The 60,948-nt window shown below is 39.2% G+C and overlaps 2 protein-coding genes across 2 annotated transcripts; one reads left to right on the top strand and one right to left on the bottom strand.

The window, feature by feature from the left end:
• Positions 1-16,288: 16,288 nt before the first annotated feature.
• LOC146148128 (prolyl 4-hydroxylase subunit alpha-1-like) lies at positions 16,289-22,885 on the bottom strand. The gene is made up of 13 exons (XM_083386456.1): positions 22,678-22,885; positions 22,290-22,507; positions 22,006-22,157; positions 20,712-20,849; positions 20,441-20,619; positions 20,291-20,385; positions 19,804-19,945; positions 19,058-19,234; positions 18,726-18,896; positions 18,556-18,609; positions 17,250-17,312; positions 16,867-17,032; positions 16,289-16,481 (listed from the first exon to the last, which is right to left on the bottom strand). The coding sequence occupies exons 2-13, from the start codon at positions 22,466-22,468 to the stop codon at positions 16,396-16,398; spliced, it is 1,602 nt and encodes a 533-aa protein (XP_083242582.1). The 5' UTR covers positions 22,469-22,507; positions 22,678-22,885; the 3' UTR covers positions 16,289-16,395.
• A 201-nt stretch (positions 22,886-23,086) lies between these two features.
• Positions 23,087-34,474, top strand: LOC146148127 (uncharacterized). Its single transcript, XM_083386457.1, has 8 exons — positions 23,087-23,197; positions 29,019-29,175; positions 29,247-29,385; positions 30,028-30,167; positions 31,772-32,009; positions 32,745-32,996; positions 33,056-33,171; positions 33,661-34,474. Exons 1-8 carry the CDS (start codon positions 23,161-23,163, stop codon positions 33,875-33,877), a joined length of 1,296 nt encoding a protein of 431 aa, XP_083242583.1. The 5' UTR covers positions 23,087-23,160; the 3' UTR covers positions 33,878-34,474.
• The last annotated feature ends 26,474 nt before the right edge of the window (positions 34,475-60,948 follow it).

The following is a 60,948-nucleotide window of genomic DNA, read 5'->3' as shown; positions in this document are numbered from 1 at the left end:
CATCTGTTGACTCTCATGCGAAGAAACCTGATTAAAAATGCTAAAGGAACTTATAATACGCCGTAATTGTTGATATCCTCACAGGAAAGTATGATGCCATTATTTCGTAATGAAAGATGGTTCGCGAAGAGATAAGAAAGGCTGTAAGTCAATTTATTATCAGTACAAACACGTTATAGAAAAATCGAAGAATATAAAAACTAAAGCAGGCAAAACGGAAATTCATGATTTACAGTTTTTCCTACGAGGAATCCTTAATCTGATATTAACCATTAAAGTGTAGATTGATTACATGGGTAAATTGCTAGTTTGACATTAACCATTTTGCTACAACAAGTGCTAAATCAGTGGTTATCTATATTATGCACAGTCGACCTCTGACAGCAATTCATACATTATTATCATCGTCTCATTTGACTTTTTTCATTCCTAGATGGTAATTAAACGAAAGAAGTTGTTGGCAACGGAAACATTTATATGAATAAACCTTAAAGACAAAACGTAATCCATTAATGCTCGACTGGATTTGCTTCCTAGTAGACATAATCGGCAAGGGTGCCTAATTTTAAAGGGGGTCACATAGTGTTCTACGCATCGAACACTTGCTAATACAGCCATCACTTTTTTTTTATAAAGAACCCGATAAATGTTTGGCGATTGCCGGCCGGATATCTAAAAAAAAAGATCGCCGGCCGGATACAAAAGTTTGGTTTACATTTGCATTCGAAAAATATTTCTGTCGGTAATTATGCAATAATATTAACTCTGTTATTGAAAATATGTTGCGGACGGAAATAATTTACCCCTCTGGAAGATCTGCCCTAGTTTTTCTATAGGCAAACAAGCGCAAGGTATTTAAATATTTTCGTTAATCTGCAACTATTACTAGATGAGTTAGTTTGAGGTTTGTTTGTGTACAGGTTTCAGTTTATAAATCAGTGTTTATGACTGAACTAAACTATAGCTTCAAATTAAACTAAACTTAAACAGGAACACACAATGAGACCTAAAAAGCAACAATACCTAAACAAGAAAAATCTAAAAAAACGTAAGATTAATACCAATGATATAATAAAGTCAAATACACAGTGACATCCACAACAGAAGATGAACTTAATCGTCAGAACAAGTCCTAAATTCATCGGACCAAGGAAGTTAGTGATGTACTTGGGGGGCGGGGTTTGGGGTGAGGCAAAATATGGTATTGGCCTGATTCTGACCATCTTTATAGGTTTTGTTCCGGATTTAGAACTTATTCCGGTTTAAACAGTATTATGACTTGATGATCATATAACGTTTAATAAAAATATGCATAATCTCCACCCTGCCAAGGTATCCTTATTTTGAACAGATTATGGATGTGTCTCAGATGCAAACTGTAATTTTCCTTTCGGATGGTGCAGCGAAACAAATGATAGCTGTTCTTGCGGTTTTGGGTTCGATGGAGCATCGTGCAACAATCGTAAGCAATACAACTAACATGAAGGTTGAAAATTGCCTAAATATAATAATTTTCGGACCACTATTACATTGATATATTTTAGCAACAACCACAATAAGTTGCGATTATAGTTTAAAATACCTATTTTTAAATAAGTTAAAGTTCTTAGGAGATAAATAGTATAGGCTATATTTGCATTGTTTATCGAACGCTATTAAATGTTTATGTTCTCTTAAAATTTAGAAACATTTAGGGCTTAGGCAAAGTTTTAAAAAGGTTTTATGGTGCTCATTCATTCTAGAAGCACAATTAAACGTAGTAGATCCAAGTTACTGTACTTTAGTTTACATTGCTGACGAAAACTAAAAACGTTATTTTGAAAAGTTAAAAGTAGAAAAGCGTGAAACAGGCTATAGGTAGTCTAACGTTATACAACTTTTCTATCTCTATATTTTTTTATGCAGCATGGTTGTTTGTTTTCGTCTTATTTCTCGTTGGGGAAGTTGTCATTCTTATCTTTATTGGAGCGATATGCTTCGCGAAACGGTACAAAACAAAAAAAGGAACAATCGAAGTTGGATGGCTTGTAAGTTTTATTACAATGATGTCAACATACTTAAGTTTTGATACACCCAAAAACACTTAGAAGTTATTTTTCATTTTTCAATATCAAGGCTTACCCTATTTTGGGGTAAAATCGCGATGCTTATTAACTTAAGCATTTTTGTGGTCATCTAAGTATGAAGTAACAAAAACACGTCATAGCGTGATTTCATAAAATATGGAATTTGAATAAATGTCATATCCCCCATCAAACAGAAATCTGTAACCTGTCCCTGTTCCTTTAATGTTCTGTTGAGCTACTTTCAATTTTTATATTGTGAAACGTCCAGAATAACTAAAAAACGTCAAACGCGTATATTGTCAAACGCGTATACAACGATAAACTCTCGTACGAATTAACTTCAAACTAAAAAAATAACTGGTTCCAGAGGCGTAGCTAGGGGGGTGCGGGGGGTGGAGGGTACATATGTCCCCGGGCGCCAAGGTACAGGGGCGCCAAAATGAGGCTTAGAAATTTTTCACAACAAGCAAAAAACGATCATAAGCAAGATCGCTTCAGCGGCTGCGTGGCAGACGTCATCTGATACGCCACTCATACTGATGCTGTTGCCAGCCATTCACAGCAGCCAAAATACTGATTCTGCGTGCAGCTGGTTTCGTCTAGCTCAGTGTTTTTTAACCTTTATTAAACCGCGCCCCCTTGGTAATTGTCTGCGCTTTGCGCCCCCCTACAACAACCAATTGCGTATTTTTGAATTACATATTAGTTAGACAACATAAAAAATAGTAAAGTGTATCGTTGGATGAATGTTCAGTTTCAACCAAATAAACTGAAAATATTGAGTTTATTTGGTTAAAATAGCTAAAACAGGTTCGTGTCTCCGTGCATGTTTTTAGCCTGTTAACATAAAATAGTTGGAATGGGGCATAACTTTTATCGTTTATCTATAAGTTAGCCAAACTATAATTTGCATAGGACTGTTATATCTTCTATGCACGTTATATCTTCGCAAAACATGCAAAGGTACTCACAGAGACTTTGTGCTAAAAACAATTGTCAACGAAACAGGAAAAAACAAGTAAATAAAAGAGACCTTTTTTTAAGTTTTAATCGTAAAGTTGGGCAAAAAACAGAGTTTGTACAGGCGTAGTTGTGGTGCCCAACTCAATTGCACAACTTACAACTATACCATATTGTTCCGACAAATCATAGTCGTAATTGGTCGTAAAATGTAGCAATCATATTCCAGCAACTGAAAAACTATTAAAAATTATTTAGTAGCGAAGCTCGCAAATTGCAAATCCAGGAACAATGTTTTCAGTCATCTACACGTGTAATTTTATTGTACAGTATAGGATATCATAAAAAAACAGAATGAACACCAAACTAAACCATTAAAATCACTGCATAAAGTTAAACATTGAACTAGAGCTCGCGCCCCCCTAAGAATTGCTTGGCACCCTTATAGGCACAAACACTGTCAATTCCTCACCATAGAAAAACACAAAGTATTATATATTTTTGTTTGTTACTTCGATGCACTTCGCTGACAAAAAACAAACCTAGATGTAAAATAGTCGACAAGATTAATAAAAACTACGTAAAACTGCAATCGACACATCTGCGCCAAAAGCCAAGACTCGTTTCGTGATGGTTTGAGCCGAGCTGCTGTAAAACAGGTCCAAACAAAATGTTCGATCTGGGGTATTTCCAGAAGAAACAGGCGACGTAAGAGAATGCCTGGAGAACTGGCAAAAGATGTATGACTTTTATCAGAAGAAGAAATTGTGCGCGTTTTAAAGAATCTATTTGATCGGCTTGGGACAGGATTTTCTTAGTGATCTTGCTATTCTTAGCGTTGAAAGAGAAACATTGGAAACAACACATTTCAATGACGTGATTGACCAGTTTGCGACAGTGAAATCAAGAACAATAAATCTATCTATTGTAGACTATGTAAATCATTTCATGTTTGACAGTGACTGAGTGAGTCATATGCTGTAGTTTGTATAACGCTTTTTCTTTAAATACATTCTTCTACTAAAATTAAATTTTTCCGTATGAAGTAGGGGTTATTATGTTAATTTCATAGAAAATATGATGTAACATAGAGGAGGGGGCGCCGAATTTATAGTTTGCCCCCGGGTGCAAAATACCCTCGCTACGCCTCTGGCTAGTTCTATGGGGGGGAGGGAGTTTCGCAAAGCAAATTTGACTCAAATGGTGCGCGGCCAAAAAAGTAGCCCCTGCAGAACTACTGAGGACTACTGAGAACACACAAAAGTACGTATCAGGCAACACTAACTACAGCGGAATTGTAAACAATATAGACAGCCGAAAGTAGTATAGAATATTTACCGTATTTTACGGACCAAAAGCGCAATAAATCCTTTTTTTTTCTCATAAATTAATCGTGCGCCTTATAAGCCGATGCGCCTAATGTATGAATCAAGTACGGTAACGCTTTATTGCCTACACTCAAAACCAGTACCGATGGACGAAAAAGAGGAGCGCGGAGAAAAAGTGGGAGGAGTAGGAGAAAGAGCAAAGCGGTTTACCACGAGGCTGAAGACTCGGCTTTTTTGTGGAGGCCTCAGCGTGCTTTAGACGCCCGCAACAGGGGACGTGGCGTTATTTTGCACAATGTGCGCAAAAATGTGCACGCAAAAATGTGCAAAAAATGTGAGCACATTTTAAACTGCCTTCAAAAATGTGCGCACTTTTTTCTAACAATGTGCGCACATTTTAAACTGCCTTCAAAAAGGTGCGCACTTTTTTCTAACAATGTGCGCACATTTTAAACTGCCTTCAAAAAGGTGCGCACATTTTTAAGTTAGAGTTAGAGTTAGAGTTAGAGTTAGAGTTAGAGTTAGAGTTAGAGTTAGAGTTAGAGTTAGAGTTAGAGTTAGAGTTAGAGTTAGAGTTAGAGTTAGAGTTAGAGTTAGAGTTAGAGTTAGAGTTAGAGTTAGAGTTAGAGTTAGAGTTAGAGTTAGAGTTAGAGTTAGAGTTAGAGTTAGAGTTAGAGTTAGAGTTAGAGTTAGAGTTAGAGTTAGAGTTAGAGTTAGAGTTAGAGTTAGAGTTAGAGTTAGAGTTAGAGTTAGAGTTAGAGTTAGAGTTAGAGTTAGAGTTAGAGTTAGAGTTAGAGTTAGAGTTAGAGTTAGAGTTAGAGTTAGAGTTAGAGTTAGAGTTAGAGTTAGAGTTAGAGTTAGAGTTAGAGTTAGAGTTAGAGTTAGAGTTAGAGTTAGAGTTAGAGTTAGAGTTAGAGTTAGAGTTAGAGTTAGAGTTAGAGTTAGAGTTAGAGTTAGAGTTAGAGTTAGAGTTAGAGTTAGAGTTAGAGTTAGAGTTAGAGTTAGAGTTAGAGTTAGAGTTAGAGTTAGAGTTAGAGTTAGAGTTAGAGTTAGAGTTAGAGTTAGAGTTAGAGTTAGAGTTAGACTTCTAACTTAAAAATGTGCGCACATTTCTGACGGCAGTTCAAAATGTGCGCACGTTGTTAAAAAGGTGCGCACATTTTTAAGGCAGTTCAAAATGTGCGCACATTGTTAAAAAGTTGCGCACATTTTTTAAGGCAGTTCAAAATGTGCGCACGTTGTTGAAAAGGTGCGCACATTTTTGAAGGCTCTTCAAAATGTGCGCACATAGTTAAAAAAATTGCGCACATTTTTGAAGGCTGTTCAAAATGTGCGCAAATTGTTAAAAAGGTGCGCACATTTCTGATGGCAGTTCAAAATGTGCACACATTGTTTAAAATGTGCGCACATTGTTAAAAAAAGTGCGCACTTTTTTGAAGGCTGTTAAAAATGTGCGCACATTTTTAAAGCCCTTTTAAAATGTGCGCACAATTTTTGCACATTTTGGCGTGCACATTTTTGCGCACATTGTGCAAAAAATGTTAGCATCCCCGTCTCGACGCCCGGGCGATTTGGATAAATTGATCGGGCGCCTTATGTATGAACAAAAAACTAATCACAGCAATTTATTGACATTGCGCCTTATAATCGGGTGCGCCTTATGGTCCGTAAAATACGGTATATATTTTAAACTCCTTCGTCAGAAACATAACAAAAGAGTCGAAACAAAAAATGTTTGAACAGCTTTTAAGCTAAGATCGCCAGAACAGTAACTGAACTTAAACCGATTTTTTAGAAAAAATGAGTCTAAACGTAACTGAAACTAATATTTGGGGGACACTCGAATCTTAACCCATTCAGAATGTGTCAAAAAGCGTTTTAATCCAGCATGGTGCTATAGTTTATAACTTGATAACTAAGTAAATATGAGGCGATAAAGACGCCAGTGAGAGAGAAACCGACCGTATGCGACAGGGATGGCGAACCAATGACCCGCATGTCACAAAGCTTCCTACAACAAATTTTTAATTGACCACTTGTTTCTCTGGTAATAGCGACAATATACGTGTAAAAGAGCAGACCACTATAAAGCATTTTGTTTGTCTCTTTAAACCGCTTTATAGGCAATGACAAAAAAGCGATTAATGCAAAAACAATAGCACTCGAACGATGGAAGCAAATTAATGTCCATTCTTTGAAAAACGGCTTATTTAAAATGTTTTGCGTTTTCATCAAATAAAAACCTCTTTTTTATTTTTTACATGATGAAACTTAGATTAAACACGAAATATTTTCATTTAAGATAAAGATTATCAGTTTTAAGTTAGACATTTGTTTTGAACTCGAACTTTATAAACCGGCTTTGAAAAAACTTTGATAAACCGAAGCTACATTATAACTTTTAAATTGTTTCGAACCGTAACAAAACCGGATTCTGAAAAACCTTGAACCCGTCTTGAACCTGAACCAAAATAGTTAAAGGGTTCGACTTCTTGGAGATAACACCTCCTACTAGCATAAACTAGCTAAGCTAAGTACACCTAATATAGAATTAATATTTGCTTTAATAATAGACCACATTATTTTAATTGCGTTTCCAGCATCATTCCATTAACCTTAAAGAGTGGTTACAACACTCAAATCAAGGAGTATATCCATAAACCGTCATAAACATTTACGTATTAGTCGGTGTGACTTATATGACAAAATTGTTAAATACTCTATTAACCTTGTTTTGCAGAAATCGTCTGGTGCGAAAAAACGCACGTATACGTTGTCAAATTACTACGAGGTTAGTAAACTACCAACACAATACCAATGCTATTTACAATTAACCCGAAACTAACCAGATCTATATTTAAAGTTAGTAGGCACTACAATAAAAATGTAAGTTTTGTTTTTAAATATTTGTATCCTTATGCTACAAAATTTAAACAGAATGAAAATCAAACTAAAACAATGCCTAACACAGCTTCAACCTATTTTCAGGTGAGAAACATTTATGTTCAATAATAATAACTAATTTAATTGATCACACCATGCAGGTTATTTGTAAGCCTACTTAGTTTTACGTAATCTTGGAACGTCATGTCTAAAATATTTTGTTTACCAATAATTTTTAGACTTGTTTTTGGAGACCAGACTTGGACAACTAGATTTATTACAGCGTATTAAAATTAGATTATAAATAAAATTAGAGCATTTCAGACTTTCCAAATTAGATTAAAATTAGAATTTGATCATTTTTAAAGTTTTTCGAATTAGATTAGAATTACAAATACCTAGAGTTACATTTGATTATTCACGATCGATTTCATTTAAATCGCGAATTATTCTAATAAGAATGTAAATGATAAATATTTGTGATAATTTTTATGCCCTATCAGCATGGCATATGTCTTTTCGACTGTAAAAATTACATAATACAAGTCGTTTTATCCAAAGAGTTTCATTTCAAATTTCTAAATGCCGTTGGACAAAGTAGCATTTTTGGTAAATCTGAATTAGATTTGAACTAGAATTAGAGCCCACAAGCAATTCACAAATTAAATTAAATTAAATTAATTAGAATTAGAATTAGAATTAGCTCTAATTAATTCATTAAATTACAAAATAGAACTGTCTTATTGTCCAAGTCTGTTGGAGACAATGGTATTTGTGATAACGAGACTTAAAGGGGGTTGTTAAGAAGAACGCATTAAGATAAACTTTGCTACAATAATATAAATTGCATTGTTAGACTTTTTCTGACGCAGCACAGGCTATTTAGCATTTTTGTCTACTTTTACGTATGCAAAATTTGTACGCAAATACGTAAATTTTGTTGGGTATAAACTTACTTTACATTTAGGAAATGGTTTACCAAACACCTGATATTCCTCCGAGAGGTAGCGTTCGCGTCAATGAATCACACGAACTCGATGACATGAGCAGGTAGTTATTACTGTAAGAAAAATCCAAAATATAATTTGCAAATCTGTTTTTGTTTGTAATTATAGGCTAGGTTTGTTAAAATAGTTATGGCCGTAAATTTTTACGCCAAACAAAAATAAGTTTGGGACTGGATAGTTTGGTTATAGCAGAATAAGCTAACTGTAATGTAAAACCTTTTTTTCGATTTCAGTTTGCCTTCCGAGGATTCTAACGTTGAAGCCCAAATATGATGTTGACGTTGTAATGTGTTATCCAACAGGTATCAGATCAAACTCACAAAAACAGATTATTAAAGACATTAGGCTGAAAAAAGAAGTTCTGTTCTCTTGCACATACTAACAGAAATGCAAGTGGTCTACAGATAACGAAATATAAAACATCGCATTTGGCAGCTTTTTTACCTTGTCAAATTTGCGAGATATAGTGGTATTCCATTGTTTGCTTTTGTTCCTACTCAATCTCATTGTAAATTTTGTGTGAAGGCGTCGGTGTCATTTTCTTTATGTTATATATTCGTCTAGGTTTGTGAAAAAAATAAGGTGGCGAAGCACTTGCAATTAAAAACTTTGTTTAAAATTGAAAATGTAAAAAAAATGTTTTTTGAAACGGAAATTAATATGTCTAAGTCAGGGGTAGCCAATTAATTTCTACACTGGGACAAATGAGTAACATAAAATGTTGTTTCATTCAGCTAGTGTGCTTCATAGCAATCTTGGCTAAGTGGTTTACCGTAATGTTACTATAAACGGAACTAGAACAACATAAAAAACTCCATACAGAAAAAAAATCGGTTGATTTTTTCACAAATCGCTGTATCAAGGACTTAAAAAATACGTACAGTGCAAGAATCAGGGAAGGCAGTGTTTCAGGATATAGAAACCATTGAGGAAGCAAAATAGGCAGTATTTAAAAAAAAAGGCTTGTTCTACGCCATTGAAAAACAATTTTGAGGGTCTGAAACCATGGGTTATATGGTCTGGTGAATTTACACAGAATGGTAATGGCGGATAATTGAAAATCTAAAATGCGGCTTTCCTTCGTCCGGAAGATGCCAAATAACACAAATCAGTTAATAAACACTTGTTTCTGTTTTTTCCCAAACAAAGCGAAAAATAGCGAAACTAAGGCCAGGGGACTCGAGCAATAAGACCTATATAGCATTAATGTCGTCGTCAGAATAAGACCAAACTAGGACTAATACATAATCATCGGGATAAGAAGACCTAAACAGCCAAAAAAAGGTTTAAACCACCCTTGTCTAAACCCAGACAAAACATTTTTTTAATTTTATGGCGTATACTTTTAAAGTTATTGCTATTTATCGTTTTGATGGCGTCATGCTTAGAATGGGAATTTTTGCTCATTCAAAATATCACCCCATTCTATTCACTTTAATAGATTTGATTTTACGTTTTTGTTTTCTGGAATAGTTTACATCTATAGTCGAATTATGACGTCATACTGACGTCATCGGTTGTCGAAACTTCACATATTTTCAAAATTACCCCATAGCAGACGTTAAATTTTTCGTCTTCTGATTTAAACATACACAAAAAAATATAAAAATCCTGCTTGTGCCTTTGCTTTGTAGTCGCATATGTAGTAATTAAGCAACTATACACGATATATCGAAATCTCGCAATTTTGTATATATATATAACTTAGTAATCAAAAGATCAAAAAATCTGAAAGTAAAAAAGATATAATTAAGTGATAAATCAAAGAAGCATGCCGGGCAAAATACATTTGTAACGACACATGCAATTTGTTAAATAAAGAACAATTCATTTATGATAATGTCAGCCAATAAAATTAGAAAAAAAAACTATACCAAGAAATTAAGCTAAAAAACGATTTATCTAAAAAGCAACATTTTAGTTAATAAAAAAATTCCTAATTAGGTATATTACTTGTCCCACTTAAAACTCATACCTGTTGTCCAACAATGGAAATAATTATTTTTTCGTCCATGCCTTATTTAAGCAATTGTTTTTTAAAATATGTGTTTCCAGAAATGACGGCGGTACTCGCGAAACGTCTTGACAGACGATGGGGTGTATAATGATTGCATCAAAACAGCACCATAAAAATGACACACAAGGAATGTGGATTGGAAAAACTTTGATTTCCTAGAGACCTAGACAGTCTATCATAAGTTTCAATCAGGGCTGCGGAGTCGGAGTTGGACTCGGGACTCGAGGAGTCGGTTTGTTTTGCTGGAGTGGGACTCGGGACTCGAGTAATGCCACATAAAACTACCCGAGTCACGAGTCCGACATGCGCATGCGTAGTAGTGTACCAAATTTTAAGACTGCTATCCCCGCAAAATGGAAATTGTAAAGGTGAAATAGCATATGGTGTACCAATTTCCAACCAGGTATTGTGAGTGAATGAATTATACGACAGCCATATAAGTTGATTACTGAATATCCACGTTGTTTAGTTACGTAAATTGGCGGAATGCATGCTGTAGAACAGTGGTCGGCAACCTTTTTCTAGTCGCGGGCTCAAACCAAGCTCAGAAAAGTCTCTGCGGGCCGCACAAAATAATAACTAAGAACTGTGTCATTGAAATGTTAGAACAAATTTGAATTTGGCGGACCTAGGATATTTTTTGCACTTAAAAGCGTGTTTATTTACATTTACAGAGTCAGTAAAGTGTTGAGCAAAGCGCAAACAAAGGCGTTTGTTTGGTTTAAAATTCGACCTCACATTTCGTCTTCCATACTACTATGAAACGTGTAATAAACTACTTTAAGGGAACGCGATAACACTTAAATTTAATGTAGCTCAGTGTTTATTAAGCGTTGTAAGCGAAGGCGCACCTGGCGAGCGAAGCGAGCGCGATTTTTTTTGGTATACCGTTATTTTTTGTAATTTCCTTGCAAGCTTTTATTGTCGAAAACAAAAAATGTAAAAAATATATGTAACATATTTTTGAATAGGCTTTCCGTTTTTTCGCGACGCATTTGTCAGCTTTCCACGGCGCATGAAAACGTAAACAAACCGGACGTAGGATGATCATTCGCGCGAAGCGCGAAAATTTTTCGCACTTACGTAGTTCAAATAGTCAAAAAGTATGTGAAATGGACTCGTGTCTACTTTGTCAAAGAGGCGGCGGGCCGGATAAAATACATCGGCGGGCCGCGGGCCGGATAAAATACATCGGCGGGCCGCGGGCCGTAGGTTGCTGACCCCTGCTGTAGAGTCATGGCTGGACTCGGGACTCGACGAAATTGCACATTTGACCGGAGTCGGACTCTGGTTTATTTTTTTGGCCGGAGTCGGACTCGAGTTATTTTTAACCGACTACGCAGCCCTGGTTTCAATCAGACTTTTCTCTTGAATATTTACGAAGCTCTGCAAAAGCAAACTGGGGTTTTTGCGAAACTTAAATATAATGCAAAATTGTGTTCCGTAAAATATTTAATCAAACAAAGCAGAAAGCACAGTGCATTCTAAATGTAATATCATGTACCGAAATCGGAATTGGCTAGACGCTAGAGTATAATTTTTATGTCTATCCATTATTATCCTTGAGACACGCCTCTTACAATAAATAATATAGGGATGCTGCCGTGACTTGGTGCGCACGTCTGGTTTTTGATATGTTATTCGCTTTTAAAAATGAATCAGCTATTCCAAAACAGGAGATTTCGGAATCAGCTAAGGTTTCTATCCACCGGCAGCCAGTTAACAGCAAACAAACTACGGGTAGAGGATTTGAAAGCAAAACGAATGTCGGTATTTGAAAGTGTTGTAAACAAGTCATTTTAAAATGACTTAAGTCCCAGTCAAGTTATTTGTAAAATAACTTAAGTCCAAGTCAAGTCTTTTTGAATAAATAACATCAGTTGCGCAAGTCAAGTCCCAGTCAAGTCATAATTAGAGCAAGTCAACTTCAAGTCATGTCCCGTCATAAAAATAAAACGTTAAACTATTATAATTTCAAAACTCGCAATAAATTTTGCGAGGCGCTCCTCGTAATTGACTGTCGCAACGACTCTCTGTTCCAAGTCTGTGTTGAGGTAAAGGCATTTTAGTTAATCTAATACGTTTTAATATAAGTAAAACAAGCTAAATTAAGTTATCTTACTATTTACATCTCGGCTATGACTATCTTTTCTGAATTAAAACAGTAGGCCACTCACAGAAGTAAAAACTACAATTTAATTAAATTCCATTATTCGCACCTGATCTATACAACAAAGACTACAATGTACCAGTATTATCTTATTCTGTTGCGAAAAACATAGGGTATTAAATTTAAAATCTCACTTTCTAGTTAAATGTTAAAAGAGATCATTAAATTTAGGCCAATCCTTTTTGCGCAGAATAGGTGACACAATATTTAAAATACTGACTTAAAATTAAGTTGATCTTGTGGCGTCTCTATTCACGCAGTGTCACTCCAGTCTAATTGCTGGCGTTTAACAGCTCGAGGGTGACATAATTAACGAGTCACCACAGTGCAGATGACGAAGCATACATTTACCATTTTAAATATTGTGTCACGTTTTTGCCGTTGTTACTCGTGTAGGTTACATATTTTACACACTTCTGTGAGCGTTTCGAGTAAGCATTTTCGCTACTATCTAATTCTAGTCCAATATTAAATATATAATCCTCTCTTTAGTTTAACCTGTTGTTAATGATAGCTTTTCTATATTGGCACCTACCTACTTTTTTGCAATTTAAGCTTTAATATAAAATGTATTTTTAATTGTTTTTGAATACATTGATTTGGTACGTCATCAAAGTAATTATACTCTATTTATTGCTTTTAGTTTTTACTTCCTATATTAGTAGGCTTGCCATACGTCCCGTTATATTAGTAGGCTTGCCATACGTCCCGCCGGGACAGTCCCGGTTTTAAGGTCTTGTCCCGGTCTCCCGGCTGGTTAACCAAATTGTCCCGGATTTTTCAATTTGAAATTTACCAAAAAAAAATTTAAAAATGTAAAAATTCTTAAGTTAGCCATTTAGCAATTCTTTCTCAAAACTATAAAAGTTATACTTTTCATTTTTGTTTGGTAAGGCTGTCAAGCAAATTTTTTAACATAAATTAATAATCTTTTCAGCGGGTGTTCAGAAATATTTTTCTAGGGTTGAGGTTGCTGGGGCTAGGTCCCTTTTTGTGTGTGGTGAGTAAAAATTAGATGGATATTAGGCCTATCTGGCGGGTGCTGGGAGATAACTTTTTGAAGGAGGTAAGCGAGCGCCGTCGTAAACCGGTCACCGTTAATCAATTTTTATTTTCATGGATTTTTTCACGTATGACGCAGTTGGGGCCGGTATTATTGCTTGCATATTACGCAAGTCTAAACAATTGATCCTATAACTTAAAGTTTAACGTTTGTTAGTAATTCTAGATCGATAACTGTCGCAGGTTTTTAGCGTTACAAATCAAATTGAAGTCATAACACACTAATTGCTTTAATAGAAAAAAGTTTTAATGTTTCCAACTTAAGACTTATATATGTTTAAAAACTTCGTGATGTCTGTTACCGCGCAAAATTTAGGTAGAGTTCGCAAAATTTCTCATTTAATGCGGCGGTTTCAATACTAACCAATTTTTAGTTTTAATCGAGATTTTACTTATGTTGAACGCAATATGACACCAGGATTGCGTATTTGCTGAATATCACGCCATGCGAACAATGGCTGCTATACAACAAGGTTTTACGTTAGTGAGTGGTTCCCTAACGATATATGTCACTGTATTTCGTTACGTAAAATATGTTTGACGTTCTTAGCTGTTGGGTATTTACTCGTTTCAATGCAAATAAGCACACATTATTTGGAATTTTGTTTCAACAAAATGTAAAATTTTAGTTTGCGAAGACGAACAATTATATGTTTCACAGTCACGCAGATAAATGCGACAATTTATTAACACGCCATCCGATTAAATGCTGCTTTCAGACAGGCTAAAGACTCTAACTCCATTTGTGGGAATCATTTAGTCAACCCATTCGAGGCACAATAAGCAAAAAATAGTCAAGGGATTACCAACATATATGCTGTATATAGCAATTAACGATTGTATAAATTAAAATGTTTTATTTAGAAAGAATTAAAATGTTTACGATGTTACACACTATTTAGCACTCAAGCCAGGATATTACGCTATCCGTAACATTACTTAATAACATGGTAAATTACCTTTTTAAATCATCGGCAATAACACGCGGCTCAAGCAAATGACGTACAACATAATATGTAATAGTTCTAAGAGGCCAGCTTGATGGAATCCTACATTTTGTTTATCTTATGCTCAGGCGCGGATCTAGGATTTCAGTTTGGGGAGGGCCATGAATTTTTTTCAGATATGACGTCACAATTTTTTCAGATATGACGTAACAAAAGTATACCATTGCGTGACGTCATAATTCAGGTAAAAATAACATCAGCTGGCCGAATAAACTAACTCCTGCAAAATAACGCGAAAAACAGACCTTTTGAAAGCACGAAAAAGTAATAAGGTTAGCCTCTACAGTGGGCCGGTTTCCTAGTTTGACCCGGTATGAAGAATATCGCTGAAAGAAGCTACCATGTCTATTGTCTACACATCTTGCTTTTTTCCGAAAAGGCGAGAGCAACCGCATAGCCACCGAAAAAGCGCCGAGGCCACGTCACAATAAAACCATAGCGTTGTCTGCTGTGGTCAGCTGTGGTTCTTTCATGACACTTCTCGCAATTTTTAAGTTACTGTAGTTGTTTTTTTCCAAATAAGGTTGCTGAAATGAGCAAAACTCTATGCAGAGTTAATCCTAACATTGGATAGGTTATTCAAATCCTTACACAAGGGTCGGCAACCTTTGTGTAGTAGTCGCGGGCCAAAAGCAAACTCAGAAAGGTCTCTGCGGGCCGCACAACATATGTTAAATGAGATTTTATGTTATTACAACTTTATAACAATTGTTAATCAGGTGGGCCTCGGATTTTTTGCACTTTAAAAACGTGTTTATAATTACTTTTAAGGAGGCGGTAAAGTCTTGGCGCAAATTCGCTAAAAAAGCGTATACTTGGTTTAAAATTCGAGTCCACACGTCGCCATCCCCCTACTATTATTGAAAAAAGTGTAATAAAACTACTTTGAGAAAACGCGTTAAATTTTATAGTAAATCTATTTTAGTGTTTGTTAACCATTTGGGGGACACCTGGCGAGCGAAGCGAGCGCGATATTTTTGGTATACCGGTATTTCTTTTAAATTTCTTGTTTTTGTTAAATTTAAAAAAAAATGGTTAAAAAATATTTTTCGATTATGTTTGAATACGTTTTTCGTTTGTCCGCGACGCACTTGGCAGCTTTCCACGGCGCAACAGTAAAGAAGCGCTGATCTAGTTCAAAAAGAGCATTAAAACGTAAACACATTTTTTTCAAATATTCATTATATGGCGCCATAAGCTCGTACACCACTACAAAGCTTAAAAATATGTCCTATTTTGGCGAAAATAGGCCATACCCCAGGTTGGTTCCCGGCAAAAATCAAACGGCAAACTGAACATCTGTGCCAAAAATCTCATATCTACCTATCGTATACATGCCAGTGCAGTCAAACAAATAATAACAAACAAATATTTTTGTTTGTTATTATTACAAACAAATATTTTTTTTGCAACAACGTAACAACAGTAGCAACGTGACATAGTAGGTGATTAACTCACAACTTGAACAAAAGCAACAAAAACTTTCTTGGGTTAACGCCTCACCACAACAAGTTCATAAATGTCCACTTACAAATTCGCATCGTATATCGTAAATGTCATGATGGGCAACTCAAGAGCAGTATAACGCAAGCACAACAGTTCTAACAAATTTAAGTGAAAAGCATTGTACCTCATTATCCGAAAACAATTCAAAAACTAATCGAACCTTGTCACTGACTTACGATTGTTTAAAATTACACATATTGCAACAAGCAGCATTAATATGACGCAACGTCGTTTTAGCTAGATACTTCAATATTGGCATAGGTACTATAAAAAAGGCGAGCATGCAGGTATAAAATACATTTATTACTGTGGCACTATATGTAAAAAAGTATAGCAATACTGCGCTTTTTGTGTGTAAAGAGACATGTGCAAAACTAAACGAAACTTTGTTAAAAAATGCGATTGTCAGACGTTATTCTTTTGCCACAAGATCGAATCAACTCTTGGTCTCGTTCGTGAATCCATTTGTTGGCCACTGCAAAAATAAGGAAAGTTTTTTCTATTTAATAACAGAGATGACTATAATTTAAATTGGTTTAGACTATTCTGTATCACAACGAAATCCGTTATTGCTTTACTCTTTTATATTTATAATGTTTGCTATTTCAAATCCTTTTTTTTATCTTCCGCTAAATGACTTGCATAAATATGTTATTTTGTTTATACGTATAAACATTACGTAAAGTTCATCTTGGTACAGAAACATTGTTTAGGCCAGTTAGCAGTAAAAAAACAATAAAAAAACAAGCTATACACAAAAAACTTATGTAGAACAAACATATTTTGGCAACACAGTCTTCACACTAACACAAAAATTGGAACGATTAATGAAAATTTCAGTTATTTAATAAGACACCAACCCCATTTCACACCAGTAAGAACTGGGCATGCCGCATGTCTCGTTCGCCCATCGCCTTCACCAGAAGGATATAGATTGTACCAAAAAACAGCACTTCCTTTTATTGGCTGGACAGCTATTTCCGGATACAGAAAAACTGTACTGCCGCCATACTCCACATCACTTAGCTGTCAAATGTTAAAACGACAAAAAGTTTAAGCAACAAAAACTCGTGAAAACAAGAGTTTAAAAATGGTGTTTAGAAATTCTTTAATGTCATGCTAAATTTTGTGGGTATAAATCTAAATCTTCATTCAACAAGTATTAAAATAGAATATAATTTATATAACAAATATCTTATTTACACAATAGTTAAAATAAATCAAAATAGGAATTAGTACTTACATAAACCAAAAATGTAGCAATTCTGTTACCAATTTCAGGTTCAAATTTACCAGCATCAGAATCCTACAAAATACACAACTGTTTACCAAATGCTAAAGAGTAAATACCGTTTTTTGATGTAAGCAGTAGATTATTAGTTTTTCACAGAAAATATTAGTGGTTTTATTTATTTATTTTTTGTTTAAGTTAATATGTCTGTTGATTTGAGATTCGCTGGGCAAAATTAGTTAGGTTTGTAATGTTTTTAAAAAAATTGTAAAATGTAATACATTTTGCATTTAGACGCCTATGTTCGTGCGTAAATTTTTCACTAAATATGATGTCACAAATTGGCTACTACTATGGTGATTTTATATGTGAAGTAAACAAAAGATAACTTTTAAGTTGATATTCAATACTTTTGTTTATTAAAAAATGTAAAAAATATTGTGACTCCTTTTAAGTTGTAACAAATAAGAGAATAATAGGATCTGACATACTAAATTAATTGTTCTTGATTTACGGTATGGGTTTGCCTGTTTTTTCACAGATTTTGTCATTTACAATCAAAAAAATATGGGTTGTGAGTTTTCTTAAAGAGACAGGCAAATTGGTTGCCACAAACAGCTATGCTTTATTTGTTAGTGTTGCTAAATAAAAAGTGAGGTTTTTACTGATGCATGAGCTGTTACAGTAGAACCAGATAAACGTTTTGACAAATCACTGTGTTCCAAAGCCAAATTTTCCAAAATTTGGGTATATCGCAAGCCAATATTATAAACAGGGATTCAGCTTAAAAAAAATTTATACAAGAAATGCCAAAATAATTTTTTCTTGGCCAAAGATCTTAGAAGCTCAAGCATTCTTGAGGTCTTTAAAGCCACCAATTTTCTATATTATTTCTACGATTTGCTTACGCTGTTTTTCATGTTCGCCAAAAATTTGAATTTTTTATGTTCTGTTCAAAGGAAGTGCAAAGAACATTCAAGAGAAACTGGGTGTCGGTTTGTTGCTAAAATTTAAGAAAACTGGCAGTGTTCGAGACAAACCTAAAAGTGGCAGAAATACAGCTACAGAAAAAGTAGTACAGGATATTCACCCTTTTCTATTGCAGTGAAATCCCCCAAAAATATAAAAAAATTATTATTATTTAGTCTATAATTTCCACTTTTTTGTGCATGATATCAAATGAAAATCCAAGGTATAGCCAAAAGGAGCTGATAATATAATTTGTAAAAAAAAAATAAAATTAACCCCTATAGTCTGAAAAGATGTGTACCAATTTTGATATATTATAATAAAATTATATAAATAAATGTTACATTACCCTTGCATAGTCGAAGTGAGGTTCATATTGTCCCCCAACACCATAATTGGCAATCTAGAAATCAGTAAGCACATAAATATTAATAATACATCATGCATTCTTGTATTTATAAACACCAACTAACCTTATAGACACTAAAAAGCATTGTTACAAAGTAACATTGTTTTTACCTGTAACTCTTCTGCTGTAGACATTGATAAACCAGTAAGATCAAAAATTCGTTGTGATACTCTGGCAACAGCTTCGTTTTCCCAGTCTCGGATCCATGCACTTTTGCTTACTCGATAATGGGCATGTTCAAGAGTTCCAGTTTGAGGGTTTTGCACAGTTGCGCGATTTAACTGAAAAGGGAATAAGAAATATCAGTTTATTAACAAAAAGTATCCATACGTGTAACCTCTTAAGTTTTTTTTTAAGTCGTTTATTATAGGTAAAAAAGTCGTTTAGTATAGGTTATTTTACAAAAATGGCAATTTTTTAATATTAACATTTGATTGCACACCTTTGGTTTTGCGAAAACTTTTATATTGTCTATGTCTGTGGGAGAAATAACATCATGGAATCTCACAAGATGTGGAGATGGCCAAAGTTCCTCAAGCTTTACAGGAGAAAGAATGAGACGAGGGTTATTGTTGTTTGTCCAGTAGTAGCATTTCAACTGTCGTTGAACACTTGGTGCCTGTCAGGTTATTGAAAAAGGTGTGAAGTATTTATTTGCAGTTTTCAGATAAATCTTTCAATAGGCCACGTCATTAGTGAATGATATTGTTAAAATGATTTTGTGCATATGTTTAACTCAGTGTTTCACACCCTTTTTTGGCTTGCGGCAACCTACAGAAATTATAAATAGTTGGCGACACCCTTGTTCGCATTTTTGTTGAGTAGTTAACTGTAACGATACAAAATCAAGATTGAAACAGAACATTAATTGTGCAACAAAGTTAAAAAAGAAGTTTTTTGGAACTTTTATCGTACACAAAATATGTTTTAAGATGCTCACCAAAGAGAAAAAAATTGGAATACCAAAGAATTTGAAATATCTAAAAATGGCACCCTACAGTGGCATAGTACCCCGGTTGAGAACAACTGGTTTAACTCATCCAACACAGAAAACACATACTTAATTTTAAAGTATTGTTTACCATTATTTTGTTCATCGTTTGCACAGGAGCTTGAATGCTTTTGTGAATATATATAAAAGCATCCAACAATAAGAACACATCTACTAATTTTTTTAACATTGCTTACAATCGTTATGTTATCCTTTCGGCACAGGCGCTCATATAACTCCCTTTCTGGTATTACATGAGATTCTGGTCTTGTGAGTGTTGAAGTGAAGTCTGTATTTTCATCTCCATTATCTCCTTTTTTATGGGCTCCAAGCTGGTCTCTGCAAAAATTTTAGTTTTCTATTAAAAGTTGGAATTTTAAATAGAAGGAAGAGTATAAATTATATCGAAAGTTTGAAAAACATATAATAAAAAATCAAAGATCAATACTGATGCGATTCATGATTTAAAAAATATTAAGCAAAAAGGATTAGATCAACGTTCAGGCATCACTTATTGCAAACAAGAGAATTTTTTTTAAACTATATGAATTAAAAAAACATTGGCAAACTTAATGTATATACATCTTTATTACAAACAAAAACTAAAATTAAACTAAGAACAGTTTACAACCTAAAGGTGACATACATAATTATATTATATATTTAAACAAAAAATGTTTGAACCTGTAAAATCGATGATTTCCCTGAATACGAGTATGGTGAGGATCGATTTCCAGCATCTCTGCTGTCAACTCATATGCCCTTTCCACATTTCCTTGCTAATACATAAGTGTCAATGAACTACAAAATAAATAAATTATCTAAAATATCTACCTGGGCAACACAGTAGGCAAGGTGATCCAATATGTCAAATTTAGACAAATTTTTAAGATCTGGTTTCCGCAATGCTTCATTCATCCACAAGACACAGTGATAATAATCTTTATCCAGATATGCAATTCTACCAATATCATAACAATCTGCAGCAGTTAAGGTTTGGCTGGCTTTCGAACCTACAACATTGGTTATATATTAGTAAACATATACATACATAATTATACAATAAATAAATAACCCTAGCAATAAAATTTATATAAAATTAAACCTTTTACTATTCCTTGTGCAAGGTCATGTGTGTCAAGTTTATAAGTGTCTTGAAGCCTCATGATAGCTAGGGCTGAGCCCCTCACATCTTCATCATCAGGAAAATATTCCCTCTTCATTGTCAGGTTTGCAAGAAAAACTACACAAGTTTACATAACATTTTTTTTAAACTGTGATTAAACCAGACTTAAAAATGTAAGACCCCACTGTGATTAACCAATCATGTGAATAATCAATCATAGGCAACTATATTAAATGCTTTGTAAATGATTTGATTCCATTGATTCAATGTAGCTATATATATTTCCTTTTCGGTTACCATATTTCTGTATTACGAAAACCGTGTTTTACTACTATAAGTGGCAACAGAGATAAGCTTCTAACTAATTGATTATATATATGTTATAGGGCAGGGATGGCGAACCTTTTCATTGCGCGGGTCACAAACACAATCTTCAACCTTACAAAATGCACAAGTGGTTCAAATATTTAATTATATGCTAATTTTTGCAAGACTTTTTTATGCAAAGCTTCTGCGTCGTTTGAAGTGGTTTGAGACGATTTACAAATTCAAATTCCCACGATAAGAAGGGGGTGGCCATATCAGTTTTAAAAATTGGTACTATGCATGTCGGACTCTGGTAGTTTTACGTTATCTTACTCGAATCTTGAGTCCGACTCAGCAGCCCTGGTGCTATTTAACGAAAAATTATTTTTTTACATTTATCCTACCCTGCAAATGATTGATATCATTTCAGTATTTCTAGAGAGACAAGTGGGTCATTAAGTATCTGTGGTGGGTCTTTGTGACCAGCGGGTCAGTGGTTTGCCATCCCTGTTATAGGATTTACAAACTAGTGGAACCCAACTATATATATAATATCCATATGCATTATTATATACTGTCTATCACCATTTCCAACTAAGACATTGTTGAAGATAGGGTTTCAATATAAAGTAAAATAGTGTTGTTTCCTCAAAATTGCTATAACACCGGACTACTCTTACCAAAATGGTCGCCAGTCATAATTTAGTGATCCAAGAGAGTGCCACTTCATTAGCAGAGCACCAAGGGGCTCTCACAGAGTTAACCTCCTGAAGGTTTTTATTTTAGTAACAACATAAAATTAGCCAAAGAATTACCTCAAAATGGTAATTCAAGCTGATTGAATGAGTGGGTAAAATAAAACTTTAAGAATGTAAATATTTGAAATTTGGTGTTTTAAGTCATGCTTAACCTTAAGCATATATACAAACCATACATATATATTGCAATACAATAGATATAGTTCTACCTTCAGAAACATCTTCCATAACTAGGTTTTCAAGATCTGTCCATTCTGATACTAAACGTTGCACCAGACGATATTGATTTACAGGATGTCCAAGGTATCTGTCCATATTCGTTTGGGCATGGTTTGAAATCCGTTGAAATTTACTAGCCAACCTGCAGTTACATTTTGTGTAAATACATGTTATATGCATATATATAATATGGCTTAGTTAAACGTCAATTTGGACTAATACATTTCTAATACAGCTTTGGCATATTAAAAGCATACAGACTTTAATTTCATACCTTTTAATTCTTTCTAGTTTGTTCTGTTCAGCTTTTATATAATCACCAAGAGAGTTTAGTAACTCCTGTTCATCATAAACCAAATCCTCCATTTGCCCAAGTGATGAAAACCATTCACCATTTATTTTTTCCAAGGCCATTGCCCAAAACACAATTGTAATCGCAAAGATTTTGAACATAATAATTGGTTGTATTTTAACAAACTTCTAGCCAAAACTCTACAGTAAAATGTAATTTGTTTAATGATGAAAAAATATCGGTAATATCAATCGGGTAAAATAGAATATCAATTTTACTTATATATTAGTGCTTGTAAACCTTGCACCTACAAATATTGCATTTGGTCAGTTAACACGTCTTCGTACGAGTCAAAACTAAGTTTATTTACCGTGCACACCACTGCTGCTGTACGAAAGGTCCACCCGGAGAAAATTCGAGAATTGGCAATTTAAGAGCCGAATCGCCGATGCAGGAAAACTTTTTCGCTTACGTGCGAGATACAGATGTCGCGCCGTCTGTTTAAATTGTTGCCTTCGTTTCCGCTAGACTTTAGTGCTAAACTGCGAACGTGACTTGTCTCACAGTATTGACGAATTTGTTGTTAGCACAGTTGGTTTGAGTGTGAGTTGTATTTTGGCCTAGTTTCCTCACTACAACTGGAAATCGGTAACCTGTTTAAAAACAAACCTATTTAAAGATTTCATTGTTTTTTGTTAACACACTTATGACATTTTTGTGCACCATTTTGGATTTGTGTGTCGCATTTTGGATTTGGTAACACCTTTTTGTTGTATTTAGGCTAAAACAATTTTGACTGTGTAGTAATTACTGGGTGTCCAATTGGCAGATTTGGAACGCATCCTAATTGGAAATGGTACGAGTTGCGGTAATAGGCGCCGGAGCAGCAGGTTTGCTTTATTGTATTTTTTATTGTTCCATGTGCACGATGTACCCGTAAGTTGTACGTCACCTTTAGAGCAGTGGTTCGTAACCGGGGGGTGCGAGCTCTACTCCAATATTTTATAATGATTTTATTGGTTTCATATTGCGTTGGTTGTTAATTTTTCTTTCCTGCTGTAGTATGCTTTACAGCAAAATTACCCATGTGTAAGTAAGTGGCCTACCTATAACTGGAGAAAAATGTTCATGCTTTTGCGATTTGCGAACTTTTCAGCTACAGTACCGGTACTTTGTGTTGATAGTTTCTAGTTTTTTGGACGATATTTGGTACTTATTACCAACAGGACTCAAAACCAAAACGTGCACATTGTGCGCACAATGTGCACTTGCGATATGTGCACGGTTCGGTGCACATTCCAAGCTGCACATTGTGCGCACATTGTGCACTTGTGATATGTACGCAAACCGAAATGTGCACATTGTGCGCACAATGTGCACTTGCGATATGTGACGATTAAGTGCACATTGTGCACTATCGCTCAATGTGCAGCTTACAATGTATCAGTGAACGTTATACAGAAAAATAAATAACTTCATATTAAACGATTTTTCCGATGATGTTTTTGTATGGAAAAGATCAAGTAATACATGTTATCTTTCGTGCCATTCTTTTTATTATGATATATTTTTTATTTGAGTTCCACTTTTATGGATTTCCGATTATATGGAGTGGATTTATTATGCATGTTATTTTTCGATCGATTCTTTTTATAATTCTTTTTTTTTAATTGAGTCCCAATTGTATGGATTTTCGATTATATGGGTTAAATTTACCAAACAAATAAGTTAACAACTGGAGGTAACTAAACCTGCAAATTTAGCCTTAAAACCCGTAAAAGTATTTTTAAACGTTCATAATTTTTAACTACTCTGCTTATGTGGGCATGGTTATGACGTCATTGGGTATCGGATTGTGATACTTTTTGTTCACGATATTGGTTATCGGAAAAAATGTCACGTTTTGGGCACCCCTAACCAATTGCATGTTAATAGGACATTTTAAACGTAAGGCAACACTTCTTGTATTTAAAGATCTATGTTTGACCATTTTTAATCTAATTCAACTGCACTAATGCATTTTAATTTTGTTAACTTAAAAAAAAATTGGTTAGAATTAGTTGAACATTGAATAGCGATACGTCTGCTTAGATTGTTTGTGTTTGTTTTTAAATGATCAATGAATCCTAAAAATAACTTTCGTAATTAGTGGCTCTATCGACCTCGTAATTAGTGGCTCTATCGAATTTAAAAAACTTCAACACAAAAGTTTATTTTATAAAACCAGAAAATTGAAGGCGTCACGGCACACATATAGCACAAAAGCAATTAGGGAACAAAACAATACTCACTTCAGGGCGAAATACCAATCGTAAGATATAAAGTTGGAAATGGTTGAATAGAAAAATTTTAAACGGAAAACTGCAGCAGCAATATTTGCAAAATACTTTAAGCAAGATTATAAACGAAATACTATCGATAGGTAGGTAATATGAAAATGCGACAGAAACAAATTAAATATAACCTTAAATGACAAAGGAAAATGAAATTATAGTAAAGTAAATAAAAAATGAATAAAAAAGGAAAGGCTATCGAAATCAAAAAATTAAAAATCCATACACTAAAGAAAAGTTAAAGACGACCGTAAAAAAATGCTACAGAAACATAAAAAATATATAATGTTAGATTACAGAGAAAAAAATAATTACTGAAAATAAAAAGTAAAGGCATAGGCCTACATTTATGCAACATCCAAAAAGGTAAAGAATGCTGAACTGTTACCGAATCACCGTTTTTTGTAAAATTTTAAGGACCAGAACCGGAACTGAACGGAATAATTTGGAAGAACATAAACCTTAACCGAACCCCAACCTGTAAACAAAAGCGGTTCACTCCAGCATGACGTCACAACTTGTATTATACAGAGTTAAGTTAACGCCATGTTCGTAATTTTATGACAAAAATATGAATATTGATTAAAAAAACGTTGATTTTTCATTTTTTCTATATATTATCAATGAGTTGCTGTTTTTTTAATACGTCACGTAACTTAGCTTAAATGACTTTACAATTCAAAAATTATTCTTGCCTCTAACACAATGCAACACAACGCCATCCAAAACGCAACCGCACACAAAGTTGTCAGCAGCGCTAGAAAAACTGAGACTTCGAAATTCACACTAAGTCCTGTCCGTGAGGGAAAACCAAGTCGGTGGGTAGCTGACCCGAATGGCGATTCCCGCGGACAAACGCATTAGTCCGGAACGAAGGGTCTACAATAATTAAATTTGTGACAATCTGTCTATCTTCTGGTAAGTCAGAAAAGTACAAATCCTACATCTGCCTGTCTGTCTGTTTTTAAGTTCGATAATAATAATCGGTTGCCGGACAAATAGCGCCATACCATCACACGCGGTGGAAAAAGTGATCACGGAAAACAGAGTGTGCAACTTTTTAGCCACCTTTGCCGCACCGGCACATTAATAGCACATCAAATTCAAGTGAGGTGCACATAAGATGCAGATTTAGTGTACATTTGGCGCAAATATCGCAAGTGCACAATGTGCACCTTCAAATGTGCACTGAACCGTGCACATATCGCAAGTGCACATTGTGCGCACAATGTGCACCTTCGAATGCGGTGCACATGTAGCAAGTGCACATTGTGCGCACAATGTGCACATTTTGGTTTTGAGCCCGTCTCCTTATTACGGCTGATTTGTGCTTTGTTTAATCAAAACAGTATGATATGCCACCCTCCACAATGTGTTTTAGCCAATTTTAACAACAAAACTGTTATAAAAATTGCGCTTTACGCGAACCTCTCTTTAATACAGATGTGGGCAACGTGCGGCCCTTTTCCATGTGCGGCCCTTCACCTTCTGTCAGCTATTTTTCCCTAAGTAAGGCTATTTGAGTGTGCACCATATTGAAACTTTTGCTTTTTCAGTTTTCCTGTTTGAAGTGCGATGTAACCTATATAGGCAGGGTTACCATCTGCTCAAACCCAAAAATAAGCACGCTACTTAAAAAAAGCGCACTACTGAAGACCAGGACGAGATCCAGGATTGCGGGGGTGAAATCCAAGCTTTTAGGAATAATGTCATGAAATAAATACTTAAAAACACCTATTTTTGTATGCGCAAATCGTAGCTTAATCGCGGGAAGCACGAAAAAATGCGTTTATTTGCTCGAAATTGGCAAGTTTACCACCCTTATTTAATGCAAGCTTTGTTAACATTTTTGTGTCAGAGCGCACATGTACACCTTTTAAAAACGTGGTGCATGGCAGCATGGAACAGCCGTATAAAATCACAATAACAGCAATGATCATAGCTCTTTCCCTTTCAAATTCATTTGACATTAGAAAATTCATTTTCATGATTATCACAAAAAACGTGGTCATGTTGACTCCATTCTCTTAATATTTTGTCAGTACTGACACACGTATGCCTAAACCTAAAATGTCAGTCCTCACGTCAAGCCTAAAGTTTACTTGATTGCTAAAGCAAAAAACACCATTGTTATTATGTAATTTAATGCATTGTTGTTATAATCTGGGTCAACAAACCTGGCAAATATCCATAAACAAGTCTCTCACTTCTCAATGTAAAAGATTTGATAAAGAACACTTTTTGAACTAAAATAAGACAAACTAAGCACACACCTCTAAAATAAGCACAATTGGGTTTTCTAAGACACTGCACCCCAAAATAAGCACAAATCTTAGAAATAAGCACGGTATGGCAACCCTGTATATAGGGGATAGGCTACACCGCTACGCTAATGCAGTTGAACTCGAATGGGAAGCATCTATTTCAAAACAATCTTCATTCATGAAGTTTTACTGGTGTCACGTTGTTATGATAAAGAATTGTTTTGCAACAATTAAACTTGATCCGTACGAAAAAGGCGACATTTGAATTGTAGGAAAAGTAATTTCCGACTGCTGTCTACAGCACTGACAAAACTGCGGTAGTTGCAGCCTAGTAGCTCATTAGTTTTTTTAGTAAAAGCTGAAAATATGAATTAGTGTTTATTTGGTGTGCGGCCCTCCTGTAAGCATTACATTTCCTAACTGACCCTTGTGTTAAAAAGGTTGCCCAACCCTGCTTTAATATATCACAAATTGGAGAAACCCAGACTTTTTGCTCAAATTTGTAATGCAATTTGCAGAGTATAACCTTTCTATTGTGTGTCATCACACCTTTTGAAACACGATTAACGCCAATACGCAATGTTGAATTTTTTCGCTTCGGAAGACTTTTTAACGTGCTTTCTGTGCAGCCTTACAACTGTGGAGTCAATGCCTTCACAACATGTTTGGCAAAATTACAGCTTGATAAAAATCAATCGATTAAGCACGAGCAATTTTTTGTGTGCCCAATGCGTCAGGTCTCCATATTTTCAGAACCAAAAAAGAAGACATTTTTTGGCCGGCAAGTAAAACGAAAGCAGAATTGTTACGTTTGAGTTTGATGATGCTTTAGGCTACATTTCCTTCATAGTTGCCAAAAAAATTACAAAAACAAACAAAGCAAAAGTTACAATAATAGACACAAAGGCAGCAAATCAAATTTATTTTTCAGATTTAGCTCATGAATACTTTGCGGTTCCCTTAACTTTTGCTGTGAAATTGTTACAGTTACACGAAATATGATTGAAATTATATATGCCTACAACCGTAAGATGCTCATCGAAACTGATCTAACTAATAGGCTGTTTATTTATTTGCACCATTGTGGCTGCATCAAAGAAAAATTGCGTTCAACATTTGCATTATGGGCCATAATGCTAAAGTAAAATTGCGCGTTTTTTAACAGTTCACTATAAACATTACGTCGGTTTTGGAATGCCGGAAATATTCTGTCCATTTTTCATGTGCCATCATTTTAGAAAATGCAGTTGCATCAGTTTCATGCCGCCTTTGCACAAATTCGCACCAGCCTTGATACTGGTCGAACAGTTTTGCATATCATCAATCGAACAGTTTAGCATTATCGAATATTTTTTTTCTGCCAGATAATTTACACGTGTCTCAACGTTAGCCCATTCTTTGGCGTTGGGCAGAAGCATCCAATCAAAACATTTGAATTCAGCAAATTAAAACGTCTCGCCTAAAATTATTGGTGAAAGTATAAGCAACTAACTCGAACTGCGAAATAAAAGGACATTTGGGGCTTTGAGCAGGCGCCAGCTGCGAAACCGCATAGTGTACAATCTTCAACTTCAGACAAAAAAACAAACCAAGGCCGTAAAATATTTATGATTGATTTTGGTAGAATCATTTATCGAATATCAGAAGCGCAATTTCCTAAGTTCCATGTACTTCTACTGAACTATACGTTAAATTACAAGCACGTCTATCGCCACCGGCAAAACGAAGATCTTTTTTCCCGAGTGTTTATTATGCCACGATAAGCGCAACATCTGCGCGGTGTGCTAAGTCAGCTAAAATACAAGCTGCGTTTGACGGAAAATAAGTTGCGTCAATTGCACACTAAACACGTGGTCTTAGAATATGCTTATAGAAAATAATTTTGCGACAAGTATAATTCCATAAAAATGACATCTTTGAAACGCGTCCGAACCCTCAAACCTACCCTGGATATGCCTCTGAGCGCCCCACTATTAATGCACATAATAGTAAAATCTTATATTCTTCACCTAAACTGTTTTGTTGGCTTCAGATAAAGCAACAAGGCAGTTATTGCGAAATAACACATGGATTTCGATAGCTTACCTTAAAATAAGGTTTAACATTTTTATAAGGACTATGCGCTGCTCAACTGCTCTCAAAAGAAAATGGATATGAGACAATTGTATTTGAAGCGACTGACCATGTTGGAGGAACTTGGTACTACACTGATAAAACAGGGAAAGATGAACATGGTCTTCTAATACATTCATCAATGTACAAGAATTTAAGGTATTCTATATGGTAACAGATATACAAACCTGATAAATAATAAGACTGGTAATATTAAAATATTTTTGCAGAACAAATTTACCAAAGCAAGTTATGGCGTTTCCGAATTTTTCATTTGACAGTGATTTGCCATCTTTCTTGGGGCACTCAGATGTACTAAATTATTTGAAGACGTTTGCAAATCACTTTAATATTGAAAAGTTGATTAAGGTAATACAATGTTAAGTTGATAGGTCACATTGCACGTGTTTCAATATGTATTTTTTGCACCTTGTGTCCGCAATGTGAAACTAATTTTACGAAACATAAGTTTGGATAAGTTTTTTTTGCATAGTTGAGGTAGCCATAACCAACAAAGTGGATGAAACACTGTATATACAGGGTTTGATATTCAATTAAAATTTGCCTTCGCCAGTCGGGCGAGTGTGTCCAATCATTACTAGCTCGGACGAATTAACACTCGCCAAATATCAATACCCAGTCTACGAAATTTCATCCCAAAAAACTGTTTTTCACCAATGACTTAACCTGCCTTGTATTTTGGTGCGTAAGTGCGATACACTTGTTTAAAAAGTTGTTGTAGCCTAAATACGAAATCGTGCAAAGTTAGCGATTGTACGAAATACAATAATAGGCCTTAGGTCTTTAAACTAAGTCCATGCAGAAGGTCATGGCACTCGCCAGTCCCGAAGCGATTTTTTGGATTTTTCGGCTTTGATATGAATCGATATAGCTTTTGTGTGGGAAACCACAAACACAATCTATATTGTTATTTTTTAGAGAGATTATACCCACATTGTTATTCTCTACTACTTGATTTATTGGTTGAGTTAAATAGTAACTTCCTTTCAGTTCAACACTGTGGTAGAAGATGTTCAACCAAATGACCTTCTTCCTGGACTTCAATGGCCGCAATGGACTGTCACCTCACGCAATGTGACAAGTCATAAAGTTGAATCCCAAGTCTTCGATGGAGTTATTGTTTGCAATGGGTTAGAACTATATTAAACGCTTGAGTGCTATAATGTTTTGTGTGTATACGTTGGGGTTAGAAATAACGATTGTCAAGAAAATAACAAGGCAAATTATGAGGTATAATTTGGGTTGTTGGGGTACAACCTCATTTTTTGAGTGGTCATACGTTTTTATCCTACAGTAGGCTATAGTGTCTTTGTAAACGTAATATTTTGTAGTGTTTGCCTGTACTATCCTCGGACTGTTCATCATAAAAAAGGGGCCGCGCAAATATTAATTTATGCCGTGTTGTGCATATACTGATTACTTTTGTGAGCAATTAAAGAAACACTTTCTATATGGCTTACCATATAGCGGCCAATAAAATAATATATCTAGGTTGAAAACATCATTTCCGAAAAAAGGGCGTGATTAATTGCAACAACGAATAAATAGTTTATATTTTAGGCCGCACGACACGGGTGGTCACGCGCGCAATATTTTCACGTATTTTAAATCGCCGCAGTAGTGCAATAGGCGAATACACGCAGATTTGCAGAGAGTTGACAAGGCACTTGCTGTTTGCAAATAGGCATATGCATGGTGAATAAACTCAGGTTGTTTATTGTCTATTGCATCGCATTGATGCGCGATTATTATAATTTCCAAGTGGGTACCAAACTTTTTGCACGATGAAGGGTGTTTGCGTTAGAGGAGAGCCTTTATTTGACCTATGAAGTAATTTACACGGGAAATCGTTTTCGCTGCCGTATACATGTTGGTCTACAAATGCAAAAATATTTCAAAGTTTTGCGATACTTTGTTTTGCTTGCAGTTTGAGATCGCAGATAATATTTAGTTGGTTGACCAGGGTGATACGTTTACAACTTTTGTGCTGAACGCGGAAAGTAATACAACGCTACGTGCCTTGATTGAACGCCATATAGCGTCATGTTGTTTGCTTTTCTGGGTGATTGTGAAAAATATTACGCAATTAGTCTTAAAACACCTTTTCGTTCTAGTGAACTCGTGCGCAAATATTCTCGTTGGCATCGGTTGATAAATTTGCGTTTATTTGGCTTAAATTGCAAAACTTTTCATTTAAAAGGATACGTGACGCCGTTTGCGTTCAAAAGAGATTTCGGTTTAGCTTGAACGGCATTTATATTTAAATTAACAGAAATTGTACTTTGTAGTGTTTGTGAGTTATACGGGGCAACCTGCCATAATGTTCGGAGCGCTTACGGACTGAATAAACTTCTTTAAAATGGATAAAAAATAGCATAAAGGGAAAGTTGTTTGGAAATTAAAAAAAATGTATTTATATGTTAAAGTTGGCCAAAAACATAGTGTGTGAATTGTGAGGGTTCATGGCTCATTTACAAAAAACAATCGTTAATATAGCTTTAAGTATATGCTGTGTGGGAATGTTTCAAAGGAAGTTCTTGCCAAACCGTATAAGTGAATGACAAAATAGTTAACTAAAACTTACTAACTTGTCATTTATGTTTAGTATTTATGTTAATTAGCAAACGACCCCTAAATAGTTAATTGGCATTGGATCGGCGGCGATGCAACCATTTTGTTTTGAGTGTTGACAATAAGATAAATGTTCTACCAAACTACAATATTTTTACTAAAGGCACTATTTCAACCCACGAGTGCCTTCTTTGCCTGGACTGGAGCAATTCCAAGGAAAGGTATTACACAGTCACGACTATCGACACCCAGAAGATTTTACCAAATTGAATGTAGTGGTGCTCGGGGGACGATCTTCTGGAACGGACATATCCTTAGAACTGTGCAAAACGGCAAAACATGTTATAATGAGCCACAAGGGCCCCTTTCACGTTTCGAAGTTGCCCGAAAATCTCCAGCAGGTGCTCACTTTTTCTCGATATTCTAGAACTGTGTGGTTCTTAACTTTTCCCTCCCCCTTCAGTTAATAAATAAGTGATATGCCAAAAGCATTTTGATAAAAAAATACATTATCTTGTTTCTAAATATGTGTTACTTACCTTTGTCATATTACAAATCATTATTATATATTCGGCAAAAAGTTTATGGGGGTCATAGCCCGGTACCGAACCCCGTGCACAACGTAGATCTTCATGAACTGTACCAGATCTTTATAATGTGTAATTTTATGTAAAGCATAAAACAGTGTAACAATAAACTTAACACCAGGCGAACAGCCTGGAACCATTAAATTCACTATTCAAAAGCTAAATATTGTAGTTGAGCCCGCTTCAGCTAGGAAGTGCTTGGTGGCCCTGTAGCTACTCTACCTCTGTCTTGCGGTAACTCTACTGCCAAACGACATCCTTTTTTATTCTATAAATTACCGTCTTCTACTCGTGTCTTCTGTCTTTGTCAAAAACCGCCCTGTATCTCGCCGAGGCCAGAACAGCACCTCGTCTGGTATCCTTGCTTCATTTCTATTCTGCGACCTTCTGTTGTTGAATAAACTGAACAAGCTAACAATACAATCGGTGGTCGGCAATACTCCATAAGATTCCCTACAGCCCCTAAGAGTGCGCTCACCGGATTAAGAACCATTGCTTTATAATGTTAAACTAATTTGCCCAATTAATGATAATAATTTGTTTTTTCAGAAACCGCCAGTTGTTCGCTTGACAAGGAATAGCGTGGTGTTTGCAGATGAAACTGAGGCGCCGTGCGACGTTTTTCTGCTCTGCACCGGATACCATTTCTCCTTTCCTTTTTTTAACAAAGCAAAAGTGGTAAATTACAAGGATAACCGCATTACCCCGTTGTATAAGCATCTGATTCATACAAAATATCCCAATCTTTCGTTTGTTGGCATATGTTACCTGATTTGTCCATTTCCACAGTATTATTGCCAGGTAAAAAAATAATTTTGTACCTTTAATAATTCGTCAATGTAAACATGTTGGTGTTTCAGTTACTGTTGGTCGTGGGTGTTTTAACGGGCAGAGTAAACCTTCCCTCTGAACAAGAAATGCTTGATGACGAACATCAAGATTACTGTGCCCGAATCAAAAGTGGTTTGTCACCGAGGTCAGATAAGTATTGTTAGATAGGCCTACCTACTATGTTATTTCGCAAGGATAGTTGATTTGTTAAAAACTTAGAAATCAACTTTAAAATAAAACTTTACCGGAACTTTGTCATAAAACAGACAAATCAACAGCCACAATCAATTCCATTAGTGTACGTCAAGGTATTTTCAAAGTGCAAATAGTTATAAGTGTATCGCCAATCTGCTAGATTGGTAACAACTGGAAATTTATTATAACTTAGAGTTACGAAATAAGTTGTAGCTTGTAGGCTACCAACGGCACACGCTGCCTTCTATTTTTACGTATATATGCATATGTCGATGTCAACCTAAAAAATGCAAAACCTTAAGCGAAATGCTTTATTCCTGTGGGACCACAGTTATATTTCAATTTGTGACATATATTGACAAACAATTGTTTTTATCGTGCAGTAAGATAAGTTAACTTAATTCCACATGTTTATCTGTTTGCCCTTGGATTCTTGTAGGAATGCCCACCTTATGGGACCCCGTCAGTGGGCTTACAACGACGAATTGGCCGACTTGTGTGGAGAACAGAGGATTCCAGAGCGGGTCCGACTGCTTTATGATCTTTGCGATCAAAGGCGACTCTTTAACCTAATGGAATATAAAACAGACGAGTTTGAACTGTCCGATAAAGGCCATTATATTCGCACTTCGTCAGATAGACCACTTTCAGGTTAATAGAAAATTTGGCTGGTGGTTTATCTCGTGCGAAATAGCAAAATACTGAACTTAATTTTTGTTATTTGTGGGAACTCTTTGTACGTTTCTATTTACTAGCGTTTATTTATCATTATGTTAGTCTAAAATTTTAAATGTTCGTAAACACTACCAACCTTAATGGATGTTCACTGCATTGGCAGTTAACGACAATGGCATGGAACACATTATTAATTGTTGGTTGCATCACTTTCATTCCTATATTAATCTTATTAACTATGCATACATTTTATTCAGTTTCGTCCGAGTAACTGTTTCTACATGTGTTTTTTATTTTTGTCTTTCTATTTGCCAATCCAAATCACAGATTATCAGAACTGAAAAAAAAAAACAGCTCACAGAAAGGGATGGATCCATGGAGGGCATCAGCCCATGCTTCCCCAAGCTATACTTTTTGCCTACTATTACTATAAATATCAAACAATTTTTGCGCTTCGTCCATTTTCCCATGTTTTTGATTCATTGATTTATTATAGAAATTAACTATATTGCTAAGCTATTCTGTTCTGACAGTTTTAATTATCGATATCGTAAAATAGTCGATTATTATAGTTTTCTTCGACGGAAATAAAGATTTCATGCATGTGGTCGTATTAGAGTTGTTTGTCGTATGGTTTGAAATTATAAAACCTATAGTTGTAATGATTAATTTATTTTTATTGACCTTACTGCGTTTTTATATGCGTCTGGTGACTTTAGGCTAAATAGTTATTACGGCCTAAGACTTACTAAAAATATATTTTAGATTCAAAAGTTTAAATTTGTTTCAAGATTTTTTTTAATGTCCGAGCCAGAACCCGGGGAATAAACATATGAATGCATAATAAAAATCAATAGCTAAATATTGGGGACTCCTTTGCTTGCGGTTCTGTTTTACGAGGTCGGACTGTAAATACGCATAGTTTATTTGCGCCGAAGCCGTACGGAGATCTTCCGAAATGCCGAAATTGTCTCAAGGTTTTCCTATACGTTGATGAGCTCACATTAGGGTTTAATGTAAGAAAGAGATTTTTTTTACATTCACACCGATTTTGAACATTGTAAACCTGCTTTAAAACACTTTTGGTCAAAGCGAAGCTTAACCTGAACTTTTAAATTGCTGAAACCAAAATTTAAACTCCTGTTTAAAGTTGAAGAACCCGCGGATTAATTAACTTCTAACTTGACCGGTTGCCATCCAACGACATAATAGTTCGATCAACCCCAAAATTTAAATTATAAACTTGCCTATAGGTAGCAGTTTGGTTTTGTCAATGTCCTTGTTGTTTTGCTATAGACATAAAATGCATTCGAACTTCTTTGTACATGAAAAAATATTATGGAGAATTTACAGCCTTCGTCGGAGATCTAATAAAAAGCTAACCTTAGCTAAGTTTACATTCGATATAACCTGTTCATATTTGTGTATTTTTTTAAGCTATTTTATGTATATTTTTTTGATTTTCTGAATATATAGAGTTTGTACCATAATTAAAAAGTTATGTTTGAAGCCAACAATATACATTTACCAGTTCGCGGGCCTGGGTTGGACCAACCCTATACTATAGTAGTCTATGCGCGGGGCGTGCAACCTGTTGTTCGCAAAACAAAAATATGTAAATCGTGAATTGGTTTTGGCATTTGTTCAACGGTACACGAATGGGCCTTTTTTGCAAAACTATCCGGGACGCAAAATCTCCTCTTTAATAGCACTGTCTAATGGACAAATAGAGAATAGATTTCAGTTTGCCAGAAATTAAAGATAAATTTGGTTGATGGAAAATGTTTATAGACGGAGGCCTAATTCGCTGAAACGTATTTGGCCCTTTGGTATAAAATATTGTACACCTCTGCTAGATACACTGCAGGTCGACATTATGCGTTCGCAGCGCTGTCCAACCGGTGTATCGCGGAACACTCTGCTGGTGTGCGGCAAGAACATACCAAGCATAACGCGGTATCTCCAAAAGTTGTTTTGTTTGCGTTTTATTAAGGTAGGCTACTGTTTAAAAGTCGGTATAATTACCTATAGAATACCAAAAACAAAGCAAGCATATCAACGAACTTTCCTAAACTTTTCTTCACGTTTTTCATAATCCGCGCATATATAAAAACAAATTTAGTACAAACAAAAATACCAAATGATAATAGCGCATTAAGTTACTGGTTTTAAACGCTAATACCAAAACGGAACCCTGTAGCCCAGCCTTTCTTAACCTGGGGTAAATTTACCCCTGGGGGTAAATTTCCTCAATTTAGGGGCTAAATTAGCTATCAATCCAAATATTCACATCAGCTGACGGAACAGATTAATTGTGCCAGTTGTAGGTATTGTTGGACTACTTTCCTAAAACTACTTATTTGAAGATAGCTAGTAGCCTATTATTTTTTTATCATCTTGTATCGGTAACGTTATTGACAATTTTTTTAGCTTATTGGAAATATCCTTATCTCTTAGTTTCTTTATTGTTACGTCATTTGCTGTTTAAATTCATCAGCTTCTTCAGCAGTCACGGCATAGATTTTTTAGGTAGTGTGTCTGCGAGAAGACAGTGTGAACTAAGTTTAAATTTTGTGCAGTTTAGGCCCAGATAGTTTGGCGATAGCGGGTTTATATGCTTTATTAATAAGTAGCGATAACTCTAAGGTTTAGTAAACCTTTTGGAATTTTCGTCGTGGTTATACATGTGATTGCCTACTTTTGGTCACTGGGTAACATACTAAAAAGTTTAAGAACCCCTTCTGTAGCCACTATATCAATATTAGCTCGCACCACATGTAAAAGAGTTGCACAAGTATACCCATTTGGTGTTCTTTTTGTTGTTTCAGTTTTACTCGGTAAACTTTTTAACAATTTAATCGTTTTGTTTTTTAAATGCAGTTTCATCTACGTCCTTTAGGTTGCTTGTTCGCTATTGTGAGGCTTAGCCTTGGTTTAACAATGACTGTCAAACAGAAAAAAAGGGGAAAAGGGATAAAAAAGTTACACTTTTGGCGGATGCGACGCATTTAAAAGTAAGTTACTACTGGGAAAATTTGAAACAAATATTTGTGAAATACTTATTTACTTGCCAGCCAAATAAACTATTACTAATTAGATCTATAAGAGTTTTTAATTTATATCAAAAGGCGATTATTTTTATTGACATCAACGTGTTGCGACCTTTTCATGGTACCCACTTTAGCAAACGCTGATCAAGGGACATATAAAAGGCCCAACTTTTTCATAATGCCAACAATTTTTTCTTTTACAATGTGAAAGTTTTTTGAAAAAACTTAATGTTTGTTTTTCGAGTAGGCCTATAGTCATCATTTGGAGGCGGTAGCAGGCAAGGTTCTGAAAGTTGCTGGTTGAAGGTCAATTTAACGATAATGAATTACCTATTAGTTTTTATGCAGCGGGGTTTGAAGACTGTTTGCTTGTTCAATCTTAATTGTGTGAACAAAGGCTTGAAAATGTTGGCCGTGGGGACTACAATTCTTCGGCGGTGATTATAAGTCGTTGAGTTGTACGTCGAAAATTCTAACTTTTGAAAATGATTTAGTATTGACGAAACTAATTTCAATTTATTTCTCTCGTCCAATAAACCTCCTCAAACACAACAAAAACTGAATCTTTTAACGGTCAGTAATTTAATACGAATTCTATCGTATGAGCACGCAAAATTTTCCTTTTTTCAATGCAAAAAAACTCCATTTGTTACAGTTAATAAAAATCTTCAAGATGCCATAAAGCAAGTAGGCTAGCGATAAAACAAACGTTTAGTGCACTATCGTATTTTTTAACCGCAGACAAAAGCCAAACTAAAATAGTTTAAAATAAGTTCGGGAAAACATGGTCGTCGGAAAGCATGAAAATTAATTTAGTTAGTACAAATTTTTTTTTGCATTTAAAGTTTGACAGAAAGTGTGAAGCGTATACTTATGAAGAGGAATGCCCGACATTATCGGCTACGAGTTGACATCAAGTGTTAAAAACGGTAGCCTACTTTTCGATGCTTGGTGGTTATCGTTACCGTTACGATCATCCGACACCGATTTTAAGCAAGGATTTTAGTCGCATTTTGTGACTTAACTTTTGGAAACAACCCCCTTAAAAAAATTATTATTTAGATATATTTATGCACTTTTAAATAATTTTGGTATTTATCTGTATAAGTTCCATAAATAATTCGGTACTGTTTGCTCTTCGTACAATCATTCCGGCGAGATATTGTTTAAACTTCGCCCTTTGCCCGAGCGTAATACAAAAATGTTTATCCTAATTAATAACTGGTTAAACAACTTCATGTTGGTCGTTTGTCAACTTTGTGTCAAGTACGTAACGTGAAACGTGACAATCACGGGGGTAGTTTACAACTTTCTGAGATGTATAAAGTACTATAATTATACTAACTGAAGGTTTATTTTAGATTATGCCACTTTATTTTTCCTATTGGTTTCAATTTAGCTTGAATTTGTACTTACGTCATCACAAAAGTGCAGCAAGACACTGAAATTTTCCGACAATTGAACCCTTGACAACACCCAACTGTATAGGCACTTGGTGAATAACATGACGCCCTTGTTAAATTTAACACTGCATTTCGTAAATGATTGCTTGATAAGCGTGTATACGTTGTATGCGGTAAACTTACGTTCACCATAGCGTTACGTGTGCGCTAGGGATTTTGTTAAGATTTCGAAAGTCCTAATAAATTATCTGTAGCAACTAAACACCTAGAAAGTTGTCTCTTGTGCGCTAACTTTAAACCTGACAAGTGTTACATATATAAAATTAACTGAGTATTGAACCAAAATGTAAAGGGGATATACAGCGACGAGGTGTAGTACATTGAATTAAAGAGCATTGAGACAGAAAAGGCGTATAATTTTATTCTGAAACATTGAGTTTACCGGTCGGCTCGAAAACTTAAGAACAAACTAATCGACTCGGAATCGACTATTGTGAGTATTTGACAAGGATTTAATAAAATTAACGTTATTCATCGTTCTGTGTGTTGCCATGGCAGGATAACTGACGGTTAATAACAGAAACAATTGTTATACACAATACAACGTGCGATTCATGGGCGCCCGCAGGGGGGATACTTGCCTCCCCATGGAATTTCAAAATGCGATTATTAGTATTATTTATAAGTGTAATATGTATATGAAGGTTAAAAATATTATACATTATCCATTGCCCCCAGTGGCGTATCCAGGGGGCGGGAGTTATTACCTTCTTTTTGTAAGTGATATTATCGTTTTTTGTTCGTTTTTGTCAAAAATAAAACCGCGATATTAATAATCAATCTGGCGTGCACTCCTAAAATGGCCGCAATACAAGCAATTCACTGCCATAGTAAGTTACCAGGTGCAGCACAGGCAAACGTAAAGACTATATGCAAAAGTACAAAGATTTATTTATTTATTGAGAACTTGATTACTTTCTCTGTTAGCTTCAGTCATTGAGCATGCAGTACCCTAAAATTATGCAATGATATGAGGCCTATTTCATACAAACTTACAAGAAATTTAAGGAAAATGCAGTAATGTAACCTATGTCCAGTGGTGAAACTAAGCCGTAAAACGGCGTTTCACGAAAATAATGTCTCTTAAAACGGTGCCAAGTTCTAAAGCGGTGCACTGGTAAAGTTATTTATAGCCTATATCAGTGTTTCTCAACCTTTTTCACCCCAGAGCGCACTTGTAAACCTTTCAAAACGTTGCGGCGCACCTGACGAGCGAGTCGACTGCTAACTTTGTTTGGATACTTTGTTTTTTGCCGGCAGTTTTTATTACACCAGGCTCCCAATTCTATTATCTAAAAAGCAGCTTGTGGAGTCGGTTAAAAATAACTCGACTCCAACTCCCTAGTCCTACTCCGGCCAAATGTGTGATTTCGTCAAATTCCGAGTCCGTCTGCAACCCTACAGCATTTTTCCCCCATTTATTAAGGTGGATTTTCAACAATCTCCTCATAGGGGTGTCATATCTCATCGAACCACAATACATTGCTGGAAAATATCCACCATATTGTATTTCGCCTTTTTAATTTGCATTTGGTGGCATTATTAGTTAGGTCGGACTCGGGACTCGGGACTCCATCAGTCCGATTTCAGCAAAACAAATCGACTACGGTAGGTGTCCCAAATATGACTCCCGACTCCACAGCCCTGCTATAAAATACGATGTGCTCAATAAGACAAGCCGAAAGAAAATAAATGAAATAGGCCTTTCATTTTGTAAATTATGAAAACACACGATATGTTAGTTAAAGTTCGATTGAAACTCAGAATAAGCCCCAAAAGCAACAACATCCAACTCAGGATAAATCCAAAATGTAACGAAAAAAACAGGGAATAGGACGATCAAAGGACATATTCTTGGCATCGGCCGTTTTGGTGTCGACGTTTGGGTGCCATAGTGTTTTGGCACAGGATTGTTTGCCTCTGTTTGGGGTTAGGCGCGAGTAATAGGTAGAATTAGAATTTGGGTTATGGTTATTAGGGGAGTTTGTGTTGAAGTTATGGGTGGGGTTTGGGGTTAAAGGTTTGGGGTTCGAGTATTAGGTATTAGTCCTATTTTGGTCTTACTCCGAACTGTGTTTTATGCCGAAGTTGCTGTTGTTTTAATTGCGGTCTTATGGCGGAAGCCCCGCTAGATATGTTTCAATAGTTCCTCTTTCTTTGTTAGCGAAGAGCCAACATCAACAATTGGGACTTCAATAAGGGCTACGAATCTTTGTAACACTTTTTCCCCATTTTCTCGTGGCGCACCTGGCCACCTTCCACGGCGCACTAGTGCGCCGCGGCGCACCGGTTGAGAAACGCTGGCCTATATAGACAATATGCATATTATTGCATATTGCGTTGTAACATGTCCGATTATTGCATATTACGTTTGTAACAAATTTTGCTAGCCTGGTGGATAGCCGATGATTGCAAAATAGAGTCTGAGAGCTAAAATGCGAAAAATCTGAGAGCTAAAATGCGAAAATATATTTTCAAATGACATCAAAGTTTTACTTATGCCTGAACGTTGTATTTTTAACTGTATTTTACGGTATAATCTTGCTGACCATTTTGAGAAATTTCTAAACATGAGTCCTCCTATTGTCAATTCTTTTTGCCCTTTACCACAAAGAAATCATTATAACCACTTCGTTGTTAAGTGTTCTTGCAAACCTAAAAAATGCTCATTGCCAGGGCTGCCACTCTCAAAATTAAAAAAACACTAGATTGGACTATATAAAAACACTAGATCCGGAGAAAAAACACTAGATTGTTATCGCGACAACAAATTGCCATTTTTATGTTGATTTAACATCTCCAGACGTTTAATCAATGTAAAACAGACTATTTCTTAAGTCTGTCTGCCATAATTGCTTTATTAAAGCTACTGTTTGTTAAATATATACAACAAAAGGTCTGCTTTTATTACCGTTTTTTGTTGAATATTAAGGCACTACTTGTAGCAACAGTGGTTTTGAGTTTGGCAGTATTATTCTTTTTTGCTTAAAACTGTCTTTGTACGGTACATTAAACGCCACTTGTGTTTGGTTGTTTTAACTTTAAATAGCAAGCTTGGCATATTGCTGTATATCTATCAGTCTTGTCCAGTTTTAGCCAGGCTTTAAATTGTCATTATTCAACTAATTCACGATAAAACATTTGGCGATGATATCAATTGAACTGTAAAGTACAATAAAAGGGTTCGACCTAGTTCACAATCGCTAAGATTGGGTTTGGGCCCTGGGGGCAGTTCTATTCACTATAAATGAGTATAACTGACCCTGGGGGTCCTAGCCAGAGATTGCCAGAAATTCCTCCCTAGAGGTCACTTTCTGAAAAAGGAATTTTTATTTTTCCGGCTAATTTATCAGCTTTACCTATATACCCTACCTAGACCTGCTCCTTCCTATCACTCCCCTCTTCTCCCTTTAGCACCTTTGATTGGCAAGCGGTGATTAAATAGGCCCACATCCTACAGTGCAGCACTACAGCTGTACAAATTTCTAAAGACACTAACAGTAATCAGTATAGAAACTTGTTATTACCAAGCATCGAACCATCGACGATCACCAAACATGATCAGGCTTTTACATTTGATTTAAAAAAGGGAAGTTTTCATTCACGTTACCATTTTTAACAATGTAAGCCGGGAAATAACTTAAAGTTTATTACTCGATTTCAAGGTTATAAAAAACCCTAGATTCTCCAAGAAAACCACTAGACCACTAGATTATTTCAAAAACAACTAGATCTAGTGGAAAACCACTAGGAGTGGCAGCCCTGCTCATTGCCTTTAATAGTTCTTTGTTTTTGTATTGTTTATCGTCTTAGTAAAAAAAGGCAAAATGGGATCGAAATTTACACCTTACGTCAAAATCTTTTACAAAATACACTTTAGTAGTGTTGCAAAGTTTGCGTTGTCGCGTACCGGTATGGAAGTTTTAGGTTACAAAATTGCCAAAATGTTTACATTTGTGTTCCAAGTGTTTTATTTTAATGCTAAAAAATAATTACCTTATTATCAAGCATATAAAGACATTTTTGTCAGCACATCTACGAAAGTTAAGCATTATTCTGTTTTTGGGTTCTTTAGCTAAGTGTTTATTTGTTACTTCATTATTATTTCTTTCGGCGTTTCTGTAAATCAATCACTATATTAAAATATATGCTTATCCGTTTTTGTCTCCCGGAAAACGGCAAGAAAGGAAATAAGAACGTTATTACCTTTGATCACTTTTAGTGTATCTGGCCTATACATAGTGAGTATATGTTCTCTTATTTTTGTCATTTGTATAGATTTTCAGGCACAGAAATCGCCAGCAAAGTGTATTTCAGGCACAGAAAAAATCAGCCAGCAAAGTGTATTGTATGTTTTAACACCTTGCTGGATGGTTTCTGTTCGTAGCGCTGCGCTTTTTAAGCTATTTACATAAAGATATAGCTATTTTTGTTGAAGACTTGAGGCCAAACTAAACTCCGGCAGAAAGACACGTAACTTCATCCGCTATGGTCTCGGTGCAAACTCTAACCCTATTAACCGCATTCTCCTTTCTATTCACAGTACAAAAAGCGATGTTTCTTTTAATATTGATGTTTTAGAAAATTAAAATATGAATTGCTTATCAAAATAAGCTGACATACTTACGTAAGTAAGGAATCTCCCGCAGACAATATATAATGTATAGTAAGATTCTTGCTTTCATATCAGATGATGTAAAAAATGCATATTTCTGCAAAATTTCAAGAAATAATTTTATGTTGTATACTTATTTCCATAAACAGTCTTAACATAATTGTTTATTCTCAATAAAGAAGTGGTCTGTTATTCAATCCAAAAGTCACTAAATATTAAATATAATACGACAATATAACTCTTCCAAACTACTGAATGATTTTTACAAAAATCGTAGTTAGAAGGGCATTACTTTTCAATGTTGACGCAGACAAGCTGTTATGGTGGAAATGGGACTTTGTACATTGTGGTACATTTTTCGACTATTAGACCGTGTTTCAAACAAGTCAGTTTTACATTACGTAAGTCCTAGTCAGGTAATCTGTAAAATAACTAAATTCCAAGTCACGTCTTGTGAAAAAATAACAAGTTAAGTCAAGTTCAAGACATTAGTCCCAGTCGAATTCTCAAGCTAGTTGTTACGTGCAAAAACCAACATTAAAATACGTGAAATGTTGGCCGTGGGGTCTACAATTCTTCGGCGGTGATTACAGGTCGTTGAGTTGTACGTCGAAAATTCTAACTCCTGAAAATGATTTAGTATTGACGAAACCAAGTTGCAATTTTTTTCTCTCGTCCAATAAACCTCCTCAAATACAACAGAAACTGTATCTTTTAACGGTCAGTAATTTTATACAAATTCTATCGTATGAGCACGCAAAATGTTTTATTTTTTCAATGCAAAAAAACTCCATTTGTTACAGTTAATAAAAATCTTCACGATGCCATAAAGCAAGTAGGCTAGCGATAAAACAAACGTTTATAGTGCACTGTCGTATTTTTTAAACGCAGACAAAAGTCAAACTAAAATTGTTTAAAATAAGTTCGGGAAAACATGGTCGTCGGAAAGCATGAAAATTAATTTAGTTAGTACAATTTTTTTTTGCATTTAAAGTTTGACAGAAAGTGTTAAGCGTATACTTATGAAGAGGAATGCCCGATACTATCGGTTTATAGTTGATATCAAGTGTTAAAAACGGAAGCCTACTTTTCGATGCTTGGTGGTTATCGTTACCGTTCCAATCATCCGACACCGATTTTAAGCAAGGATTTTAGTCGCATTTTGCGACTTAACTTTTGGAAATAACCCCCTTCAAAAAATTATTATTTAGATATATTTATGCACTTTTAAATATGTTTTGTATTTATCTATGTAAGTTCCATAAATAATTCGGTACTGTTTGTTCTTCGTAAAATCATTCGGGGGAGATATCGTTTAAACTCCGCCCTTTGCCCGAGCGTAAAACAAAACTTTTATCCTAATTAATAAGTGGTTAAGTAAAATGGGCACCACACTACTTCAAGTTGGTCGTTTGTCAACATTTCGTAAATGTTTGCTTGATAAGCATACACGCTTATCACCCTCTATGCAGTACTTACTGTCCGAGAACTAGATTAATAGATGTTGCGACCCTGCAGAGGTGTATCCAGAATTTTGGTTTTATAGCCAAGGTAATTATATGTACCTTTAAAATTTATTACACCATGCCATAAAGCAAGTATAACTATAAAACAAACATTCTGGTCACTATCGTTTTTGTGAATAACAGACGAATGTCAACTAAAATTGTTTTAAATACATTCGGTTATAAAGCGAAAACATGGTCGGCGCAAAGCATGAAAATTAATTTATTTAGTTTAAATCAGCATAATTATCAGTTTGAAAAAATTATTGAACTCATGTACAAAACATGCTTTATAACAATGTTTAATCGACGTTTTGTAAACTGTTATTTTGACTATGGCCATTAACTGTTAAACAGCTCTATGGCGAAAACATCGCAAAAACGTTGCTCAAGGAAAAAAAATTCGAAGACGTCACGTTATAAAGTAATTTGTGATATACTTTTCAAAACATTACAGCTTCCACACAAAATTTCTTATACGTCTTGAAAGTACCTCTATTTATTTAAAGTTTGATAGAAAGTGTAAAGCGTGTACTTATGAAGAGGAATATACCCAAAATTATAGGTTGGTTGACACCAATTGTTAAGAACGGTACTACTTTTCGATGCTTAGTGGTCATCGTTACCGTGCCGATCATCTGATACCGACTTTACGGATTTTAGTCGTGTTTTGTAATTTAACTTTGGAAACACATCCAATTTTGTAAAAACAAAAAATGTTTTGAAATAAAAAAGATAGCAAGGATGTTTGCCAATTGCCAAAAAGGTTTACTAGCATAAATTATTATTTAGATATATTTGTGTATTTTTTAATTATTTTGGTATTTATCTATAGGTGTTCCATAAATAATTCGGTACTGTTTGTTCTTCGTACAACCATTCGGGCCAGATATTGGTTAAACTACGCCCTTTGCCCGAGCGTAATACAAAAATGTTTATCCTAATTAATAAGTGGTTAAGTAACTTCATGTTGGTCGTTTGTCAACTTTGTGTCAAGTACGTAACGTGAAACGTGACAATCACGGGGGTAGTTTACAACTTTCTGAGATGTATAACGTAGGCTACTAGGCCTATAATTATACTTAGTGCACATTTATTTTAGATTATGCCACTTTATTTTTCCTATTAGTTTCAAATTAGCTTGAATTTGTACTTACGTCATCACAAAAGTGCAGCAAGACACTGAAATTTTCCGACAATTGAACCCTTGACAACACCCAACTGTATAGGCACTTGGTGAATAACATGACGCCCTTGTTAAATTAACACTGCATTTCGTAAATGTTTGCTTGATAAGCGTGTAGACGTTGTATGCGGTATACTTACGTTCACCATAGCGTTACGTGTGCGCTAGGGATTTTGTTAAGATTTCGAAAGTCCTAATAAATTATATGTAGCAACTAAACACCTAGAAAGTTGTCTCTTGTGCGCTTACTTTAAACTTTTCATTACTTTTCAGTGTTGACAAGCTGTTATGGTGGACATGGGACTTTGTACTTTGTAGTACATTTTTGGACTTTAGACAGTGTTTTAAACAAGTCAGTTTTACATTACTTAAGTCCCAGTCAGGTAATTTGTAAAATAACTAAATTCCAAGTCACGTCTTGTGAGAAATAACAAGTTAATTTTAGTTGAAGTCATTGTTTTCCCAAGTCAAGTCCCAGTCAGAATTAACAAGCTAATTGTTACGTGCAAAAAACAACATCAAAAAAACCTACAATGCTACAAACCAACAAGATCTAAAACAGAACCATTTATAACACCATAGTATTAAGACCAACAACCAGGTAAACTAAACGCAGTAATAACCAAGACAGAATATCTATAGTAGTTTGAATTAGACCTAAACTGGTCTGAATAATTAAGTTATAAATTAATCGGAATAAATTTATAGGGAGGGACGATTTGGGGACACCTGCCTGGCATAGGCCTTTGTGGCACCTGATTGTATGTCCCTGTTAGGAGTTTGGATCCGGTAATTGGTATGGTTAGAAATTGAGTTAGGGTTGGAATTATTAGAGCAGTTATAGTTAAATAGTTAGGGGCGGGGTTTGGGTAAAATGTTGAATAGGTCTCATTTTGTGTTATTTTTTTTAGGTCTTATTTTGACGTGTTTAAGACTTACTCCGTCTTAGACATTATTACAACTATATTACTAGGTATTACAGTCCTGTTATGCCTTATTCCAAACTGTGTTTTATTCTAAAGTTTATGTTATTCTGATTTCGGCGTTAAAGTTATAATGTTAAATAAAAACGGAATAAGATGTACAAAGCATAACCTACATTTTTTACAAAAAAGTGCATTTTTGGTCAAATGTAAATGTCCAAAAAGCGAACAAAAGGATGTTTTAGGGTGATTTGCCGGAATTTATCAGTTTTAAGAACAATTTGACAAAAACAGTCGTTCTTATCTTCTTTTTCAATTTTGGCCTTGCGCCCACTCTAATATTAAATAAGTCGACTTTGTATTATCAAGGTTTCAATGTTCACAGTGAAATACTTTGACTATATATACCAAAACAATGCACATTCTAACTCGGTTTCAATCTCTCTTTTTTTGCTTTCACCTGCTTTAGTCGATGGGAGCCTATTCTGTTGGCAATATCTTCAGTTGATAAGTAAAAGGACAAAAAACCTTCCTCCTACTACCGGTACTACAACTTTCCTCCTACTATTGCATTTCTATGATATTTCTTAGTTTTCGTGTTTTTTACTTGCGTTTACAGCAGTGTTCGGTAAACTGTGGGCCGCGGCGGAAGTGTGGGCCTTTGAGGAATTTTTAGTATTTTCTAATATTTTAGTTTTGTTATGTAGGTGTGGAAACCACAAAAACACCAAACATGCGTTTAAATATAGAAGTTGGACTATTCTGCAATAATTTTTAACACAATTTGAAGAATATCATATTTTTTGCATTTCAGCCATCCTTTTTAGACGGTTAAATAAACTTGTTAATTTAAATTAAAGACAATTCGTATCGAACAACTACAGTACGCATTAAAAGAAAACTCAGATTTCAAAATTGAAAAACGATGATAAGGCCTTCAATGCTTTTCCGAAAATGAGGTCAACATTCGCACATATAATGCTCTGCTTACTTATACAACCAGTAACCACAAAACAACAAGCAACACCTTTGGCAAACTTAAACAAAGAAAACAAGTACAACAAAGATATTTTATTGTATATAAAACATAAAACGCCTCAATTCTATCCGAACGAACTACTGCAAAAAAACAAACAGAGTGAACCAACCACAGGAATCAACACCACTGCTTCTTCAACAACGCATAGCGGTCTAAGAATCAAGCCGACCCAAACAAAAAACATTACTGCACCATCGACAACTGCAGAAAGCACAACAGCAGGGACAACCACGGCGGAAATTACCATTGCTCCACTGACCACGGCAGAAATTACCACTGCTCCAATGACCACGGCCGAAAGTCCATCAGCAGAAGAAACCACGGCGGAAAGTTCAAAAGCAGAAACGACCACGGCGGAAATCACCACTGCTCCACTGACCACGGCAGAAAGTACAGCGGAAGCGACCACGGCAGAAATCACCACTGCTCCACTGACCACGGCCGAAAGCACATCAGCAGAAGCGACCACGGTAGAAATCACCACTGCTCCACTGACCACGGCCGAAAGTACATCAGCAGAGGCGACCACGGCAGAAATCACCACTGCTCCTCTGGCCACGGCCGAACGTACATCAGCAGAAGCGACCACGGCAGAAATCACCACTGCTCCACTGACCACGGCCGAAAGTGCATCACCAGAAGCGACCACGGCAGAAATCACGACTGCTCCACGTACCACAGCGGAAAGTAGAACAGCAGAAGCAACCACAGCAGAAATCACCACTGCTCCAATGACCACCGCAGGAATCACGACTGTGCCACTGACCACAGCGGAAATTGCAACTGCAGAAGCGACCACGGCAGAAATCACCACTGCTCCAATGACCACAGCGGAAAGTACAACAGCAGAAGGGAACTCGACAGAAATCACCACTGCTCCAATGACCACCGCAGGAATCACGACTGTGCCACTGACCACAGCGGAAATTGCAACTGCAGAAGCGACCACGGCAGAAATCACCACTGCTCCAATGACCACAGCGGAAAGTACAGCAGCAGAGGGGACCACGGCAGAAATCACCACTGCTCCACTGACCACGGCCGAAAGTACATCAGCAGAAGCGACCACGGTAGAAATTACCACTGCTCCACTGACCACAGCGGAAAGTACAACAGCAGAAGGGACCTCGACAGAAATCGCTACTGCTCCACTGACCACGGCCGAAAGTACATCAGCAGAAGCGACCACGGTAGAAACCACCACTGCTCCACTGACCACAGCGGAAAGTACAACAGCAGAAGGGACCACGGCAGATATCACCACTGTTCCACTGACCACGGCCGAAAGTACATCAGCAGAAGCGACCACGGTAGAAATCACCACTGCTCCACTGACCACGGCTGAAACTACATCAGCAGAAGCAACCACGGTAGAAATCACCAATGCTCCACTGACCACAGCGGAAAGTACAACAGCAGAAGGGACCACGGCAGAAATCACCACTGCTCCATCGACCACGGCCGAAAGTACATCAGCAGAAGCGACCACGATTGAAATCACCACTGCTCCACTGACCACGGCCGAAAGTACATCAGCAGAAGCGTCCACGGTAGAAATCACCACTGCTCCACTGACCACAGCGGAAAGTACAACAGCAGAAGGGACCACGGCAGAAATCACCACTGCTTCACCGACCACGGCCGAAAGTACATCAGCAGAAGCGACCACGGCAGAAATCACCACTGCTCCAAAGACCACAGCGGAAAGTACAACAGCAGAGGGGACCACGGCAGAAATCACAAGTGCTCCACTGCCCACGACCGAAAGTACATCAGCAGAAGCGACCACGGTAGAAATTACCACTGCTCCACTGACCACAGCGGAAAGTACAACAGCAGAATGGACCTCGACAGAAATCACCACTGCTCCAATGACCACCGCAGGAATCACGATTGTGCCACTGACCACAGCGGAAATTGCAACTGCAGAAGCGACCACGGCAGAAATCACCACTGCTCCAATGACCACAGCGGAAAGTACAGCAGCAGAGGGGACCACGGCAGAAATCACCACTGCTCCACTGACCACGCCCGAAAGTACATCAGCAGAAGCGACCACGGTAGAAATCACCACTGCTCCAATGACCACAGCGGAAAGTACAACAGCAGAAGGGACCTCGACAGAAATCGCTACTGCTCCACTGACCACGGCCGAAAGTACATCAGCAGAAGCGACCACGGTAGAAACCACCACTGCTCCACTGACCACAGCGGAAAGTACAACAGCAGAAGGGACCACGGCAGAAATCACCACTGTTCCACTGACCACGGCCGAAAGTACATCAGCAGAAGCGACCACGGTAGAAATCACCACTGCTCCACTGACCACGGCTGAAACTACATCAGCAGAAGCGACCACGGTAGAAATCACCAATGCTCCACTGACCACAGCGGAAAGTACAACAGCAGAAGGAATCATGGCAGAAATCACCACTGCTCCATCGACCACGGCCGAAAGTACATCAGCAGAAGCGACCACGATTGAAATCACCACTGCTCCACTGACCACGGCCGAAAGTACATCAGCAGAAGCGACCACGGTAGAAATCACCACGGCTCCACTGACCACAGCGGAAAGTACAACAGCAGAAGGGACCACGGCAGAAATCACCACTGCTTCACCGACCACGGCCGAAAGTACATCAGCAGAAGCGACCACGGCAGAAATCACCACAGCTCCAATGACCACAGCGGAAAGTACAACAGCAGAAGGGACCACGGCAGAAATCAACACTGCTCCACCGACCACGGCCGAAAGTACATCAGAAGAAGCGACCACGGCAGAAATCACCACTGCTCCAATGACCACATCGGAAAGTACAACAGCAGAAGCGACCACGGCAGAAATCACAACTGCTCCACTGATCACGGCCGAAAGAACATCAGCAGAAGCGACCACGGTAGAAATCACCAATGCTCCACTGACCACAGCGGAAAGTACAACAGCAGAAGGGACCTCGACAGAAATCACCACTGTTCCAATGACCACCGCAGGAATCACGACTGTGCCACTGACCACAGCGGAAATTGCAACTGCAGAAGCGACCACGGCAGAAATCACCACTGCTCCAATGACCACAGCGGAAAGTACAGCAGCAGAGGGGACCACGGCAGAAATCACCACTGCTCCACTGACCACGGCCGAGTGTACATCAGCAGAAGCGAACACGGTAGAAATTACCACTGCTCCACTGACCACAGCGGAAAGTACAACAGCAGAAGGGACCTCGACAGAAATCGCTACTGCTCCACTGACCACGGCCGAAAGTACATCAGCAGAAGCGACCACGGTAGAAACCACCACTGCTCCACTGACCACAGCGGAAAGTACAACAGCAGAAGGGACCACGGCAGATATCACCACTGTTCCACTGACCACGGCCGAAAGTACATCAGCAGAAGCGACCACGGTAGAAATCACCACTGCTCCACTGACCACGGCTGAAACTACATCAGCAGAAGCAACCACGGTAGAAATCACCAATGCTCCACTGACCACAGCGGAAAGTACAACAGCAGAAGGGACCACGGCAGAAATCACCACTGCTCCATCGACCACGGCCGAAAGTACATCAGCAGAAGCGACCACGATTGAAATCACCACTGCTCCACTGACCACGGCCGAAAGTACATCAGCAGAAGCGTCCACGGTAGAAATCACCACTGCTCCACTGACCACAGCGGAAAGTACAACAGCAGAAGGGACCACGGCAGAAATCACCACTGCTTCACCGACCACGGCCGAAAGTACATCAGCAGAAGCGACCTCGACAGAAATCACCACTGCTCCAATGACCACCGCAGGAATCACGATTGTGCCACTGACCACAGCGGAAATTGCAACTGCAGAAGCGACCACGGCAGAAATCACCACTGCTCCAATGACCACAGCGGAAAGTACAGCAGCAGAGGGGACCACGGCAGAAATCACCACTGCTCCACTGACCACGCCCGAAAGTACATCAGCAGAAGCGACCACGGTAGAAATCACCACTGCTCCACTGACCACGGCTGAAACTACATCAGCAGAAGCGACCACGGTAGAAATCACCAATGCTCCACTGACCACAGCGGAAAGTACAACAGCAGAAGGAATCACGGCAGAAATCACCACTGCTCCATCGACCACGGCCGAAAGTACATCAGCAGAAGCGACCACGATTGAAATCACCACTGCTACACTGACCACGGCCGAAAGTACATCAGCAGAAGCGACCACGGTAGAAATCACCACGGCTCCACTGACCACAGCGGAAAGTACAACAGCAGAAGGGACCACGGCAGAAATCACCACTGCTTCACCGACCACGGCCGAAAGTACATCAGCAGAAGCGACCACGGCAGAAATCACCACAGCTCCAATGACCACAGCGGAAAGTACAACAGCAGAGGGGACCACGGCAGAAATCACAACTGCTCCACTGATCACGGCCGAAAGTACATCAGCAGAAGCGACCACGGTAGAAATCACCACTGCTCCACTGACCACAGCGGAAAGTACAACAGCAGAAGGGACCACGGCAGAAATCACCACTGCTCCACCGACCACGGCCGAAAGTACATCAGCAGAAGCGACCACGGCAGAAATCACCACTGCTCCAATGACCACATCGGAAAGTACAACAGCAGAAGCGACCACGGCAGAAATCACAACTGCTCCACTGATCACGGCCGAAAGAACATCAGCAGAAGCGACCACGGTAGAAATCACCAATGCTCCACTGACCACAGCGGAAAGTACAACAGCAGAAGGGACCTCGACAGAAATCACCACTGCTCCACTGACCACGGCCGAAAGTACATCAGCAGAAGCGACCACGGTAGAAATCACAACTGCTCCACTGACCACAGCCGAAAGTACATCAGCAGAAGCGACCACGGTAGAAATCACCACTGATCCACTGACCACAGCGGAAAGTACAGCAGCAGAAGGGACCACGGCAGAAATCACCACTGCTCCACCGACCACGGCCGAAAGTACATCAGCAGAAGCGACCACGATAGAAATCACGACTGCTCCACGGACCACAGCGGAAAGTACAACAGCAGAAGCAACCACAGCAGAAATCAACACTACTCCACTGACCACGGCCGAAAGTACATCAGCAGAAGCAACCACGACAGAATACACCACTGCTCCACTGACCACGGCCGAAATAACCACTGCTCCAATGACCACCACAGGAATCACGACTGTGCCACTGACCACAGCGAAAATTACAACTGCAGAAGCGACCACGGCAGAAATCACCACTGCTCCAATGACCACAGCGGAAAGTACAACAGCAGAGGGGACCACGGCAGAAATCACAACTGCTCCACTGATCACGGCCGAAAGTACATCAGCAGAAGCGACCACGGTAGAAATCACCACTGCTCCACTGACCACAGCGGAAAGTACAACAGCAGAAGGGACCTCGACAGAAATCACCACTGCTCCACTGACCACGGCCGAAAGTACATCCGCAGAAGCGACCACGGTAGAAATCACCACTGCTCCACTGACCACGGCCGAAAGTACATCAGCAGAAGCGACCACGGTAGAAATCACCACTGCTCCACTGACCACAGCGGAAAGTACAACAGCAGAAGGGACCACGGCAGAAATCACCACTGCTCCACCGACCACGGCCGAAAGTACATCAGCAGGAGCGACCACGGTAGCAATCACGACTGCTCCACGGACCACAGCGGAAAGTACAACAGCAGAAGCAACCACAGCAGAAATCAACACTACTCCACTGACCACGGCCGAAAGTACATCAGCAGAAGCGACCACGGTAGAAACCACCACTGCTCCACTGACCACGGCCGAAAGTACATCAGCAGAAGCGACCACGGTAGAAATCACCACTGCTCCACTGACCACAGCGGAAAGTACAACAGCAGAAGGGACCACGGCAGAAATCACCACTGATCCACCGACCACGGCCGAAAGTACATCAGCAGAAGCGACCACGGCAGAAATCACCACTGCTCCAATGACCACAGCGGAAAGTACAACAGCAGAGGGGACCACGGCAGAAATCACAACTGCTCCACTGATCACGGCCGAAAGTACATCAGCAGAAGCGACCACGGTAGAAATCACCACTGCTCCGCTGACCACAGCGGAAAGTACAACAGCAGTAAGGACCTCGACAGAAATCACCACTGCTCCACTGCCCACGGCCGAAAGTACATCAGCAGAAGCGACCACGGTAGAAATTACCACTGCTCCACTGACCACAGCGGAAAGTACAACAGCAGAAGGGACCTCGAAAGAAATCACCACTGCTCCAATGACCACCGCAGGAATCACCACTGCTCCACTGCCCACGGCCGAAAGTACATCAGCAGAAGCGACAATGGCAGAAATCACCACTGCTCCAATGACCACAGCGGAAAATACAACAGCAGAGGGGACCACGGCAGAAATCACCACTGCTCCAATGACCACAGCGGAAAGTACAACAGCAGAGGGGACCACGGCAGAAATCACCACTGCTCCACTGACCACGGCCGAAAGTACATCAGCAGAAGCGACCACGGTAGAAATCACCACTGCTCCACTGACCACAGCGGAAAGTACAACAGCAGAAGGGACTTCGACAGAAATCGCCACTGCTCCACTGACCACGACCGAAAGTACATCAGCAGAAGCGACCACGGTAGAAACCACCACTGCTCCACTGTCCACAGCGGAAAGTACAACAGCAGAAGGGACCACGGCAGAAATCACCACTGCTCCATTGACCACGGCCGAAAGAACATCAGCAGAAGCGACCACGGCAGAAATCACCACTGCTCCAATGACCACAGCGGAAAGTACAACAGCAGAAGCGACCACGGCAGAAATCACAACTGCTCCACTGATCACGGCCGAAAGAACATCAGCAGAAGCGACCACGGTAGAAATCACCACTGCTCCACTGACCACAGCGGAAAGTACAACAGCAGAAGGGACCTCGACAGAAATCACCACTGCTCCACTGACCACGGCCGAAAGTACATCAGCAGAAGCGACCACGGTAGAAATCACAACTGCTCCACTGACCACGGCCGAAAGTACATCAGCAGAAGCGACCACGGTAGAAATCACCACTGCTCCACTGACCACAGCGGAAAGTACAGCAGCAGAAGGGACCACGGCAGAAATCACCACTGCTTCACCGACCACGGCCGAAAGTACATCAGCAGTAGCGACCACGGTAGAAATCACGACTGCTCCACGGACCACAGCGGAAAGTACAACAGCAGAAGCAACCACAGCAGAAATCAACACTACTCCACTGACCACGGCCGAAAGTACATCAGCAGAAGCAACCACGACAGAATACACCACTGCTCCACTGACCACGGCCGAAATAACCACTGCTCCAATGACCACCACAGGAATCACGACTGTGCCACTGACCACAGCGGAAATTACAACTGCAGAAGCGACCACGGCAGAAATCACCACTGCTCCAATGACCACAGCGGAAAGTACAACAGCAGAGGGGACCACGGCAGAAATCACAACTGCTCCACTGATCACGGCCGAAAGTACATCAGCAGAAGCGACCACGGTAGAAATCACCACTGCTCAACTGACCACAGCGGAAAGTACAACAGCAGAAGGGACCTCGACAGAAATCACCACTGCTCCACTGACCACGGCCGAAAGTACATCAGCAGAAGCGACCACGGTAGAAATCACCACTGCTCCACTGACCACAGCGGAAAGTACAACAGCAGAAGGGACCACGGCAGAAATCACCACGGCTCCACCGACCACGGCCGAAAGTACATCAGCAGGAGCGCCCACGGTAGCAATCACGACTGCTCCACGGACCACAGCGGAAAGTACAACAGCAGAAGCAACCACAGCAGAAATCAACACTACTACACTGACCACGGCCGAAAGTACATCAGCAGAAGCGACCACGGTAGAAACCACCACTACTCCACTGACCACGGCCGAAAGTACATCAGCAGAAGCGACCACGGTAGAAATCACCACTGCTCCACTGACCACAGCGGAAAGTACAACAGCAGAAGGGACCACGGCAGAAATCACCACTGATCCACCGACCACGGCCGAAAGTACATCAGCAGAAGCGACCACGGCAGAAATCACCACTGCTCCAATGACCACAGCGGAAAGTACAACAGCAGAGGGGACCACGGCAGAAATCACAACTGCTCCACTGATCACGGCCGAAAGTACATCAGCAGAAGCGACCACGGTAGAAATCACCACTGCTCCACTGACCACAGCGGAAAGTACAACAGCAGAAAGGACCTCGACAGAAATCACCACTGCTCCACTGCCCACGGCCGAAAGTACATCAGCAGAAGCGACCACGGTAGAAATTACCACTGCTCCACTGACCACAGCGGAAAGTACAACAGCAGAAGGGACCTCGAAAGAAATCACCACTGCTCCAATGACCACCGCAGGAATCACCACTGCTCCACTGCCCACGGCCGAAAGTACATCAGCAGAAGCGACAACGGCAGAAATCACCACTGCTCCAATGACCACAGCGGAAAGTACAACAGCAGAGGGGACCACGGCAGAAATCACCACTGCTCCAATGACCACAGCGGAAAGTACAACAGCAGAGGGGACCACGGCAGAAATCACCACTGCTCCACTGACCACGGCCGAAAGTACATCAGCAGAAGCGACCACGGTAGAAATCACCACTGCTCCACTGACCACAGCGGAAAGTACAACAGCAGAAGGGACCTCGACAGAAATCGCCACTGCTCCACTGACCACGACCGAAAGTACATCAGCAGAAGCGACCACGGTAGAAACCACCACTGCTCCACTGACCACAGCGGAAAGTACAACAGCAGAAGGGACCACGACAGAAATCACCACTGCTCCATTGACCACGGCCGAAAGAACATCAGCAGAAGCGACCACGGTAGAAATCACCACTGCTCCACTGACCACGGCCGAAAGTACATCAGCAGAAGCGACCACGGTAGAAATCACCAATGCTCCACTGACCACAGCGGAAAGTACAACAGCAGAAGGGACCACGGCAGAAATCACTACTGCTCCACCGACCACGGCCGAAAGTACATCAGCAGAAGCGACCACGGTAGAAATCACCACTGCTCCACTGACCACGGCCGAAACTACATCATCAGAAGCGACCACGGCAGAAATCACCACTGCTCCACTGACCACAACGGAAAGTACAACAGCAGAGGGGACCACGGCAGAAATCACCACTGCTCCGCTGACCACGGCCGAAAGCACATCAGCAGAAGCGACCATGGTAGAAATCACCACTGCTCCACTGACCACAGCGGAAAGTACAACAGCAGAAGGGACCACGGCAGAAATCACCACTGCTCCACTGACCACAGCGGAAAGTACAACAGCAGAAGCGACCACGGTAGAAATCACCACTGCTCCACTGATCACGGCTGAAAGCACATCAGCAGAAGCGACCACGGTAGAAATCACCACTGCTCCACTGACCACAACGGAAAGTACAACAGCAGAGGGAACCACGGCAGAAATCACCACTGCTCCGCTGACCACGGCCGAAAGTACGTCAGCAGAAACGACGACGGTAGAAATCACCACTGCTCCACTGACCACAGCGGAAAGTGCAACAGCAGAAGGGACCTCGACAGAAATCACCACTGCTCCACTGACCACGGCCGAAAGTACATCAGCAGAAGCGACCACGGTAGAAATCACCACTGCTCCACTGACCACGGCCGAAAGTACATCAGCAGAAGCGACCACGGTAGAAATCACCACTGCTCCACTGACCACAGCGGAAAGTACAACAGCAGAAGGGACCACGGCAGAAATCACCACTGTTCCACCGACCACGGCCGAGAGTACATCAGCAGAAGCGACCACGGTAGAAATCACGACTGCTCAACGGACCACAGCGGAAAGTACAACAGCAGAAGCAACCACAGCAGAAATCAACACTATTTCACTGACCACGGCCGAAATAACCACTGCTCCACTGACCATCGCAGGAATCACGACTGTGCCACTGACTACAGCGGAAATTACAACTGCAGAAGCGATCACGGCAGAAATCACCACTGCTCCAATGACGACAGCGGAAAGTACAACAGCAGAGGAGACCACGGCAGAAATCACCACTGCTACACTGACCACGGCCGAAAGTACATCAGCAGAAGAGACAACGGCAGAAATCACCACTGCTCCACTGACCACGGCCGAACATACATCAGCAGAAGCGACCACGGAAGAAATCTCCACTGCTCCACTGACCACAGCGGAAAGTACAACAGCAGAGGGGACCACGGCAGAAATCACCACTGCTACACTGACCACAGCGGAAAGTACAACAGCAGAAGGGACCTCGACAGAAATCACCACTGCTCCACTGAACACGGCCGAAATAACCTCTGCTCCACTGACCAACGCAGGAATCACAACTGTGCCACTGACCACAGCGGAAATTACAACTGCAGAAGCGACCACGGCAGAAATCACCACTGCTCCAATGACCACAGCGGAAAGTACAACAGCAGAGGGGACCACGGCAAAAATCACCACTGCTCCACTGACCACGGCCAAAAGTACATCAGCAGAAGCAACCACGGTAGAAATCACCACTGCTCCACTGACCACAGCGGAAAGTACAACAGCAGAAGGGACCTCGACAGAAATCACCACTGCTCCACTGACAACGGCCGAAAGTACATCAGCAAAAGCGACCATGGTAGAAATCACCACTGCTCCACTGACCACGGCCGAAAGTACATCAGCAGAAGCGACCACGGTAGAAATCACCACTGCTCCACTGACCACAGCGGAAAGTACAACAGCAGAAGGGACCACGGCAGAAATCACCACTGCTCCACTGACCACGGCCGAAAGTACATCAGCAGAAACGACCACGGTAGAAATCAACACTGCTCCACTGACCACGGGCGAAAGTACATCAGCAGAAGCGACCACGGTAGAAATCACCACTGCTCCACTGACCACAGCGGAAAGTACAACAGCAGAAGGGACCACGGCAGAAATCACCACTGCTCCACCGACCACGGCAGAAAATACATCAGCAAAAGCGACCACGGCAGAAATCACCACTGCTCCAATGGCCACAGCGGAAAGTACACCAGCAGAGGGGACCACGGCAGAAATCACAACTGCTCCACCGACCACGGCCGAAAGTACATCAGCAGAAGCGACCACGGTAGAAATCACCACTGCTCCACTGACCACAGCGAAAAGTACAACAGCAAAAGGGACCTCGACAGAAATCACCACTGCTCCACTGCCCACGATCGAAAGTACATCAGCAGAAGCGACCACGGTAGAAATTACCACTGCTCCACTGACCACAGCGGAAAGTACAACAGCAGAAGGGACCTCGATAGAAATCACCACTGCTCCAATGACCACCGCAAGAATCACGACTGTGCCACTGACCACAGCGGAAATTGCAACTGCAGAAGCGACCACGGAAGAAATCACCACTGCTCCAATGACCACAGCGGAAAGTACAGCAGCAGAGGGGACCACGGCAGAAATCACCACTGCTCCACTGACCACGGCCGAAAGTACATCAGCAGAAGCGACCACGGTAGAAATCACCACTGCTCCACTGACCACAGCGGAAAGTACAACAGCAGAAGGGACCTCGACAGAAATCGCCACTGCTCCACTGACCACGGCCGAAAGTACATCAGCAGAAGCGACCACGGTAGAAACCACCACTGCTCCATTGACCACAGCGGAAAGTACAACAGTAGAAGGGACCACGGCAGAAATCACCACTGTTCCACTGACCACGGCCGAAAGTACATCAGCAGAAGCGACCACGGTAGAAATCACCACTGCTCCACTGACCACGGCCGAAACTACATCAGCAGAAGCGACCACGGTAGAAATCACCAATGCTCCACTGACCACAGCGGAAAGTACAACAGCAGAAGGGACCACGGCAGAAATCACCACTGCTCCATCGACCACGGCCGAAAGTACATCAGCAGAAGCGACCACGATTGAAATCACCACTGCTCCACTGACCACGGCCGAAAGTACATCAGCAGAAGCGACCACGGTAGAAATCACCACTGCTCCACTGACCACAGCGGAAAGTACAACAGCAGAAGGGACCACGGCAGAAATCACCACTGCTCCACCGACCACGGCCGAAAGTACATCAGCAGAAGCGACCACGGCAGAAATCACCACTGCTCCAATGACCACAGCGGGAAGTACAACAGCAGAGGGGACCACGGCAGAAATCACAACTGCTCCACTGATCACGGCCGAAAGTACATCAGCAGAAGCGACCACGGTAGAAATCACCACTGCTCCACTGACCACAGCGGAAAGTACAACAACAGAAGGGACCACGGCAGAAATCACCACTGCTCCACCGACCACGGCCGAAAGTACATCAGCAGAAGCGACCACGGCAGAAATCACCACTGCTCCAATGACCACAGCGGAAAGTACAACAGCAGAAGCGACCACGGCAGAAATCACAACTGCTCCACTGATCACGGCCGAAAGTACATCAGCAGAAGCGACCACGGTAGAAATCACCACTGCTACACTGACCACGGCGGAAAGTACAACAGCAGAAGGGACCTCGACAGAAATCACCACTGCTCCACTGACCATGGCCGAAAGTACATCAGCAGAAGCGACCACGGTAGAAATCACCACTGCTCCACTGACCACGGCCGAAAGTACATCAGCAGAAGCGACCACGGTAGAAATCACCACTGCTCCACTGACCACAGCGGAAAGTACAACAGCAGAAGGGACCACGGCAGAAATCACCACTGCTCCACCGACCACGGCCGAAAGTACATCAGCAGAAGCGACCACGGTAGAAATCACGACTGCTCCACGGACAACAGCGGAAAGTACAACAGCAGAAGCAACCACAGCAGAAATCAACACTACTCCACTGACCACGGCCGAAAGTACATCAGCAGAAGCAACCACGACAGAAATCACCACTGCTCCACTGACCACGGCCGAAATAACCACTGCTCCACTGACCACCGCAGGAATCACGACTGTGCCACTGACCACAGCGGAAATTACAACTGCAGAAGCGACCACGGCAGAAATCACCACTGCTCCAATGACCACAGCGGAAAGTACAACAGCAGAGGGGACCACGGCAGAAATCACAACTGCTCCACTGATCACGGCCGAAAGTACATCAGCAGAAGCGACCACGGTAGAAATCACCACTGCTCCACTGACCACAGCGGACAGTACAACAGCAGAAGGGACCTCGACAGAAATCACCACTGTTCCA

The sequence above is a fragment of the Ascidiella aspersa genome, chromosome 4, assembly GCF_963924565.1.
Source record: "Ascidiella aspersa chromosome 4, kaAscAspe10.2, whole genome shotgun sequence".
Classification (NCBI taxonomy): Eukaryota; Metazoa; Chordata; class Ascidiacea; order Phlebobranchia; family Ascidiidae; genus Ascidiella; species Ascidiella aspersa.
The sequence above is the reverse complement of the archived record's forward strand: the minus strand, read 5'-3'. Positions and strand labels throughout refer to the sequence as shown.

Coding starts and splice junctions, on each gene's coding strand:
- LOC146148127 (XM_083386457.1), top strand. CDS start 23,161: ATGGTACGAGTTGCGGTAATAGGCGCCGGAGCAGCAG. Junction 29,176..29,246: donor TCAATGTACAAGAATTTAAG/GTATTCTATATG, acceptor ATATTTTTGCAG/AACAAATTTACCAAAGCAAG. Junction 32,010..32,744: donor TGCCCGAAAATCTCCAGCAG/GTGCTCACTTTT, acceptor TTGTTTTTTCAG/AAACCGCCAGTTGTTCGCTT.
- LOC146148128 (XM_083386456.1), bottom strand. CDS start 22,468: ATGTTCAAAATCTTTGCGATTACAATTGTGTTTTGGGCAATGGCCTTG. Junction 22,158..22,289: donor AAACTAGAAAGAATTAAAAG/GTATGAAATTAA, acceptor ATGTAACTGCAG/GTTGGCTAGTAAATTTCAAC. Junction 17,033..17,249: donor TTGCTACATTTTTGGTTTAT/GTAAGTACTAAT, acceptor AACATTTGACAG/CTAAGTGATGTGGAGTATGG.